We start from the raw sequence: 65,245 nt of genomic DNA, 5'->3' as shown, positions 1-65,245 counted from the left end.
AACTTAACTCTGCTATAAAGCCAAAACATTCTCTGTTACCTTAAATTATACGCTTATCTCTGTAAAGCTGCTTTGAAACAATCTACTTTGGTAAAAGCGCTATATAAATGAAGATGACTTGACTTGACTTATGAGACCCTCCATCACTCCACCTGCCCTTATGAGTCCCTCCATCACTCCACCTGCCCTTATGAGTCCCTCCATCACTCCACCTGCCCTTACGAGACCCTCCATCACTCCACCGGCCCTTACGAGACCCTCCATCACTCCACCAGCCCTTATGAGACCCTCCATCACTCCACCTGCCCTTACGAGACCCTCCACCAGCCCTTACGAGACCCTCCATCACTCCACCTGCCCTTACGAGACCCCTCCATCACTCCACCGGCCCTTACGAGACCCCTCCATCACTCCACTGGCCCTTACGAGACCCTCCATCACTCCACCAGCCCTTACGAGACCCTCCATCACTCCACCTGCCCTTACGAGACCCTCCATCACTCCACCTGCCCTTACGAGACCCTCCATCACTCCACCAGCCCTTACGAGACCCTCCATCACTCCACTTGCCCTTACAAGACCCTCCATCACTCCACCAGCCCTTACGAGACCCTCCATCACTCCACCGGCCCTTACGAGACCCTCCATCACTCCACCAGCCCTTACGAGACCCTCCATCACTCCACTTGCCCTTACAAGACCCTCCATCACTCCACCAGCCCTTACAAGACCCTCCATCACTCCACCGGCCCTTACGAGACCCTCCATCACTCCACCTGCCCTTATGAGTCCCTCCATCACACCACCTGCCCTAATGAGTCCCTCCATCACTCCACCTGCCCTTACGAGACCCTCCATCACTCCACCTGCCCTTACGAGACCCTCCACCAGCCCTTACGAGACCCTCCATCACTCCACCTGCCCTTACAAGACCCTCCATCACTCCACCAGCCCTTACGAGACCCTCCATCACTCCACCAGCCCTTACGTGACCCTCCATCACTCCACCAGCCCTTATGAGTCCCTCCATCACTCCACCTGCCCTTACGAGACCCTCCATCACTCCACCTGCCCTTACGAGACCCTCCACCAGCCCTTACGAGACCCTCCATCACTCCACCTGCCCTTACAAGACCCTCCATCACTCCACCAGCCCTTACGAGACCCTCCATCACTCCACCAGCCCTTACGAGACCCTCCATCACTCCACCAGCCTTACGAGACCCTCCATCACTCCACCTGCCCTTACAAGACCCTCCATCACTCCACCAGCCCTTACGAGACCCTCCATCACTCCACCTGCCCTTACAAGACCCTCCATCACTCCACCAGCCCTTATGAGTCCCTCCATCACTCCACCTGCCCTTACGAGACCCTCCATCACTCCATCTGCCCTTACGAGACCCTCCACCAGCCCTTACGAGACCCTCCATCACTCCACCTGCCCTTACAAGACCCTCCATCACTCCACCAGCCCTTACGAGACCCTCCATCACTCCACCAGCCCTTACGAGACCCTCCATCACTCCACCAGCCCTTACGAGACCCTCCATCACTCCACCTGCCCTTACAAGACCCTCCATCACTCCACCAGCCCTTATGAGACCCTCCATCACTCCACCAGCCCTTATGAGTCCCTCCATCACTCCACCTGCCCTTATGAGTCCCTCCATCACTCCACCTGCCCTTACGAGACCCTCCATCACTCCACCTGCCCTTACGAGACCCTCCACCAGCCCTTACGAGACCCTCCATCACTCCACCAGCCCTTACGAGACCCTCCATCACTCCACCAGCCCTTACGAGACCCTCCATCACTCCACCTGCCCTTACAAGACCCTCCATCACTCCACCAGCCCTTACGAGACCCTCCATCACTCCACTTGCCCTTATTGCCTCAGATTGTGAAGCACAACACATCACGCAACAACCTCCGGCACGAGGGAACGGCTCACCTCTGGCTGTCAGCTGATTCATCAGAATAAAGCTGCAGAATGGGAACCGCTGTGCTGAGATGGCAGAAGGATGTGGGGTTCAGCGCCTGTAGCCTACATACATGATTGTAGTTTGAATAAAGCTTTGTTTCATGTGTTGACTTGTATATGCATTTGTTTATTGTGTGATGACTTTCATTCATTCTTTTACTAATTTATTAATATTTCTCATTGTTGTCAGTAAATAAAATATAATTATTTAATTAATGCTTTATTTAATTGTTTGAATGAAAATGTAGATATGTTCATTATATACACATCTAGAGTGTATTCAATCATGCATAGCTATGTCATATGACATACATTACATTTTGTTTGTTTTATTGAATTATATCATTTTCAGTAAAAGTAATATAATTAAGTATTGGTCAGCATTTATCGTTGTTATTATTGTATGTTTTGGGGTGAGATAGCAATGCAATTCATTCTGGGGCGGCTGACACATCAGTGGCGCAAACTGAAAGCGCATTGAAGCTGAAGGACATCATCGGGAACCCATGCATAGGGAGGCAAGGACTCGGATCCACCCACTTCCAGCAGTGAGGAAAAGCAGACCCAAGGCAGAGGAGGGACATGATTCAAGCCGAGGTCCGACACCTGGAGGAAGAAAGGCGCAGGTCTAGAGCCGTCGAACTTGGAGCACAAGGTGCCTGGACAAAGTGGGACCTACCGAAGCGGAAGATCACGTGGCCTGAGATCTGGAGACTGGAGCCCTTTCGCATCTCCTTCCTGCTCCGTTCAGTGTACGACACCCTTCCATCACCAACAAACCTCCACAGATGGGGAATGAGGGAGGACCCATTGTGTAGGCTATGCGGAGGGAGGGGAACAATGGCGCACATACTGGCAGGATGCAAAACAGCCCTTAGCCAAGGAAGATACAGGTGGCGCCATGACAAGGTTCTCAGTGCACTGGCTGACATCTTGGAGAGGGAGAGGCAGAAAAAGCGCCAGACCAGTACAAGGCCAGCGACATCTATTCAGTTTGTTCGGATCTTTTTAATTTTTCAGCCATCCGAATGGGCTAGTGACAGGCAGCACACATGGCACGACTCGTGTTTGTCATTAGTCTTGTATTTTTGTTTTTATTTACAACAGACCACAGGTCATAAACCTGAAATAAGAAATAAACCAGTGTTACAAATATATCCATTGAATATATAATGCAAAATAAACAAACGAAGTAGTTACAATAAAATAACTAGAACTATTTCTGCTGTAAATAAGAATACATTATTATATAATCTCCTATACAGTCTTACAGAGCTGCGTCAGAAACCCCGCTGAAACTACATTTCCCATCATGCATTTCAGCGCACCTGCGCAGAGTACAGCTATCACACGAGTCAACAGGCAAAGTGCAATAATCATTATAACACTTCAATTCAATGTTTAACTAAATGCAACTCCGTCGCCTACCACACAGCCAACTGCTACATTAGTTTACTTGGTAATTTGTTAATTATCCAGCGTTCGAACATATCGTAAACCGAGAGAACTGAACAGTACATGCGCTAACTTAAACTACAAATTAAGTCTCTCAGCACGGACTAGGCTCAGCCAATGTCAACAATTACACAAGTACGAAACTTTAAACATTCCTAAATTAAAGTACAGCAGACCGTAGCTCATGGTAAACATTTCAAAAGGTTCTAAATTCGCTACATACCAACGGGCTGTGTGCTCCTGACGATGGGTTGTGAATAAACAATGGACGCGTCGCTAATCCCTTTACGTTTTTTATGAAGCTTACGGCGAAACTGCGCATACTCATACCCAAATAATCATCACGCAACAAATAATCATTATGAACTAAATATAATTTGCTTAAATAAATCCCTTTTGTATACATATACATATACATATATATATATATATTTAAATCCTACTATTCTCAATATTTTAAGCAGAATTTTTTTATAACCATGAATTTTACCAATATATTTTTTCTAGTGACCCAAAGAACCGAACACCTCCCACTTGGCCGACTGATGCAAATTCAAAGAGGCCACTACAAAGTCACTTGAGTCTTTCAGTAAAAAATAAAAAAAAAATAAAAATAAATGCTTTTCAATGTTATCATTTGCTCACTAAGGAGGTAGGCCCCACCACCTTGCCTCCTACTGAGTGTAGGTTTGCCCTTGAACCACTCAGCCGCCTCCCAGGGTTACCCACTAGCTAAAAAAAATAAACGTCTCTTGGGTACCCAATGGTAAGGACTTTATACTTTGTGCTGGTCTTCAACAGGAAGCAACACGACCAGTCTCCGCACATCCCTGCGAAGGACGATAGTAGAAGGTAAGGTAGAATCTTTTGCCCGGGTCCTAGCAACAAGAGAGGCAGGAAGGCCTATACAGGTTGCCACGTCAGCATCTCGGACCACTCCAGACTTGTCCGGATAGGTGACGACGATTCGACCGAGCCGGAACTGTCCTCTCAGGGCATTTTGGTCTGCGATCCAAACCAGATCTCCAACCTGGACACTTCTTTCCACTCTATGCCACTTATGCCGGATAAACAAGTTTGGTCCCGCTAGTTCACTCCACTTTGACCAGAATTTGTCAACTCCCGCTTGAACAGCCCTTAGCCTACGCCAAGAGTGGGTTTCTAAGTCGATACTGTGCATATCTCCTCTTTGTCCGGTGCGTCCCAGGATGAGGGAGTTAGGAGTCAAGTACTCTACTGTATCCTCTTGCTCTTGCGCTTTGGCGTCGATGGGTCGTTCGTTAGTTAGGTTGGCTGCTGAGTAGAGAAGAGTTTGGAACTCCCCCCAAGTGTAGCTGCCGGTTGTTCCGCCGAGGCTATTGAGAGCTCTTTTGATAAGTTTAACAGCTGCCTCGGCCGCTCCATTTCTGTGGGGCGAGTCCGCAGGATGGAAATCCCACTGCCATTCGGTTCCATTTTTGGCTGCTATGTCCTCCACAGCCACCTTCTGTAAACATGCTAAGTGCTTGTGTAGATCTCTCAGAGCAGACTTGGCACCCACGAAATTTGTGCCCCTGTCGGACCATAACTTCCGAGGGTGCCCCCTCAGGGCAGTGAATCTGGAGTAGGCTTGAAGAAAGCTCTCAGCAGACAAGTCGTCAACGAGGTCCGCGTGGATGGCTCTGGAAGCCATGCAACAATATACAACTCCCCAAACCTTTTTCTTGGTCCGTTTCTTTACTGCATCTCTGACCTCAAAGGGACCGAAGAGGTCCAAAGTGGTATACTCAAAAGGGTTTGCTCTGCTAGTACGCTCATGAGGAAGGTCGCTCATTACTTGTTGGCATAGCTTTGCTCTTTGCTTCTTGCAAGTAACGCACTCGTTAATAATTTTCTTGACTATCCTTCAGCCTTCTATGACCCAAGCTTTTCTTCTTGTACGTAGCAGTGTAGCAGCAACACCTTCATGATTGGCCTCGTGAGCTTCTCTAGCCAGCAAAGTCCCCAACCATGACTGGAAAGGGATCAACGGTACCGCTCTACCGTCTTCACTCCAAGATTGTACTCTACCGCCACAAAGCAAGAGTCCTGTGTTTTCATCTTTGGTTACAACTAGGCGGTTCAAGGCTGTAGTCTTAAAGTTCAAGCCGTCCTGGGCAGCAAGGGCTAAGTCTTGAAAAGCAACTGTTCTCTCTTCTACAGACAGGTTAGAACTCTTTGCCTCCCACTTTGCTGAATTCAAGGCTCGGTACTTCACACTTAGCCAAGATTCTGCAGCTCGTCGAACCCAAGCGACAGTTCCACATAGTTTTGATAAGCTACTGAACCGTTTGGGCTCCACCAGACGCACAAGAGTCACGCCCCAAAGTTTCTTTCTCTGCCTTTCTACTGCTTGAGTTGGACCTAGGTCTTTTGGCAGTTGTTGGAGTATATTAACTCCCACGCTAGCGCCATCATCAGCGCTGCAGGGTCTCGAAATCTTTTGCGATTGAGCTCTGGTGGTTACAGCTGAGAATGCCTTTCTTTGTAACTTTTTTACCTTATCAGCAACTTTGGTCACAATTTCGCTGGCCATCTTTACAGGCCATTCAACTTTAGGTCTTTTTAGAAATTCGGGGCCTTGTTGCCATTCTGACTCTTCATCGAGCTCTTCAGGAGTTGCTCCCCTAGTGACGATGTCAGCAATATTGAGGTTGCCGTCAACCCACCTCCAGTCATCCACTGGCCCAGCCATCTGTATTTCACCGATTCGGTTGGAGAAGAATGTTTGGTAGCCATAACTATCCTTCTGGATCGCCCCTAAGATAGTTAGGCTATCCACAAAGTGGACCCAGCATTCGACCTCAAGGCGGCAGTGCTTCTCAAAGTACCTTTTCAACCGGGTTGCGAAGACAGCGCCACATAACTCTGCCTTGATCACGTCCCCTTTTTGGTTGAGAGGAGTAAGTTTGGCTTTCGATTCAACAAACCTCACAACAACTCCTCCTTGCGTTTCCCAGCGGAGATAAAGCACAGCGCCGTAGGAAGCCTCACTCCCATCCGAAAACGTGACACCCATAGGGCGGCCCATGGCTCCAAAAGGTGTGAGACTTCTTTCGAACTTTATCTTGCCAAGTCTCACGTACTCTTCAAAGAGTCTAATAGCAGCCTCCCGGATTTTTGGCGACAGTGGGTCATCCCAAGTATCTTTAGTTGGATTGCCTATACTTGCTTCTTGGTAGGATTCCCTTACAAGCATTACTCCTTTCTGCTTTGCTGGAGTGCCAAGACCGATAGGGTCGTAGAACCCAGCGACCTGACTTAGAAGTACTCGACGAGTTAAGGGGTTTGGAGTTCCACTTCTTACTTCATCTTCTTTCAAATCAATTCCCGTCCTCATCTTGCCTCGCTTCTTTGAGAAATTGATGGATGTCAACACCCGAAGTTTGTCAGTCTCTGGTTCGTAGCCGACACCCAGTGCTTTACTTTCTTCGTCTCGCATCTGATTAGGCAACACCAGAGTCTTAGGCGCGGACAAAGTTGTCTCACTGTTACTGGAGTTAACTGCAGTTTCTAACCTCCCACTTTGGCCTGTCAAAACCCACGGTTTTAGGAAGAAGCTTCCAGCCTCCAAGATCTTTTCAACTCCGTTGGTAATCTTTTCCAGTGTTTTGATGTCATTGTGGGATGTTAATATGTCATCGACATAGCTGTCTTCTACCAGAACACGGCGTTCTTCAACCATGGCTGCAAACTGTGGAAGATTAGCAGTCTCCCTCATAGCGACCTGGGCAATGCAGCCAGCAGGTTTATCCCCGATGTTAACTCTGACGACAGCGAAGGTTTGAATCTCATCCTCTGGGTTGTCTCTCCAGAGGAATCGATGGAGATGAACTTCTTTGTCTTTAAGCCAGACAGAATTATACATTTTCTTCACGTCGCCTAAGGCAGCGTACAATCCAGTCCTGAATCTTAGAAGGACTCCTCTGATCTGATTTAGGACGTCTGGGCCCTTGTACAAAAGGTCATTCAAACTCACCCCACGGAACTCTTGGCTGCTGTTCCATACAATTCTTACAGGGGTAGAGGATGAGTGTGGATTGGGTGCGACTAAATGGCTGATGTACCACTTCGGTCCCTTCCAGCTATCAAGTACTTCTTGAGTGAGTTTGGTGGCAGCTCCCCTTGAGATCATCTCGTGGATTTGCTCCCCGTATGCAGCCTTCCACTCCGGCTCCCTCTCGAGGCGTTTCTCAGTGTTGAGGAATGTCGCCTCCACTGCACGTCTGTTGTCTGGTAATGTCGCAGGGTCTCCTTTCCACGGATAAGCTGCGTCCCAGTGAGGAGACCTGCTGTGCTTGTCTGCTTGCACATAGGTGAGGCATTCTTTGATCTTTTCTATTTCTCTTTCCTCTCCTAGTGTCATTTCTTTCCCACCAGGGGGACATCTACCGCATTTGCAGCCACCACATTGAGGGTCGCAGGCAGCGCCGACGCTGTCCCACTTGAACCAATCGAAAATTTCTTTGTTGGTGAACGCAGTACTCCTGAGGATTGTTTCTCCATCAACCATTTTAGCTTTGGTAGGTTCAGTTGGGTCAATAAGGACTTCTTTATAAGCCTTCGAAGCTGATCTCATTGATTGTGCAAAATGAGTTTCGGACCTGTGCACCGCTAAGTCTACTTTCTCGAAGAGGTCAGGATGAGCTCCACCGACCGTTATTCCCAGAGGACCGTCCCAGAGAACAAGGTCTCCTTCCACTTTGATTGGCTGTGGGACCAGGCGACCTTCCCTATGACTTATTAGTAGGTCAATCTTCTCTGGACGGACGAAGTCGTGAGCGGCAACGTTAGGAAAGAATTTCAGTAGTTGCTGTGGCGTGACTGCTTGGTTCACTTTTGCAATGTTTTCCAGGCCGTAACATAGGAGCTTGTGCTCCGCCACTGTACCCTTCTGTGTTTTTACTCTTAGTTTCAGAGTATACCTTTTGGTAGCAACTATCTTCTCCATTCCTCCAACTCCTTGCACAATCAGCTTGATGTTTTCGCCTTTCAGCTTAAGACGCTCAGCGGCTTCATTTGAGATATAATTGGTATCTGACGCAAGATCGATAAGTGTACCGATTAGCTGGCCCGAGTTAGTCGTCACGGAGAGTAGCATCATTACTACGGGGTACTCTAATGGCTCACTGTCTGAACTAGTGCACAATGTTGTTGAAATCTTATTTGAAAAAGCTTCTTTGACCTCTGCTTTCAGCTCAGGGGAGAGTTTGGCAAGAACCTTCTCTTGTTTGTCTGTCAATCCAAGTCTCTTCTTCTCTACTTTGGCTTTGCATTGCTCTTCATTCTTTTTATCGTTCTTTTTCGTCTGTGGCAACGGGCAGAGTAAGTAGTTGTGGTCTGAGGACCCTCCTTTCTGACAGTCTTCTTTGGAGCATAGAAACCTTTCAGTGCAGCTGCCGTCCTCATTATGGATGCGCAAACATTTGGGGCATACTCCTGACTTCTTTAACTGATCTTTCTTGCTTGACAGGTTGAGCTTCTTGAAGGCTTTGCAAGCAAACAATCTACCTGCATGCCCTTCGTCCCCACAGGTTATGCATGAACTAAGATGAGAGCCCTTTTGGATAGATGTAGCCTTGGTAAATGCCTTCTTTTCTCTACTCTTCTCCTGTGACCTCTCAGTATAGTCTTTAGAGCTAGGCTGCAGTTGATCCAACTCTTCAAGAATGTCCTCCTGTTTTTTCAGGTACTCCATTAGACAATCAAAGTGGTTTCTGGGTGAAAAGCCACTTGCAGGGTCGTTCTTATGAGTTAGCCACTTTTCTTTCAGGGAGTCTGGTAACTTACTTTCAATCGACTGTGCTACTAACCGATTTTTTACAGCATCTTCTTTCCCCAGGACTTGGAGGTCACGAAGAGCTCTTTCCACAGCTTGAATTAGTTCGATCGTCTTTCTAGGGCTGTTTCCCCTTACAGGCGGTAGGTCATGTACTTCTTTCGAGATAAGTAGCACTATTTTTGGCTTGTTTCCATATTTGTTGTCTAGAAGCCTGAACACGTCAGTGGCAGATCCACAGCTGGACAAGACGAGGTCTCTTTTGACTTTGTCGTCTAGACTTCCTATAAGATGGAACTTTCTTATATTTTCCAAACCATGAGGGTTCCCCAGCTGTTGAAGGTCCTCCCATTCAGCTTTCCAACGGTAGTAATCTCTCATGTTACCAGAGAATGTAGGCAGGCGTGCACGTTCCAGCATGATTTGGGGCTTGAAATGGAATGGCCCTGGGTACATGTTGGGAGCATCTTGGACTTGCAATGGCGTGCTTGTAGCATTTTGAAGTCCACCATAACTGAGATAGGTGGGAGCGATGGGCGGGATATGCCGAACTTCGCTTATAGGGGTGTGACTGTCTACGGGACAGGACAGTTTACGGTTAGGAGAAGAACTAATAGACGCGGCTTGCTCACCGGTCTGGCTTTCCTCGTCTTCGTCTTTCTTCCCAGTAACTTTCAGTTTCACCAGTTCTTTCTGCTCCTCTTCGTCATCAGACCAAGTACTGCGTCGCCATGCCCACTTATCCCTCAGTCTTTCTTGACGCTTTCTCATCATCCTGCTACGGTTTCTAGATTCCGTTAGCTCGGCATGAGGGATCATTTCTGTCCACTCAGTTACTAGACTGTTGACTTCACAGACCTCTCGTTCTAGGTTTCTATTCACCAGTTCACACTCCTTCCTAGACAGCTGTAGATGGTCGGTTGCTTCGGCCTGATCCAGCGCTGAGTTAGCCTCTTTTACGAGGGTGGAGATTTGCTCCTCAGCAAATCTGGTCCAGAAGCTGTTTTGGATGAGGTGTTTAACTGCATCAAACTTGCGGTCGCATTCCAATGTTTTCTCGTCAACCTGATCTGCCTTTTTTGTGGCCTCTTCATCTTCTAATTCTCGTAGGGCCATAGCATACTCAAATCCTGCATCTTCCACTCTGGTATGGTCTCCTTTGAACTCCCTCCACTCAGCCTTTAGATCCCTTTCTTCTAGTGCATTGGCCCTGGAGGTGAGATGGTTGGCTCTTTTAGTGAACGCAGTCTGGGCTGCTGAACGCTTCTGCCGTAACCTCTCTATTTTCTCCTTTTCTGCCATCTTGTTAATTTGCTTTCTTTTTTAGCTTTGCAGACTAGCAAGTGAATAGGCAGTATAGATGGGCTTTTAAACTTAACTAGATAAGGTAACCAGTCACTGATTTATTTTCTGGTCTTCAGGCTTTGTTTTGGCTTCAGAACAGAGCCACAATGTTGAATGGCAGTCCTTTGGTTTATGACTGTTCGGATCTTTTTAATTTTTCAGCCATCCGAATGGGCTAGTGACAGGCAGCACACATGGCACGACTCGTGTTTGTCATTAGTCTTGTATTTTTGTTTTTATTTACAACAGACCACAGGTCATAAACCTGAAATAAGAAATAAACCAGTGTTACAAATATATCCATTGAATATATAATGCAAAATAAACAAACGAAGTAGTTACAATAAAATAACTAGAACTATTTCTGATGTAAATAAGAATACATTATTATATAATCTCCTATACAGTCTTACAGAGCTGCGTCAGAAACCCCGCTGAAACTACATTTCCCATCATGCATTTCAGCGCACCTGCGCAGAGTACAGCTATCACACGAGTCAACAGGCAAAGTGCAATAATCATTATAACACTTCAATTCAATGTTTAACTAAATGCAACTCCGTCGCCTACCACACAGCCAACTGCTACATTAGTTTACTTGGTAATTTGTTAATTATCCAGCGTTCGAACATATCGTAAACCGAGAGAACTGAACAGTACATGCGCTAACTTAAACTACAAATTAAGTCTCTCAGCACGGACTAGGCGCAGCCAATGTCAACAATTACACAAGTACGAAACTTTAAACATTCCTAAATTAAAGTACAGCAGACCGTAGCTCATGGTAAACATTTCAAAAGGTTCTAAATTCGCTACATACCAACGGGCTGTGTGCTCCTGACGATGGGTTGTGAATAAACAATGGACGCGTCGCTAATCCCTTTACGTTCTTTATGAAGCTTACGGCGAAACTGCGCATACTCATACCCAAATAATCATCACGCAACAAATAATCATTATGAACTAAATATAATTTGCTTAAATAAATCCCTTTTGTATACATATACATATATATATATATTTAAATCCTACTATTCTCAATATTTTAAGCAGAATTTTTTTATAACCATGAATTTTACCAATATATTTTTTCTAGTGACCCAAAGAACCGAACACAGTTCATTAAAGAAGGTGAGAAACCACCAGCCCCCAAGAAGACAAAAAAGAGCCTATTGCAAGCAGCTCAATCCTGGAAGTTGAGGGTGGGCCTGGGAAGGAAGCTAGTCTTCCCCCAGGTTGTGCAAACACCGCTGAGGCCGGACGTGGTCTTATGGTCTGAGGAGGCAAGGAAGATAATCTTGATTGAACTGACGGTCCCGTGGGAAGACGGGTGCGAGGAGGCGTATGAGCGGAAAGCCACTAAGTATCAGGACCTCGTTGAGCAGTGCAGGGCCAAAGGGTGGCAGACCTGGCTATTCCCAGTTGAGGTCGGGTGTAGGGGTTTCCCGGCGCAGTCTGTGTGGAAGACACTCACAGCTCTGGGTATAGCAGGAAGGGAGAGGAAGGCAGCTGTCCGTAGGTTGGGTGAGGCAGCAGAGAGAGCGTCTTGCTGGCTCTGGAGTAGGAGGGAAGAGATGAGCTGGGGGCCAGGAGGAGGTGGGCAGTGACTGGTTACTGTCAGTTACTGATGTTATGAGGCATATATATGTTATGAGGTATATATATCTCATGGGTTTGCATACATAATATGAGATTTTTCACACAGGAAAAAACTTACAAGGTTGAATATTTCAATATATATTTTCTTAAATAATTCATTATAATACATTTAAAAAATGCATTTTTTTCAACGAGGAAAACAGAGCAGTTAGCCACTTTTGCTTGTGGATGAAAATGTTTGGATATAAAATAAAGAAATTAACAACATATTCAAGAGATGACAATTTTGGGATTTCGTAATAAAAATAAATCATATCGTTAAGGATAAAACGATGGGTCACATTAGTAGGGTTAAATATAAGAACTTAAATCAACCCTAAATGTAATCACAAAATAAATGGGTTTCAGCAGTTTCTTCAAAAAGACCACAAAATTAGTTTAATCAATAAGATATTTACAGATAGATGAATTAAACGTGTCGTTCAAATCTTTAAAGTTGTTGCGCTTGTGATAACGCGTCGTAGGTCACATGATAACGTCAACATGGCAGATGTCCGGTTTGCATTCATACTCAACGAGATCTGGCTATAAAGTACCTACTCTTTTAGCGCTCGTTAAGTAAGTACTTATTGAAATTAAGTACCAACTCATTGAGTATGCGGTTTCGGACGCAGCCCTAGTGTTTGCAGTTCTGTGCTGGATTGTAAGTTTACCCTTGTGTGCTCCTCCTGTGGTCAAGTCAAGTCAAGTCAAGTAAATCCAACCCAACCCCTCTGGGTAGTTTTTGTTTGTATTTTGTTTATTTTTATTATTATTAATTAAGCCCATTTTCCCAGCAGTTGAGTCGTCGCTTCATCTCCTCAACCCCAAACCCTAACATTTTGTTTCTGGTTTAGCTGAATCATCGAAGATCAGAAGCAAGTACATTGCTCATTAAGTGAGATTAAATGCATAAAAATGTATGTTTTATTTAACAAATTTAGTTATTGGAGGTTTGCTGAGTATTCTGCATTTCAATGATTTTATTAGTTTTGAGGAATATTGAATCTTTTTAGTCTATACAGTAACCATCATGTTTACACACAGACACACACAACGCCTCTGCGCTTTGTCTCAACGGGAACAGGAGAGCTGTATTGTATAATGTATTAATGGTACTATTAAAACGAATTGGTTAAGATCCTTTTTGAAAAATGAAAATAGCTTTTGGTTTCATATCCCCAGTCAATTCTTTATGAAATTAGGAAGTGTCAATCTTTTCCTTAAATGTGATTATGACCTTAAAAAACTCTGTTAGTTATCAGTGTTTCATCAACAGGTTTTACTTGACTGGAAAATGATCTAAAAGCATAATTTCAGTCCTCACAACATGTGGAACTGTAGATGTGTGGTGTTTAGGAATAATTCTTTATCTTATGAACATTTGTGGGAGAAAGGAATATGTAGCCTGTGATCTGATGCATATATTAGTTAACACTGGAGTTATGTCTTTTTTGACTTTCTGTTCAAAATGTAATGTATTTGACAGAGAACAGTGTGATAACATTATAAAAGCAACACCACAATCTATAATTCAGATGTCTTTCAGCATATCTCACAGTAATGTAACCCGCTGTCTTCCTAAGCTTTTGGGGAAAAGAGTTTCTCACTAACCTAAATTCACCCAATACTACAATTCGGAAAGACTTTTTTAATAAATAAAAATTCAATCTTTCAATATTTTTTAAAAAAAGTTAAGATTTTAAGGAGAAAATATCTTAGATTTCCAGTTGCACCAAAAGCAAAGTAAGTGCACTTTAAAATTCTTAATGGAGTAAACATATAATGAACACCAGAACATCTGTTTTATGACTGTAAGTTTGCCTGTGCCTTTTGGGAGGATTTGCATTACTGGTTATTTGCAGATTTACCCGTATTAACAAAGGAAAATGCAATATTTGGTATGTTTCTGAAAGATGAAACGCATGACTTGGCAGTAAACACATTTATTATTCTTGGGAAATTATTTTTACACAACAATAGATTCCTGAAAACACTTCCAAACTGTTACGTTCTTCACAAGGAACTGTGTCATTACTTCTTATTGTTAAAATTAATAAAGAAAAAGAGTGCTTTAATCTTACCTACTTTGATAGAGGATCTCAAACTTGCTGAAAAAAAACAGTCTTTTATTTATTTATTATTTACTGGAATGTATTTTTGTTTTATTCTTTATTAAATCTGTTATCTGATTAAGACATTTCATATTTTGTACCAGGACATTTATGTTTGTTTATACTGCTCAATAAAGTTATTGGGGAAAAAAGAAAAAGCGGAAGATCACACGTCATCAGTGAGAGTGGAGAGGATGTGGCGCCTCCTGCCGGACACTCAGAGGAACACACACACAGTCAAGTCATCTTCATTTATAGCGCTTTAACATTGTTCCAAAGCGGCTTTACAGTGATAATAGGACATTAAAGTAACAGAGATTGTTTTGGCTTTATAGCAGCTCTAGAATAAAGTTATTGTCCAGCTAAAGTTAGTTCAGGTTCATACAGTGTCAGAAACGGATCAAATGCTGGTGTTTTATGCGGGAGCAGGACAGTTATTCAGTTATTCATCAAACCATCGCTCCCTAGACAGATGATTTTGGATTAGAGGCAGAAATGTGGATTATATTGTTAATAAAATGCAATCAGATATGAATGGGTGATTTAAATTCTATGTAGAGAAAACCAAATATATTTTCTTTAAAAATAAAAAGATAGGCTAAGTAGATGTATAAATCTAACATTATTAGAACAAGTGATACTATTTCTTGGAATGTGGTTTGACATGACATGGATTTCTCACAAAAACAAAATGGAAGATAAATGTAAGAGGATTTTAGTTGTGTTTCAGGTCATGAATGTTGGGGCTGATAGAATGGCACTGAAAACCATTTATTCAACAATAATAAGAGCAATACTAGACTATGGAGGTGTGGTTTATGATCAGATTTTCTTTCAGTTTCGATATCACGTCATGCTGCAGCTCGAGAAATGGGCGTGGCTTAAGGCTGATGACGCAGCACTACAGAAGAAAGATCAGCTCTACAACCAGTTATTAATGCTTATGACCGAATTCTCTCTAATTTACCTTGTTGTGAGAGACTTGAACATCAGCTCGACTCCTGGTGAGTTTGCATTTACTGCAACGGGTTTCATGCAGATGTGTTGATTTATTGATAATATAGGGAATGACAGATTTTTTAATGTAGGCCTCTTTATTGTTTTTAGGATGTATTTTCCTGCGCTGTGATCTTTCTGCAGTCTGATACAGTAATGGCGACGGGGTCTGAAACTCCTGGTAAGAGAATATCCCACAGGATTTATTAAAGCAAAATAGCGGAGCTCCTAATAAGACATGGGGATGATGATGATGATGATGATGGAGAAAATATGACATGGGCGGGAATGCCTTTTCGGTCGAACGAAAAAACTTTGAATATAATAGGCTACGTGTAACGCTTCTCATCCGACAGCACTCAAATCACAGACGGACACGGAGAACATATCCTCTGGCGACAGTGGGCATTTACACATTATACATGCATCACCATCTTCAGCATCGGATCACTTTCTCTGCTATTGCTATTCTCTGCTCTGCAGCGCAAATTTGTCTAAAGCCTGGAACACACCAAGCCGACGCCGACGAACTAGCGCTGATGAAAGCCGACTGTGTTGTCGCCTCGCGTCGGGGTAAAAAGTGCACTTGAACACACCGAGAGAACTCCTGCCGACTGTCAGCTAGAAAGCGCGTTCTGCACCTGCGTGTAAATGAGACAACTGTCTATTTTTGCAGATATATTCGTCTATATTCGTTATTCAAAAAGGGAAACTGACGCTGCCGGCTGCAAATACACAAACGTAAACAAAGCAGTGCGCGCTTAACGTTTTGAATATCACACCTGCTAAACACTTTCTTTATTCCACTTCGCTGTGTTAATACTGAAATAGTATTCGCCAAGGAACACTCAGGTAAGATGACGTAACATTACAACAGCCTTCTATCTGTACCGTTTTGACAGCTCGCTGTTTTGCTATTATTCTCGTGCACTGCCTCCTTCACTAAGCTGAACAGCCAATCAGAGTTCCCTCTTTCACCGACGGCCCGAATCTGTGCGCGGTCGCGGAATCTGTGCGCGGTCGCGCCATCTACGCTTAAAAACATATTGCACGAGGTTGCGTGGTAGGCTCAATGTGTATGTGCTTGGTGTCGGCAGACTTTTTCAATTTTTAAAAAACAATAAAATTAAATTGTTTTCTACAAACTCCACCAGATTCTTGTTCTACATCTCACAGACTACCACTGTGGTGGTGTCCATGGTCTCTTTCCTGCTCGTGTCCCACATCCCTCTCAAAGAGCAGAGCGCTAGGCTGTATCACGCGTCTTTGTGTGGAAAATTTAACGAAAGTTTTTATAATTTTTTTTTTTAATAGATTCAACTTTATTATATTATGTAAGTTACCAGTATTTACTGATATTTATTTCAATGCTTTACAGGCTTTAGCGTGTTGTTTCTTTGTTTTTTTTTTATTTATTTCAAAACAACGTCCCCCGACCACCGCAACACCGCCGGTATTTGGGTCCATTACTACCGCGGTGGTAAAAAACTGCCACCGTCACAGCCCTATATCATATGTTGACTTTTGATGAGATTTGTATCATATGTTTATGATTCTATTCACTATTCTCAACATAATTGATAAAAATCAATATTTATAATAAAAAAAAAAAAACTTGTTAACAATTGGTGGTGTTGGGGGTACTCCGGAAGATCTATTATGTCTCAGGGGGTACATGGCATGCCTGTTAAAAGTTTGGGAACCACTGAATTAAACTATGGTAGGCTACTCACACAACTAAGCAAAGACTGTATACAAAATCAAGAAAGTAAAGAAAAGTGAAGAAAGAGAGAGAGAAGAAAAGAGAATGGCAAGATTACAATCAGTTAACCACAACCAACGAGAAACATCAGAGAATCAGGGTCACCTTGAAGGGGCACAATAACTTAGAAACGCATCTAAAGGCTGAGAACAGGCACTTGCATCGACTTCAGTTGCTGAACAAGTCCAGATGCAGGAGATTCTTGAGATTCTTGATGATTTCGCCAGGAGTGCACTGAAGCGTTCATTCGGGTTCTTGGGGTGGAACACGTTGAATCCAAAGAAATTAACTTGACGATGAAGTTGCCGGAAGAAGACAGGAGAATGTTGGGAAGGTTTTCTGATGTCTAGGTCATTTTGATTAAGGCCATTCGTTACATTGTTAACACCAGGTGTCTACGATAATGGTCAATAATCACTCAATTAATCACTTAATTATCTCATTATCTTTAACACTGCTTCAGTGTTCATTTAATCAATGTTAATGTGTCAATGTGAACCGCACTGAACCAACAACACTTTTGCACCTGCGATTAATGTTGACATTTCTTTTTAATTTCATCCAAAAATCAATGGTAATGGCATTGAATCAATGTTACAGTGTGATGTTGGTTCAACATTATGCTTGCACTCTCAGAAAATGAAACAACAACTATAATAGCCACTGGAAATATAAGACTATAAATCTCTCAAGATCTCAGCAGAAGTTCTTTTTGACAATTAGCAGAGGTTTAGATGTTGATGATTTATTGAAAATGATTGGTCACCATTATGCAAAGAAAGCCAGAAGATGATCAGGTGATATTGTTTTCAGTGCTATAATTCACAAATTTTACCCCTAACCAAAAGTGGTTATTTGTTATTAAAGGGGTTGGTATAATGCCCTTTTCACATGATGTAAAATAAGTCTCTGATGTCCCCAGAGTGTGTGTGTGAAGTTTTAGCTCAAAACACCCCACAGATATTTTTATATAACATGTTAAAATTGTACATTTTTGAGGGTGAGCAAAAAAAACAGTGTTTTGTGTTTCCCTTTAAATGCAAATGAGCTGCTGCCTTTTATGTTCAAACCGGAGTCAGACAATGATGGAGAGACTCAAGAAGAAGTGACGACATGTAGAAGCAACAGGACATTTCTGAATGTTAGTTGATGAATTTATGTAGCTTATGTGTAGTTATCTTCTAGTAATTGATTAGCATATTCTGTCTCTATAATCTATAAATCGTATTCCCGGAGGCGGGGTTTATGTACATTTTGTCGTGTATTCTCTACCAGCCGTTTGTTGTAGTCCTTAAAAAGCGATTTCTGTAAAAGCAAATATCTCCCTTTGCTTTGAACTTTGAGCGTTGTAACTTTGCAGATGTTGTTTATGCTCAAACAGCAACATTACACACTAACTAAAGTTAGAAACGTTAAATCATTATCAACCGCCCCTTTAATAGATTATATTCACTGAAAATACATTCTTGCAACAGATCAGACATTCTGAATTTAGATTTTTAAGTTCATTGTAGAATTTGTTTATAGATTTTTGACACACACAGTCATCAATAATCAGCATATGAATCTCAACAATGGTTACATGCATCATGCATGCTGGTTTTATACTATGGTGGCTCCCAGCATGCATTGCAGTATGAAGCATGTCACGCTAATGTATTTTACAGTCAAAATTCAGAATATCTGATCTGTGGCAAGAAAGTGTTGCTGGTGAATATAATCTATTAACAACAACAACAAAATTTGGTCAGGGTACGATTGGTGAATTATTCTACTTTATGTTGTTGAAAACTATATCATCTGATAATTTTATATCATCTGATTTGTTTCCAGCTTTCTTTGTAACAAATTGTGTGTTTTGGTAAACACTGTATCAAAGACCACAAACTTATATACAGTGCTATGCATAAGTTTAGGCACCCATGCTAAAGTTGACTAAAAAGAGGAATAAAAAATCATCTTTTGGAAACTGAACTTAATGGCTTAATTTAAAAAATTAGGAAAAATCCAACCTTTAAGGACACCAATTTTCTTTGTGAATGAATAATGTATCGTAAATAAATAAATGTTCTTCCTTAAAATACAGGGTGCATAAGTTTGGACACCCCTATGTTAAATTCCCATAGAGGCAGGCAGATTTTTATTTTTAAGTATTTTTTTTTGTTGTTGTTGTTTTTTAGGATACTATGCATCCTGATAAAGTTCCCTTGGCCTTTGGAATTAAAATAGCCCCACATCATCACATAGCCTTCACCATACCTAGAGATTGGCATGGAGTACTTTCCATAAGATCATCTCTCAATGCAAATCAAACCAGCTATTAGGCTAACTGAAATAAAACCATGCCAATCTCTAGGTATGGTGAAGGCTATGTGATGATGTGGGGCTATTTTAATTCCAGAGGCCAAGGGAACTTTATCAGGATGCATAGTATCCTGGATCCATGAAGTAACTGGCCTTTAAAAATAAAAATCTGCCTGCCTCTATGGGAATTTAACATAGGGGTGTCCAGACTTATGCACCCTGTATTTTAAGGAAGAACATTTATTTATTTACGATACATTTTTCATTCACAAAGAAAATTAGTGTCCTTAAAGGTTGGATTTTTTTAAATTAAGGCATTAAGTTCAATTTCCAAAAGATGATTTTTTATTCCTCTTTTTAGTCAACTTTAGCATGGGTGTCTAAACTTATGCACACTGTAAAAAGCTGAGAGTCAAAATGACCAACTAATGGAAGCACTGAACATTAAACATTTTCCATAAACCATCAACATCTAAACCTTGTAACATTGATTTAATGCCATTACCATTGTTTTTTAAATGAATTTTTTGAAAATGTTCAATATTAATCACAGGTGCAAAAGTGATGTTGATTCAGTGCAGCTAACATTGACACATTAATATTGATTTAACATTGTTTCGATGATTGCTATCTATCTGGGACCCTAATCAAACACACCTGAACCATCTTATCAATGTCTTCAGGATTATTAGAGAGCCACAGGCAGGAGAGTGTATCAGGGTTAGATCTAAACTCTGCAGGACAGAGGCCCTCGAGGACCGAGTTTGGAGACCCCTGCTCAAGAGTGTGGTCTCCAGTACACTCCCAGGAGAGTTAATTTAACAGTAGCCCCGTTTACATGCACACTTTTTTGCTATTCTGATTGAGATCGTTCTGATTGACGGATTCCGGTTGACTGTTTACATGGGATGTTATCTAAACCGATCAGGTGTTTACATGTGCTGACGCTTTCAATCGGAATCATTTTCTGACATGCGCACACAGCTTGTCTGCCGCATCTGGAAGCTCATAATTTCCCGCGTTTTCAAACCTGTCAAGATGGTGCATTTAATCGTCGCGCTAGTTGTAGGCATTGTGTTGATATTATTCAAGCAACAGCGTGACTACGCGCTGTTGCTGCAAACTTTGAGAAGACGACGGGTGCAAGAAGCTGGCCTCTTTAGTTGTGGCGGTACTGTGATACGAAGCATCAATTTTCTACCCCTCCCTCCTCGGAAGACCAGAAGGATGTGGATGAAGGTTCGTAGTAAGGACTGGTGGGAGAGAGTTGTGCTACTGGAATTCTCTGACCTGGAATGGAAGCAGAACTTTCGCATGAAACGCCAGTCTTTCACACGCTTGTGTGGACTGGTGGAGGAATTTATGGCCCCAGAAGACGTAACCATCAGGAATCCCATTCCCCTAATTATGCGCGTCGCTATTGTTTTATACAAACTCGCCAGCTGTGCAGAATACCGTGTCGTGGCAAATCAATTCGGTGTTGACAAGAGCACTGTACAAAAGTTTGTATATATTTTTTGTAAGGGAATGGTGCATGGGCCGATAAGAGATTTTATACGGATGCCAGATGAGGTTGAGGCTTCCGAAATCGCCCGGAGTTTTGAAGAGGTGCATTCTGTCCCGCAAGTAATGGGTCTTATCGACGGTATACATATCCCGATTCTCCCTCCGTCTGATGGATACAAAGATTTCGTCAACAGAAAGGGCTGGCCTTGTTATGTTCTACAGGCTGTAGTGTATGACAAACGCTGGTAAGACATTCAAACTACTTAAATAGTAAGAGTATTTAATCATCATCTTATGTCATTGCCAATACATTTATTATTAAATATCACGTTATTACCAGTCATTATGATTACAAGTCATGTAAGGTTCAACGTTTATTTCATAGTCTAACCCTGTGATGGTGGCCTCTAGTTTTAGGAGCATCAGCTGCAAAATGCCTGGAAGTGCACATGACGCAAACGTTCTGCGCATGTCTGACCTCTTTCAAAGGGCTCACCTGCTGCCAAAGGTATACAGTTGGCTAATACATTTCAGTAAATAATGTTTCAATTAACTCTTGTGTGTCAATAGGGACATTTATCATGTTGCCTGTTTAGCCAGCTACACACATTGGCAGATGTCTATTTTTGATGGATTTTTAACATTTTACCTTTCTAATTTAATATTTATTTTCTTTCAGAAATGTATTTATGCACTATACTGGTACACAAAATAGTTACACTTGGGACCTTAAGGACAAAAAATAAATAAATCACACTATAACCCATATGTCAATGTAATATATCAGAGATAACATACTATATTGCAAATTACAACGGCAGTGTATACAATTAGGCTTTGTTGGCTGGAAAAATTAGCGGGCTTTGTTTTTCTAACAGCTTTTTTTTTTTACGTTTCATTAACTAAATCCTTTTTAGTTTACTTTTTTCTATATCAACATTATTTGCAAAGGGTTTTCTTTAAAGGCATAGTTCACCCAAAAAATGTAATTGTCATAATTTACTCACCCTTATGTTGTTCCTAACCTGTATGCATTTTTTTTTCTTCTGCTGAACACAAAAGATATTTGAAGAACGTTTGTAACCAGGCTGTTTTGGGGCACCATAGCAGGAAAAAAAATACTATGGAAATCAGTGGTGTCCCACAAGTCAGTTTTCTACATTCATAAAAATGTCCTTTGTGTTTAGCAGAACAAACACCTTGAGGAGATGTATATGACAAAATGCTGACGGGTTAATAATACAACAGATCTGTGGGGTCATGCCAACATTACCTTAACTGTCATTCTCATGGGACTTTATAGTATGGAAAAACCAAAGACAAATATTGAGCCTACACACAATCACAACTGAAAATAATTGACCCTTTTCTGGTCCTCTCTTTCAGTCTGTCAAGAACATTGAGGGAGAAGAAGTCAGGCTTCAAATTATTGGTGACCCTGCCTACCCCCTCCTGGACTGGCTCATGAAAGGCTTTATCAACTCACCAAATTTGACCCCGGCACAGCAGTCATTCAACGTGTACCTTAGCTCTGTCCGGGTAGGTGTTGAAATGGCTTTCGGTATCCTCAAGTCAAGATGGAGGGTACTTCTTAAGAGTAGTGACTTCCACTTCAAGTTTGCACCAACTATGATCGCTACCTGCTGTGCCTTGCACAATTTTTGCCAAAAAGAAGCAGATTTCTGCAACAGCCACTGGGTGGAGGAACTTCGTGACTCCACAATAAATTACCCTCAGCCAAGTCTGCAAATGCACAGGCAGGAAACTGCTACTGGCAACACAGCAAGGGAGGCTCTAACCCGATATATGGCTAATCACTTTCCCCTTCGTACAGGACACCTACTTTAACATCTAAATGAAACACACGGCTCAAAATATGTATGAACATGTTTAATGAAATTCAAAAGTATTTAATGTTCTTAAATCAGAAATCTTTCATACAGAAAAATATGAAAAGCACCAAGTAACAGTGCATTATAGTGCAATAACACGTTTACCTACATTCAAAATATTTCTGAATCTTACATCAGAAGTCTTTCATACAAAATAATAAATAAAAGTGACAATGCTGTGAAGTGCTGTAAAAAATAAAATTTATAAAACAACTTTTGGCAAAACTGCCTACAAAAGTGCAATATTTAGTGCTAGGAACAGTGGCTTGTGTATATGCTTGAGGTAGTGTATGTGTGCTGTGCATGTGTGATTTTGTTTTGTTTAAGAGTGTGTGTACATGTATGCTTGAGGTAGAGGGTGTATGTGCATGTATGAATTTATGTATGTTTGAGGTTGTGTATGTTTCTGTGTAAGCAGTTCTAATCTGTTGGTCATTGAACAAGGGTTTTTCGTAGAACAATCAATTTTAACAATATTTCTGAGGTAAACTTTTGTACTTTTATTCATTTGTTATCCTAATCTAGGTCGGGATGGGGATGTTGATATGGCTGAGAATGTGGGTATGGATGCTGGGAATGTGTGTATGGATGTTGGGACTGTTTGTATGGATGTTGTGTGTGTGGGTGATAAGGGTGGAGCTGCCAGTGAAGAACCATGGAGAATTCCTCTCAACCCATCGAAAAGCTGGCCAATTAGACGTTCTGTAGTGCGTGTATTTTCCTCAATAAAACGAAAAAAAAAATCTCTCTTCATGCTCTCTGTTCTGTTGTTGTTGCTCTACCCATCTGTTCTGGGATGACTGCAAATCTTGTAGGAAGGCCTGCTGATCAACTGACCAAGTCCTCAGTGCTCTCTCATACCCGGAAGCTGATTTTGATTTGCTTCCTGTTAAAAACAGTAAACTTTTCAGTTGGCCTTAACACAGTTGCTGCATTGCAAACACCATAATTTTGACATACAATGTACATGCATGTTTATTCATTATGTGGTATATTTCAAAGGTAGTGTGGGGACTGTAAAGGATCATGTATTAATGTTTATATAAAATTAAGCATTAAAGAATTTGTGTCGGCTAATGTGAATGCAACTTACTTTTTTTGGCAGTGCTCTGCACGGTCGAATCACTGGCATGTGAACTCCCTTCACATGCATCTTGTGTGGGATCATTCTCTCTCGCCTCTGTGATGCTGTGCTCATCATCTACATGTGATGGGGATTAAAAGAAGATACTTTAAATAACAGTAGCTGTCTGGACAATTGTAGCATTACAAACAAAATATGCTTCAATTCTTCACACTTTGCTGAAATTAACCATGGGTTTACTTTTAAATTAAAAAAATTATAAAAAAAACATGTACAAGAACCATAGTTTAACCATGGTATTTGCGTGGTTATACAAATGATAATCAAAATATGCAAAAAAAAAAAAACATGGTTTAATGTAATAAAACCATAGTTAATTTTTGTGAAGGGTAGCTTTTAAGCAAGCAAGTTAGTCCGATCAAACTACTTTTAGTACTTTTATAATTATGAAGTTTTAGTAAAGTAGCATTTCCTGGAATACTTTCACTTGAAATTCAAAACTTGTACATCGCTGTATTGATAATTTTGGTTAACTGACTTAATTATTTTCCTGACTAGTAAAGGGGCCATGTAGTGACGTTAAGGAAAACTTACCAGAAACGTTAACATTAGCCTCATCTGAGGTCTCCACATCAGGGGCTTCTTCAAAGCCAACATCCACTCCGTTTTCTCCCACGTTGGATAGTGGTCGCCCACCCATGACTTCGTCCATTTGGTCATAGAAGGGGAAGTTAGTAGGATCCACTCCTGCTGTTGTGCAGTTTGGCTTTATAGTACGCCGACTTTAACATTTTCCACCTATTTCTAATTTGTTCAACCGAACGGTCCACACCAACTTCCTTCAGTTTGTCGTGCACGTTTTTGAATAGGTCAGAATTTCTACACTTTCTACCATCCAGTCGTTCAATTATGTTCTGTTCTTTTAAAATACTAATCAATACGTTTGTCTCCGTCGCACTCCAGTTTGTTTTCGCCGCCGCCATTATGTTTCTGACGACACATTTCCGGCCCGGGATGTCAAAACCAGGCATGCGCAGAAAGACACACTCAAATTAATCGGATCGGCTCGTTTACATGGTGTAATTTTTCGTTTGATCGGTTCATGAAAAGGTTTATTCCACCCCCTTCAATCCGACTGAAATTTCAATCGGTTTGAGCATTTTTATTCCGATTGAGGTGTTGACATGGAGCATTTTCATTCTGATTGGACTTTTAAACTGGTTATAATCGGAATACAATGCTACATGTAAACGGGGCTACTGTTTTGCTGTGTATATTCACAGCTAATGATACTCTCTCTAACAGTAACATTAATCACACAGATAAATTATGATTATTAGAGGGTCTTCACTGCAAAACATTAACAACAACAACAATCCACAGCAATTTCAGTCATTTTGGGCCATAAAAATCATACATTGACAGTAGACTTGACCTTATATTTACAGTCAGACTCCATATTTTCTGTCTCCTTCAGAGATGTCGGCTGGTGCAGATGATCCAGTGATCCGGGTTCTTCTGATGGGGAGAAACGGCTCTGGGAAAAGCTCATCAGGAAACACTATACTGGGAGAAAAGAGGTTTAAAATCCACAAACAGAAAAAGCAGCATGAAGCTGAAGTGTGTGAGGGTAGAACACAGATCGGAGAGAAGCAGGTGTGTGTGATTGATTGTCCAGATCTACTGGATCCAGATCTGAATGAAGAGAAGCTGGAGATGATGAAGGATCAGCTGGTCTCTGGATGTTCATCAGGACTCAGTGCGGTTCTGCTCACCGTTCCTCTAGAGAAACCTGTGGGAAACGAGGAAGAGATCCTGGATTATATTAAGCGTTTATTAGGTCCTGAAGTTCAGAAGTACATCATGATTCTGTTCACACATGGAGATGAACTGGAGGAACTGGATGAACCGCAGACCATTGAGGAATATCTAGAAGATCATGAGGATCTCCAGCGACTGGTGACTGAATGTGGAGGAAACTTTCACTGTTTCAACAACAAGAGTAAATCAGACGGTCAGAAACAAGAACTACTGCAGAAGATTGAAGGAATGATGAAGGAGAATGGTGGGAAATATTTAATGAAACAAATGAAGAGGATTGACAGCAAGGAGCTTATAATCCATTGTAAGTTGGTCCGTTGGTGTGAATAATTTCAGTAACTCATGATGAGTCGGGTCACACTGGGCTGTATATGTGAACTGGTTTCTGCACATAGCACTGGTTCTGCAGAGGCTGTAGTTTTGAAGCACAGGGCCACAAAAGTCTAAAGTTTTATTATAAAGTATTACATTATTATGAAAAAAAATCTGAGACTGTAATTTCAGGAAATCTTATGCATCTACTGGGAGAATAGAAAGTCCCTTAAGAAATTTGGTTTTAGCCACTGGTTACTCAAATTACACTGATTCTGGCTTTAATATAGAACCACATAATGCTGAGTCTGAGAATGTAAACAGCTCCAAGTAGAACCTCACGTGTTGTCATCTTGTAATTACAGTAATAGTTACAAGTGACGTTTGTTTGTTTGTTTATTTTGGATCCCCATTAGCTTCAGCATAAGCTAAAAGCTATTCTTCCTGGGGTCCTATAATCTACCATGTGACAATACAATTTATAACATCACATTACACACCCTACACACAAGACATTACATAACATTTGAAAATACATATTATACAATTTATGTCACTGATCACACAAATAATAAATAACTAATAATAATAATAAAAAAATAATAAAAAAAATAAATAAAAAAATCGCTACTCCAAATGAATCTATATCAAAAGTAAAATAACTAAGAACCCTATAACTATATCTCCTTAAATTAAATTAATATTAACTATTTAATTTCTTTGAAGGTAATATTTCTTGAGTGATGTTTTGAAACCATAAACAGTGTTTTGTTGTTTAATAGTATTTGGGAGAGAGTTCCATTCACACATTGCTCTGTACCTGACTGAACGTTGAATTGATTTGGTTTTCACTATAGGTAAAATAAAACTACCTCCTACTGCATGCCTCGTTGGATAATGATGTAAATCAGTACTAAAAGATAGTTTTGTATATAAAGTAAAAGGTGTTTTGTTTGTTATAACATTATATAAAAATACCATTAGTGAATACACCAATCTATTTTTAACTTTGAACCATGATAGACTTTCATGCATTTTATCAACATTTGATCTAAACCCACATGATAAAGCCACACGTGCAGCTTTATTCTGAATCACTTGCAGTTTTTTTATATTAGTTGATGAAGTATTGGACCATACCACAGAGCAGTAATCAAGGTGTGAAAAAAATAGGGCTGTTTTCGACTAAGGATTTTCATAGTCGAATCTGATTCGTTAGATTTTGCCGTAGTCGACTGATAGTCGAACCTTTTTTTTTAGATAGCAGCTAGATTTTTTCCATTTCAAACAAAAGAGCTAAAAAACACATAGGCTATATATCACATATCATAACATTTCATAAACATGAGGAGCAATATGAGAGAGAAATTTGGTGATGGTTGTTTAGGTACATTAAACCACGTAAAGCTTTTTCACGCCCATGAGAACCGCGTGGAGTCAACTCACAGCCGCTCCGCTGCCCTGCTGAAAATGTGAAGCGGAAACGCTTAATATCAGATAACGTCTATAATAATTGGACTCTGGGTTCGATTTTTTGACCATTTTCAGTGGTTATGAGGAGCAATATGAGAGGGAAATTTGGTAATCGTTGTTTAGGTACATTAAACAACGTAAAGCTTTTTAACGCACATGAGAACCGTGTGGAGTCAGCTTTTTAACGCACATGAGAACCGTGTGGAGTCAGCTTTTTAACGCACATGAGAACCGTGTGGAGTCAACTCACAGCCGCTCCGCTGCCCTGCTGAAAATGTGAAGCAGAAACGCTTAATATCAGATAACGTCTATAATAATTGGACTCTGGGTTCGATTTTTTGACCATTTTCAGTGGTTATGAGGAGCAATATGAGAGGGAAATTTGGTAATCGTTGTTTAGGTACATTAAACAACGTAAAGCTTTTTAACGCACATGAGAACCGTGTGGAGTCAGCTTTTTAACGCACATGAGAACCGTGTGGAGTCAGCTTTTTAACGCACATGAGAACCGTGTGGAGTCAACTCACAGCCGCTCCGCAGCCCTGCTGAAAATGTGAAGCAGAAACGCTTAATATCAGTTAACGTCCATAATAATTGGACTCTGGGTTCGATTTTTTTTTACCATTTTAAGTGGTTATGAGGAGCAACATGAGAGGGGAATTTGGTAATCATTGTTTAGGTAAAGCTTTTTAACGCACATGAGAACCGTGTGGAGTCAACTCACAGCCGCTCCGCAGCCCTGCTGAAAATGTGAAGCAGATTTTTGAATACATTTTTATTTATTTACATTAGTAAGCTACAGGACATCGTCTTTCAAAACATGACCTGCGCGAAAGCGAAAAAATAAAATAAAAATGGTACCCAGCCCTTCTGAAAATGCGAATGCGTCTCTGTCCCCAGCACATTTCAAACCAAACTGACGCCCAGTTCAGGAACTGTAACGTTAGTTCATTCGACTGACCAATACTATCTTAAACCACATGTACTCACACTTGTATAAACATACATAACAGTTAAACATACTTAGAAGAAGAAAAAAACTCAACGCCAGGAAGAAACTAAGTAACGTTAGCCTAGCTATGGCGGAAACATGGCGGAAACTTTGCAAACAAGGCTAACTTACTTTAGCTTGACTAGTTAGGCAAGAACAGATCTTAAGAAGAAGAACTAAAAACAATGTCAAAAATGAACATAGTAATATTGCGTTACACAAAAAGGAAAAATGTACTTACTTAAAAGATCGTATATTTCCCATACAGTAAGATATTTCCTCTCTCCAAATACTGAAACCGTGTGACGAGACGAGTAAATCTGCTTCAGTTTTTTAGGTGCTGCCCCTCTCGACCGGTGGAGGTACTTCTCTGTTTGTGCTTTAACACTTTCTTAAACATTTGTACAGGTCGCAAAACTCGCAATTGCAAACTGCAAAGTAATCCCTTATACATGTAAAAGGTAAAAAAAAAAAAAAAATTGAGCTTGTAAAACAATGAAAGACATAACCACAATTTCCTGGAGTGACAGAGAGACAAAATATTTATAAATATTTCACTTTATCCTTCAGGTCAGAACAGGGATTTTCATGTTTCTCATAGACATTACCATGGTTGCAAATTAATAAAAAAATATAAAGCAAACCCAAGATTTTGGCCAAGTTGCAGATGTCTTTCACTGTTCACTGATTTCAAGCATTTGAAAAATCTAACTTCATCCATTTATTCTGCTAAATATTTATTTTAAAAACTAATCAGAATCAGAAAGATATTTATTGCCAAGTAAGTTTTACAAAAGGAATTCTGTTTGGTCTATTGGTGCATCTCAAATTGTGCATAAATCAAAGAAATGTAAAGAATTGTCACCTTAAGTGAATAAAATAATTCTATATATTTTACATATTATCGCTTCAGAGTTTCAAAGTAATTTAAATGTAATTTCCTAAACCTTATCATGGAATCAGAGTCAAATCTGTTATAACCCCTAATGGCTTTGGAGCAACAACAAAAATTGATATAATTCACATAATAATTATAATCGCTTTAAATGTGAAAAGTAGCTGTCAGTTTCACTCATGGTTGGTCGATTTCAAAGCGGCTTGCCGCCAGCCGGCCGCGGTTCATTTAGACGGCGGCAACCGCCAGAGAGAATGAAGTCGGCGGCCCGGCGGCTGTTCGCCGGCGGCATCTCGCAAGAAATGGGAGTGACGTATTCGGCGGCAAACGCTTCATCGCCGCCAGCGGGGCGCACCTATAGCCGACAGCTTGGGGCCGGCGGCAAAAAGAAGCCGTGCCGATATTTTTTGCTATCTGGGCATGTATTCGACTATGAGGTTCATAGTCGAATCAGACCTCTCCGAATCGAATCGTCGAATCCTCGACTATTAGAAGTCAGCCCTAGAAAAAAACAAAGCAGAAAGTACTTGTTTAACGATCTGTGGTGTAAAATGTTTTGCACACCTTTTAATAACTGATAAAGAATTGCCCATTTTAGTTAACAGTTTCTGAACATGTCTGTCCCAACACAATCTATTATCAATCATCACTCCCAAAAGTTTAACCTCTTCTCTTTGCTCAACAGAATTTTGATCTATGCTGAGTTCAAGTTTCGGTTTGGAAAGTAAAGAAAAAGGAGTTCCAACCACTAAACAGGTAGTTTTAGATGCATTGAGTATCAGTTTATTACTCCTTATCCAATCCACCACTAACTGTAGCTCTCTTTGTAGTTCTATATTTAAATTACTAATATCAGTTCCTGCTAAATATATGGTGGAATCATCAGCAAACATTGAAATGCTTGCCTTATCTAAAACAGATGGAAGGTCATTGGTAAAGATTGTGTAGAGGAGCGGCCCAAGACAACTTCCTTGAGGCACGCCATGTTCCACAACCCTTACCTTTGAAAAGCTTCCATTAAAGTAAACTAATTGTCTTCTATCTGACAAATAACTTTTCATCCATAATAATGCTGTTCGTGAAAAACCATAAGATTCCAATTTTTTTAACAGTAAGTCGTGGTCAATTATATCAAATGCTGCAGTGAAATCAAGCATTACAACACCTATCATTTTCCTCTCCTCCATATCCTTTAACCAATAATCAACCATCTGAGTCAGGGCAGTGGCTGTTGAGTGTTTTCCTCTATATGCATGCTGAAAAGTTGTAATTAAATCATAATTCATAAAATAAGACTGAATCTGTTCATAAACAATTCTTTCCATTATTTTACCGAGAATTGGTAATAAACTTATTGGTCTACTGTTTGACCCAGAGAAAGGCATTTTCTTATTTTTAGGTATTGGCACAACTTTACATATTTTCCATGCTTGCAAACATATATTATCCATAAAACACAAATTAATTATATGAGCAATAATAGGAGCAATGATTGCAACTATTGGCTGAAGCAACTTATATTCAAGGAAGTCAACACCAGGTGGTTTATTTTTACAATTCATCAGAAGTAATTCCACTTTAGAACTACTGACACTCTTGAATTTAAAGCTACATGTTTTATTTTCCATCATCTTATTTATCAGTGTATTTGATAGATCTGTCTTATATGACTGTGTAGTATTTTTAAATGTATTTATTTTATTTATGAAATAGTCATTAAGATGATTCGCTATATCACTTGGTTTACTAAAAAAATCACCTTCATGTTCTAAATAAGCTGGAGTTGATTTATTATTTCCTCTTAATATATTATTCAGTGTATTCCATAATTGTTTACTATCATGTTTTATTTCTATAATTTTCTTAGTATAGTACAATTTCTTTTTCTTCTTATTTACCTTGGTTACAAAATTTCTAAATTTACAATATATTTGCCAGTCCGATTTAAATTTAGATTTAATTGCTGCTTGCTTAGCTAAATCTCGCTCTTTCATAAGATCTTTTAATTCTTGATCCAACCACGGGGTGTTCACATTTCGAACAGTAAACTTTTTTATTGGTGCATGGTTTTCTACAATTGTCATTAAAGTTTGATTAAAAAACTGAAATGCCTTCTCTGGATCCTTTTGTCGAATTACCTCTGACCAGTTTGCATTTCTGACATCATCTTCATATTGTAAATGATTGAATCGTCTAAATGACCTTTTCATTATTACTTTTGGACCCAATTTAGGAACTTTTGTTTTCCTTACAATTGCAATAAGATTGTGGTCACTAAAACCAACTGGCACTGATAAGCAATTTGAACAAACTTGTAGTCTATTTATAAACATGTGGTCGATACAGGAAGCTGATCGAGTGCCATCTCTTTTAATACATATTCTAGTCGGTTTATTAATTACCTGTGATAATCCACATGCTATTGCTGTGCTCATCAATTTAATTTTCCGAGGACAGTCAGCAGAATTCCAGTCTATGTTGAAATCACCCATTAAGTAAATTTCCAAATTCAAACTGCTAATATGATCTAACATATCACATATTTTGTCCAAATATTCACTATTAGCATTTGGAGGTCTGTAACAGCACCCTATGAGCATTGGCTTAAGATGTCTCAGACTAACTTTTAACCAAATTACTTCAATACCAGAATACATTAAATCTGGCATCACTTGGACAGGTATATGATGTTGAATATAAATAGCAACTCCTCCTCCATATGTATTCCTATCATTCCTAAAAATGCTATATCCATTAATCATTAAAGTTGCATCATCGAATGTAGAGTCTACATGAGTTTCAGACACTGCCAATATGTGCAAATTATTTGGTTGCATTATATCTGTTAATTCACTCAATTTATTTCTGAGACTACATATATTAATATGGGCAATTTTAAGACCTTTCTTTGGTAGTTTATGTAACATATTCAAAATCATATTTCTTCGGATTCATATTGTTAGATTCTATATCGTAGCAAAACAATTTACAAAAAACAACTAAATTAAACCACATATATACATTCAGACACATAAATTCAGACAACCAATTTTGTATTGCCACTCTAATTGTCAAGGTTGCAAATAAGTGAGCTGAACTCCTCTTGACTTCCATTTCCATAACATAATTATCAGCCTAATTCATACATACAAATGTGTAATTTCTTACTAAATTCTAAAATATTTTATCTGACACTTAATGCTAACAAATTAGGCAACACATTCACAGTCCTTATTGAAAGTACACAGCTGTATTTTAGTTTCCATTGTCTTTCTATTTAATAATTTGTTTTCCTCGAATTCCTAAATTTAGCCATTCAATAATAAATAAATCAAAAATATGTAATGTTATGGAATCAAATAATTATATCCTCAAGTTCATGTCCATATATCAATTCCTCATTCCTCGAAATGTATATCAGGCAGTTCTCAATTCAGTTCAATTCATCATACCTGCATCAGATGCACTAATTTCTGGTACGAAGTCCAGTCAGTAGGCTAGATTACTCCAGACAGCGTCGGTCCAATCACTTGATTATAGTAGATGTCTCCCGATTTTTGATCTTGGAAGTATTTTGTGTCTCCATTAAATGTTATAATCAGTGTCGCCGGATAAATCAAACCATGTTTTATTCCTGCTTGATGTAGTTTCATTCTCAGATCTTTAAACTGTGCTCTTCTCTTGGACACGTCTGCTGTTAAATCCGGAAAGATTTTGACATTCATCCCTTTGAAATGTAGGACTTTTTCTTGCTTTGCTATTTGTAAAATAGCCTCTTTCGCCGCATACCTCTGCATCCTGACGATCATCGGTCTCGTACCATGTTTTGTAACAGGCCCCACTCTGTGCGCAATTTCCACTTCAGGTTTACAAAGCAGTTTATCTTTAAATACATCATTGAAGAGGGACTCCATGAATTCTGTAGGTTTTCCTTTTTCCATATCCTTGTCGAGGCCAAATACTCGGAGGTTAAATCTTCGGCTGTGACTCTCCAACTTTTCAGTTTTGTCTCTCAGTTCTTTGTTTTCTTTCTGGAGAGCTTTACACACACGCTCCGCTTCATTCATTCTGTCGTGCATGCCGGACAAACCCGACTCCACATCAACAAGTTTATCTTTGCAATCCTTCAGTCCAAGTTTTAGTACATCAAACTGAGGTTGTAATTTATTCATTGCCTCGTTTATTTCTTCCTTTATTATTGCACGGATCAAAGCAGCTAACTCAGCTTTATTCACCTGCGCAGCGTCGCTTTCCATTTCACTCTCAGCTGATCCTCTCCCAGCTGGAACAGGTGAGGTAACAATAGGGCTAAAGATAACCTGCGGTGCTTTTTTCCTCGGCATCAAGTGATCCTTTTCCTCGTCTTTACTGGACTGATTTTCCTTTACATCAATAAAGAGAAAACTTTGGAATCTTTAATTATTTTAGGAGTTCAGCGTCCTTGGTGTTCCACGCTCTCATTCTCTGCAACCGGACATGACGCTAGAGGGTAACATATACGTGAACACAGCATATGTTATATACTAGACAGACCTATAATACCTTATGCTTTCAGAGCGGCACATTCTTAATAAAAACAATAATAGTCTGAATTTGCTGTATTTCGAAATATAATGAGTGACAAAAAATGTTTTTAGATATTCAGTAACAGTGATTTGGCCCAGACATAAAATGAGTTTGATACCCCTGGGTTAAACCAACCTATTTGTTGGGCTCTTATTAGTTAAAGGGGTCATGGATAATTAAAATGTTTTGGGAGGGTTCCACATGTAATACTTATTTAATATGCAAAGTTGTTAGCCAATCACAGCAAACAGAGCAATTTAAAACAGAGCACTCAAATCAGAGGCTAAAATCTATGAAAAATGCCATTTATTTCTAAATTACGACCATTTTTGATGTAAAAATCATACTAGCATTTAAAGTGCACCCCAGGGACAATTATAAAACAACTTAAAATGCAGTTCATGACCCCTTGAAGAACATCTGCTAATACCTGATATGTAACTATCACTGATCTTAAAAGAGAAGAGCTGATAGAGAAGGTTGTATTTAATTAAATTGCACATTGATGTGATTGTTGTGTTGTAGTTTCAGGAGAAAGTTCAACAGCTGAAGATGAGCATCAGATTCCTGAGAGGAAAGTCCAGATCAGACTGGTTCTGCTGGGAAAAACTGGATCTGGGAAAAGTGCCACTGGAAACACCATCATCGGCAGAAACGTGTTTGCATTCTCCGTCAGCTCGGACTCTCAGACGAAACATTGTCGGGCAGAAACTACAGTGAGGATGGGTAAAGAGATCTCAGTGATCGACACTCCTGGACTTTATGATACTGAACTCACTGATGAGGAGGTTAAAACTGAAATAGTGAAATGCATAACATACGCCTCTCCTGGACCACATGCTTTTATTATTGTGATTAAAGTGGGTCGATTCACTGAGGAGGAGAAAAACACAATACAGCAGCTTAAAGAAGTGTTTGGAGAACAGATGGAAAAATACGCTTTAATCCTCTTTACTCACAAAGATCAGTTAGAGGAGGAAAAGAAAACCATTGAGCAGTTTCTACAGGACGGTAATCGAGCTCTTAAAGAACTTGTAGAGAGTTGTGGAAACCGGTTCTTCTGTATAGATAATAAGTCCTCCAGTTCCCCACAGTTCAGAGATCTGGTCAGTAAAATAGAGATGATGGTAGAGGAGAATGGAGGAACACACTTCACCAATTATGTGTTTGAGGAAACAGAGAACCACATTCAGGAGATTCAGAAGCAGAAGTTAGATGAGAAAGTGAAGCTGTACAAACAGGAGCATGAAGAGGTTACTCAAACAGAATGGCAGAAAATATACTGGAGTTTAGTCGAGGAGTCACGGCAGGAGGCTGAGCTGTCTTTTACTGATTCATTCCTAAGAAAGATTATTGATAGCTACATAGTTGCTACTGCCAGAAAACATAAAAAGATAACAGTGACCCGTGAAGAGAGAGAGAGAGCCATAAAGGAGGCTGAGAGTAAAGGAATCAGTCGTATAGAGGCAGCAAGACTTGCATTCAGGGCGACACAGAAACTAGCAAGACAGAAAATGTGTGGAGTTCAGTGAGGGGTTCAGTAATGGTAAATAACATACAACGGATTTGGCGCCATGGAATATCTCTCTCTCTCTCTCTCTCTCTCTCTCTCTCTCTCTCTCTCTCTCTCTCTCTCTCTGAGTTGGTCATCGCCTTTCCTTTTACCAGGACTCTCCGCAATGAAATTAGCTATTGAAAAATATATGGCGGCCCGCTCACCTCTCCACTTCTGTCACTTCAGGTGCAGCGCGCTTTTTTGCAGTCCGTTCAGATATGACGCGTTGCTAAGCAATCGCAAGGCGCTCAAAGAAACACATTTTAATCTATTTATTGTTTAGGTTTTGGATTAAATAACATGACGTCATAGCACTTAAAAAAGACTATTATTATTATTATAAAAAAAGAAAAAAGAAAAAAAGAAACATTATTCTGGGAATATTTCAAGGCCCGGTACTAACGGGTCCACGGACCGGCACCAGTCCGGGGACCGGGGGTTGGGAATCACTGCTTTAAAGTATGTCCTTAGGAGCTGTAGAGCACACATGGCCTTGTCTGAAACTTCAACGTCATAACTAGCCAGGACTTCAGCGATCCCCGGATAATGGCTGAGTCCCTGGCAGAAATTAACAATTGTCCTGCCTTTGCTGTGCCTCTCTTCCTTTGCCTCTCTTAGCTTGCTGATGATAGAGACTTCTGTGAGCAGCTTAAAGTGTGAGTAAAGGCATCTTCGTGAAGACAGAAAGAGCCATTCTTCTATAACCTTGTCAAAGGTTGGTGCAGGAACCTGATTAAGATACCTATGTTGCAGTATGTGAGTATTTTCCATCAGTGGCTCAGCTCTTTCTGCCCCATCAAAGCCATCCTCTGAAAACAAGCGGCGCATTTTCATCTCACCCACTGTAGTCTCGGTCTCGCCACTGGGTAGATCTGTAGGAGCCCATCTCACGCATCCATACTGATCCACTGGGCCTCTTGCCATTGTCCCTGCTCCACTGCAGGCCCTCCTATCCCTCCATCGTCGTTCAAGAGTGCTATTTCTATTTTTGTACTCAACCCTTGCTTTAATTTGTTGAAGGAGGGATTGGCAGCCATCTCCAATAATATCTCCTGTTGGGAAACTCTCTAATGATGCCCCGAACTATAGTGTGGCATGTTGCTCTACTAGGATTAGGATCTTGTTCTAAGATCTGATCTACCACTGCCTGTACTATGTTTTTTCTGTCTACTGGGAGCGGTCTTGCTTGATTTACCAAACATTTTGAAGAGATGAAGGCATCCGTTCCCAATTCACTCTGAAATCAACATGCCATGGCCTTCCAAGATGTGGTGCAAAGCTCTCAGTGCATGAGGAGTGTGAGGATGGACTGCATATGCTTCCCAAAGGGCTCTGAGATGAAGAGGGAGAAGGGACAGCCTCTAAATTTAACTGAATTACTGGAAGTCCTAAAAAAAAAAAAATTACATCTTTCATAAAGTTGATAACCTGACTCATGACAGAAAGAGAAAAGGTACAATTTTCTTTTTAGTTCAAATGAATCTGTAACACATTGCTCAATAAAGCTCTGGAAAAGCATGATGAAGAGCAATTAGTAGCAAGTCAAACACCTCATAAGTTGGAAGAGGACAGTAGTCAAGCAAATGTTCTTGGTTAACACAAAGATGATCATCTTGAGCTACTCCTAATTCACAATAGACACCAATGTCTCTTAACTTAGCAGAGGTATGTTTCTCTGCAACAAAGTACACAGACTCATTTACGACAACCACTAGAATAATCCTTCCAGCCTAAAGTTCATCATCATGCTTTTCAAGCAACAGAAACATCCCCTTTCTGTACAATGTGCCTTTCACTGTGATTTCATTACATGCCACTGTTGACTGTGAATCTAATGTGTAACTGGCCACTGCCTCTCTAATCCTGTCACTGTAATCATCGATATATAATTCTCCACCCTTCTGTATCTGTACAACTGGAGGGATCACGCCGCCTGCATCTAGATAAGCTTGCAGAAGTTGGTGTCTCTCTGCAAGAGTTTTGCAAAGATTTTTAAAATTGTGCAGTTTTCTGGCACACATCTTACAATAGCTGTGCTTGCTTTCAAATCTCAAAGTCCAGAGGCGAATTAGTGGACCAAAGTGGTGTATAAGGTCAGAGTAATGACACATGTAATGATGCTTAGGTCGTAAGGGATTATCAGGGAAGAGCTTTTGCCTGGTGCAAATGTATTCTCCAATTAAAACTTTGAGATATGCAACCTCCACTATCTCTCTCAGTTGCAATATCAGTTGCCATACCTCATTTCTACATGGATCTTTAATCCTGTCACCAATCAAGAGAGGTAGTATCCTGAGAAAACACCAATTGTCCACTTAACAGCTCACTTCCGGGGGAGAGTTCGCCTGGTTTGTCATTTGCATCGTTTCCTTTGTATTTGAACTGATTTTTGCATCGATTCAATTGCAAGTACTGTATGTAAAATGCAAAATGACAATGACCAACAAACAAAGCAAGGTCATAAGAAACAACGCCCTCAAATAGATCGTTCCCTAGACATGGTGGGAGCCCAGGCTGACAAACATGGAAATGTGCAAGCTTGTTAAAAGGAGAGTCCCCCTTGACACCAAATACAGAGCCAGCAACGGCAGAGTCTAAACCTTGGACATGGCTTTTATATAAGACTGCACAGTTCTTGCAGTACCACACAGGTTTGGCTCATTCACAAATGTGGTTTTATTTATCTCACAATATCGGCAGAAATAGTCTGCACGACTGAAGCTTTCCAATAAAAACCCTATGGGGATCCCATATTATCTCCTGAAATGGCAACAAGAGTCCCTTTCACGATTTTACCACTGGGCATTGAAATACCAGTTTCCTCTAGAAATTTAAGATCCTTGATCAATGGCTCAGAAACTTTCTTTATACCAAAGTATTTGAAGTCATTTTCCCTACAAAGAAGCACAAGTTGCATGTTGATCAATTGTGTGGCAAAATCTCAGTCAGAGTACAGTAGACTACTAAAACCTTATGTTCTTTCTTCCCTGAACCACGAGGGTTTACAACCTCAAAGGCATCCTGATATAAAATGAGGCCAAGAGAATCAGAAGCTGTCTTCATTAAAATATTACTCTTAAATCCCTCACTATCATTAACATCACGTAAAACGTCTCCAGGAGTGGGTGGTTGAGAATGTGTGTAAGCATATGCTGTTCTCGCACAGATCTGGTTTTGAACAGCGCAGCCAATGTACATTGGCTATACACTGGGCAAAACGCTCTTTGCCATTTTCATCATTACCTAAAAACAATGGCACAGGTTCAGCATAGTCAAAATTAATTTTAAAAACAGACTTTCTTAAACCTCAGAAGATCATCTCTACGCATTTCCTCAATGATGTTGCTAACAATAGCCTCTGATATTTCAAGAGCCTTCAGTTTCTCACTCAGGATCTGAAGTGCATGTGACAGATCATGTGCATTCTGAAAGTCCTCTATTATTGTTGATATAGTACTTGCTGGTCACAACAATTGTGCTTGTAATTTCAAGTCCAGAAGTGTAATATTTGACAGCAAATGGCTCTTCACATTCAGATCTGTCTTCATCAGGTGTCTCTAAACAAGGTTGATTAGAAATGCAAAACTGCTCAGTGGGAGCAGATCCAGCTGACATAGCATCATCAAGATCTTCAACATGTTTGTGTTTCCTTGAAATATGAGCTGCTAAACTAGACTCAACTGTAAAGCTAGAACTACACTCTCTGAATGGGCATTTCATTTTGAGTCCTTCTCTTATGTGTGACTTTAAATGCTTGATGAGGGAGGTTAAGCTGTTACACACAATTTCACAAGATTGAGCCACACACTTTAATGGAGCATCAGATTGCTTGCTAAGAGATGGGCCCGATCCTTTATGATCTCTATACATGTGTGCTTTCAGAACGCTATCTTTATGGTTCATGCGAGTACACTGAGAAACGCCACACTGATATCTGTAAGTTGGAGTATTACTGTGGAGCTTTGTGTGCTGGATAAACTGGACAACAGTCTCAGACACAAGCTCACACTGACTGAATTTACAGAGAAACATTGCAAACTGAAAGGGTGTGGAAAACAGAATAAAAGAAATAGCCTAGAATATACCAACAAAAAAGGAAGAAAGAAAGAAAGAAAGAAAGAAAGAAAGAAAGAAAGAAAGAAAGAAAGAAGGATATAGTAAAATTAACAACAAGTAGCCTATATTTGAGTGACATTCCAGAAAATGGTGAATAATATCGCAGAAATTATCTTTACCTATGAAGTGCAACCGAAGTAAAGTTACAGTCAAGAATCTCTCAAAAATGATCTTTTCGTGGCATGTGCGTTGTCTTGGAATTGAAGTTCACAGTAGCTATTCAAAATGGATGACGCACCGAGTTTTCTTCCCCTTTTTTTCCTCAGATATACTAAAGTCTATACATGAAAGAATGTAGAGACTAGCCTATATTTAGTTTTTCTTTCACCAAAAAATGTGTTCAAGATTATTCACCTCTCTCTATAATTATTTGTATGTCCTTGGTAAAAAATATCTTTGCATGCCAGCAACAAGTGTCCCTTGTGAGAGGATTTTTTCAAAGGCTGGAGAAATTATCTGTATAAAAAAGTAGGCTAAGTCCTTCCACAGCAGAGAAATTAATATATTTGAATAAAAATCTCTAAAGAAGTGAGACATTGTGGCTTGATTTATTTTATTAATATTCATTTTTCATGACCAAAATAACATCATGCACTGTGAGGAGCCTTCAGGTTACAAGCTTCATTTTATTAGAAAAATACAATAATAAAAAAAAAAAAATTGATGGCTCATTGTCAAGGTTGTTTCTGATCAACACCTGCAAGTGACCACTAGGTGTCACCGTTGAGACGGCACAATATGGCACATTTGCTTCAACTGTTTCATTGTTTCCCGAAGCCTCGATCTGCCCACCACTAGTTTAATATGTAAGCTTTTCACACCTGAGAAAGACAAAGACACTCCCTAATGGCCCTATTTTAGGAGCTATCAGGCCCTGTCATTCTGAGCAACCTTGCACAAAGAATGAGGAGATTTTAAAAAAATGGCTTTTTGATTGTTTGGATTTATTTACAACACAACATAATCCAAATATACACAACAAATGACAAAAAAGCACTTATTGAAAACAATGATCCAAAGACAGAGACCTTTGTGCCATTCCTAAAAACATTGTACATACCTTTCCTTTCCAAGGTGTTTGATTTTCACTTTACCATGTTCATATACAGAGACTCATGTGAATGTTGAAGTCAGCAGGACTCAGTAGCATCTGGGCCCTGAAAGAAAAAAAAGTGAACATACTGTTATCAAGAGAAAGGCCTGCACGATTTTGGGAACAAATTTTAGATTTTTCTGGTTAAAATTGCTTTTTAAAATTCACAGAATACACACACACACAAATGTTTCCAACAATATATAATATAATGAACACCAGGTTTGTTGTGCCTTGTAAACATAGGCTATGCACAGTGCTGCATAAAATAATAATAACAATAACCTATAGCAGCCTATAAATCTTCCAAAAGATTTCAGTAACAACTACGCTGGAGAAAAATATATTGATTATCATATGTTAATTCAAATGTTTCCTTTCGTTATGATGATATGAAATGAGATATAGTAAAAACACGAAACCTTTGTTTGGTGCGTTTTGCTTTTCAAAAGCAATCGTTTCAAACTCGATCGCGATACATTCAAAACCAGAGCTCGCTCCAAAATATGAAACATTATGGTTACCATATTATACATATCTACGTTTGAGCAGATATACACAAACACAGTAACAGTAAACACGGGGTCTAAATATTATAATATTCACCATATATCTAGCAACAGTTCAACTGCAATGTGAAGTTTATGCAACAATAACATGAACTAATAATTAAGAATTTCTTACCTTACATCTTTCTTGTCTTCAAATCGCGTTCTTCTTCTTCTGAGGTAAATCCAATGTAAGCTCACGGCACGTCTTTCAAACTCGACGAAAAGCAGAGACTTGTGAAGTTTTTTTGGTGCTTTGTTTTTGAGGTAACGAGCGCATTCGCATTCCATGTGGAGATTTGCATGTGAATCTCTTTTGCGGGCGTGGGCGTGGTCAAATTAAAAATAATTAGCAAGCGTGTGAGAATCTGGACATCTTGTTGGTTTTTATACAAATTACTTAAGCAGAGAATATTTGTTTTCAGTTTGAATCCGATCATTTAAAAGAACACACTTAAATGTTTATAAAGGTATATGGCTCATAAATGTGTGACAAGTATTCGCTGAGTTTTGTTTCAGTTTATAGACGTGCTCAAGGAATAAAAGTTCACAGAGACAGAGAGGCAGAACGCACACCCTGTTTATTTTCTTTATTTTACAAAAATAAAGAACAACTTCACTAAGATTTATCATCAGTCACCCCATCAAGGTTGGTCAGAAATCTTGGAGTGATATTGGATGACCAGCTGACCTTCACAGATCACATTTCAAAGACAGCTGTCTTTGAAATGTGATCATGCAGGTTTGCACTGCACAACATCAGGAAGATCAGGCCTTTCCTAACTGAGCATGCAACACAACTCCTCGTCCAGGCCCTGGTCATCTCTAGGCTTGACTACTGCAATGCTCTTCTGGCTGGACTTCCATCATGTGTGCAACTAAACCTCTACAAATGATTCAGAACGCTGCAGCTCGTCTTGTCTTCAACGAGCCCAAGAGGGCCCACGTCACTCCTCTGTTCATCTCTCTGCACTGGCTACCACTCGCTGCTCGCATCAAGCTTAAGGCATTGACGCTTGCTTACAGATCTATCACAGGCTCAGCTCCCTCCAACTTTCACTCACTCCTACGAATCTACATCCCTACCTGAAGCCTACGATCGGTCAACATCGTAGGCTAACCACGAGCGACGTCTCGTGGTTCCATCACAGAAAGCCACACAATCACTTTCCAGAACATTCTCATTCACAGTTCCATGCTGGTGGAATGATCTCCCCGCCCTCATCCGGAATGTAGAATCCCTGACAACATTCAAAAGCTGACATAGATGATGTGCGTCGTCATCTGAAGGATCTACTGGCTGCAGGATTTATTAAGGAATCAAGGAGTCCTTATGAGTCACCCATAGTCATAGCTCAAAAGAAGAATGGTACTATAAGGATGTGCATTGACTATAGAACTCTGAACTCCAGAACTATACCTGACCAGTATACAACGCCGAGGATAGAAGATGCTTTGGATTGTCTGACGGGAAGTAGGTGGTTTTCAGTGTTGGATTTGAGGAGTGGCTGCTATCAAATCGAAATGGCTTCTGAAGATAAAGAAAAGACTGTGTTCATTTGTCCTCTTGGATTCTACCAATTTGAGCGGATGCCTCAGGGGATATCTGGAGCTCCTGCAACGTTTCAAAGATTGATGGAGAGGGCAGTTGGAGACATGCACTTACTACAAGTGATTGTGTACTTGGATGATCTGATTGTTTTCGGAAGAACATTTGAAGAACATGAAGAGGGATTGATGAATGTGCTTGATAGATTGTAGGAGTTTGGGCTGAAATTATCAGTTGATAAGTGTAAATTCTATCAACCATCTGTCAAGTATGTGGGACATATTGAGAGTGCATAACACCAGATCCAGAGAAGGTGAAGGCTGTGAAGGAGTGGAAGATACCTCATGAGCTGAAGTCACAAAGATCGTTTCTTGGATTTTGCGGATTCTATCGCAGATTTGTCAAGAATTACTCCAAGATCGTAAGGCCTTTAACGGAACTGACCAAAGGGTAGGCACCTGTGAGGGGTAAAAAGAAGGTAGAGAAGAAAGCAAAATACTTCCACGAGAAGGAATCCTTTGGAGAGAGGTGGACTGACGAATGTGTAGCAGGTATTAACTCACTATCGGACCAGAAAAAATTTAATCAGAAGACTGCACGGTACGTAAAAGGAGGTAGTGGTGATACTGAGTAACAGGCTAGAGACAGAAGGTAAGTTGAACCAATAACACTTTACTTTTAGTTCAGTGATTTTCTTTAGTGTTATTTTTTTTCTCAATCACATAAACAAGGTACAATATAAAACAAACAAAACAAATACAATTTCTCCCGCACCTCATCTTCCATCTTCACTTTTATTTCTCCGTCTTTGTTGTTGTGGCTGGCGGCGGGAGCTGCTTGGCGCGAGCTGCTTTGCGCGAGCTGTGTCACGTGACGCCAAAGGTTTGGGGAAATCACGCAAGTTGCATTGCTACGGCGTTATCAAAGAACCTACTAAAAAATATGATTAGATTGATATTCCCAAATATTTAATATGGGCTGGACATTGCATGCAACATATATGGATTTTTATTTTATTTTGTTTTTAATGACCCGCCCCAACCCGCCCCGCAAATAAAGTGACAATTTCTTTACCCGCCCCAACCCGACCCGCGGGCTACCCGCGGGGCCCGCGGGTTATGAGACGACCCGCGCATCACTAATGTGGATGCTAGCTTGAAAGAGCTGGAGCAGTCTTGAATCCCGAGTACCGTGAGGGGTCGAGGCCAATTGCATTCACAAGCCGGAAACTGAGTGAGGCGGAACAACGATATTCCATTCATCATTTGGAGTTCCTGGCGATGAAATGGGTTGTTGTTGACAAATTTCACGACTACTTGTATGGAACAAATTCATAGTAAGGACTGACAACAATCCCCTTACATATGTTCTAACAAGTGCGAAACTTAATGCAACTGGACATAGACGGTTGAGTGCCTTAGCCACGTATGATTTTAACCTACAGTATAAGGCTGGAAGTCAGAATGTTGATGCTGATGTACTGTCGCGTTATCCTGCGGATACAGCTGAAACTACCAACTGGATGGATATTCCTAGATCCGGGGTGAAAGCTATTTGTGGACATGTGAAAAGTACTTACTGGGTTGAAGAAGAGGAGGACAGACTGGTAGATCAGTTGGGTGTTGGAGTTGAAAGTGTTCCAGAACTGTATGTACAGGGTGCATAAGTCTGGACACCCCTATGTTAACCCTCTGGGGACCAAGGTGTTTTTGGGGCCCTTGAGATGTTCTGACATGCCTTGACATTTGTGCTTTTTTCAGTTATTTATAAACATGTTAATGACAAAGGTGTAAATTCACTATATATAGCACAAACAGGGCTACCATAATATGCGAGCAACTTGTATGTAGATGTTTGTATTTTTAAGAGAATAATGTTTATGCGTGGTTATTGGAAAAAATAAAAATGAAAGTTGCTGAATTAAGACCACAAAACACATTAAATATGTGTCCACAAGACTTTTGACTAATGGATGTGGTCCCTTTGAGTTCTAGCTTCAAAATTATATGAAAATAGTCTTGCTTTATCGTTCACAAAAAAAAATACATTGATTTAAATGGTGTAAAACAGGTTTTGCTTGGAAAGCCAATATGCGAGGGGGAGGAGTAGTTTACACCCACTCTGCATAATGACTCTGCCTAATGAGCCATTCTTTCAGGTGTGACACTGACTGAGCCACAATGCAAGGACAAAGGATGTATTTAGAAGAAGACTTATATTGACCATTTAAGATTTTGCTTACATCTCTCTTGTAAATATGTTTTGCTATTTTATTAAAAATGTTACAATTACAACAATAATTACAATTTCAACAATATTTCAAGTGTACTCTTTCTTTGTAAAAAAGAAAAAGAAAAAAGATTATAGGCCTACATTTTATCATATGTATTCAATAGTTTGAATATAGCCAACATTGGAACATCTAACATCTTAGTCTATGACTTTATTTTTGACAATATATATATATATATATATATATATATATATATATATATATATATATATATATATATATATATAAAACGTTAGATATGAGCAGAAATTGCTAAACAAAAGCTTATTTTATGTGGCAGTATATTTTACAGTAGCCTAAAAACTGTACCCAAATCTAGTCAACAAGTGACTGACTGTAACGTTGTTTTTATGAAATATTAGGGCATATAAATGCTAATTTGCAGTTTAATACGTTGCTTATACAAATACATTTTATTTCAACATATTCCAGTCGATTTTTACTCATCTCAGTAGGCTATAGCAAAGCAGTTTATTCTTTCACACACAGACGCGCAATTTATATTTAGGCTAAACAGTCTTTACAAATATGTACCCTTCATTCATCTCACAGAAAGGCGAGTCATATTATAGAAATGCGATTCATCTTTTTGCGGTTTGCATAGGCCTACACTAACGTTATTCCATAACGTTATTCCACACTTGAGAAAAAAAAACAGCCTACCTCACTCCTCAGCGGGATCTGCTCCTCATATCAGGATATATTGTTCCTCATATCAGCACTGTTCTGAGGAATCTTTTCTCCATAAGGTAGGCTATATTATGCCTCACTCGATCGCGACGCGCTTTGTTTACAGCTGATGTGGGCGTTTCACAGATCTTCAATAGTTCTCAGAATTTGCGTTTGAATAGCACGCGCTCTCCGGGGAGTGGTCACATTACTGTGAATTAGCTCGTAATGAGCTCGACTGGAGTCGCTCTCTTTTTATACAGATTACAGAAGATGAGAATATTTGTTTTTTATATAAGTTACTTCATTTAACAGATGCGATCTCAAGCTTTATGCCCGTGGGTCTGTTTGCCTGTTTGACTGAATTTTCGCAGAGTTATAGATCATTTTCGAACGCGTTTCAAATGGGAGTTTACTGACAGTGAGAAGGCAGAAATCGCATCATGTTATTTTTTCTTTATTTGTCAAAAAGCAAAACACTTTATTTTTATTGTGAGTATACAGAAAAAAAATAGAAACTGAACAGGATCGTTTGATGTATTACACGAAAATGAAAGATCAAAATTAACAGAGCATTTAGTGTTTATTTTCATTGCTAAAAAAAAAAAAACGAGCAAAACGCGCGGGCGCGTTTTTGGTCCCCAGAGGGTTAAATTCCCATAGAGGCAGGCAGATTTTTATTTTTAAAGGCCAGTTACTTCATGGATCCAGGATACTATGCATCCTGATAAAGTTCCCTTGGCCTTTGGAATTAAAATAGCCCCACATCATCACATAGCCTTCACCATACCTAGAGATTGGCATGGTTTTATTTCAGTTAGCCTGGCAAGCCAGACCTACATCAAGATGTTGGGTCTGGCAACTCACCATAGACACGGCTCAATCCGAGGGGTGGGATAAACGGCTGTCTTTCAAATTCCCTCTGGACGCTATAGGACAGCGCTTCAACCAACCAGAGCATTTTCCCAACAGCGGAGCTAGTTGATAGATTCAACTTTTGCCATATCTGGCCGGCAAAACTACGAACACATCTTCCTTTTTTTAAGAATAACTTAAGTGCCGCTCTTTGTTCTTTGCTCTTTTCTCAAAGAAAAGCTTAACTCCAAGTCCTCCAGAGTCACGGCCAAAAGCCGATTCGAAAGACTGTTCTCCAGCAGCAGCCATTCTTTGTTTTCAAGTGGCAGGTAACCGTCGCAACTCTGTCGTCATTATGTTAAGCCTGCCCCGCCTACTCTATACACGATGTGATTGGCCTGACCCAATTTAGGTTCCCTTTCAGTCGCTCACGTTCGACGTAACGTCGACGTGACGACGTAATTGGGATCACTTCAGGGAGCCCTATCAACTTCGAGTGTCTAGAGAACGAGCCAATGAAAGTTGGCGTGCGTGAATCGCGTCACGCGCCCCCGCCCCGCCGCGCGGGTATAAACAGGAAGTGGGCGCACGCACACATTGTCTTTCACTTCGGAGCCGAGCTTTCGTGAGACTTCTGTCTACAAGAGATTTAGCCCTTGAAGACTCAAAAGGAGATCTACTCTCTGCCTGCAGTGTTGGTGTGACGGCGCGATCAGCGGTGGCCGCGAGCATTGCAGCTCACAAACTGCTGTTTTCACAGCACTATTGTTCTGTGTTTGTGTGTGTGTGTGTGTGTCGGTTCGGTGGGCGTTTCCTTGTGTGTTAATCACACCGCGGCTACCCCTGGGTGCCTCAGCACTGAGAGAGTATTTCTTTTTTTTTTCAACATTTTTTTGTTTTTACTAAAAGAGCAACACAAGCGTGACCCTGCGTCTTTTTCAAGATGTCATTCCGCTTGTGCGTTTCTGGATGCCGTCGTTCCCTGGCGCCAGCAGATGGCCACAGCAGTTGCCTCTCGTGTTTGGGCATTCAACACGCTGAGGCAGCTTTTGTGGATAGTTCATGTTCTCATTGCGGGAATATGACTATCGCAGCGCTTAGATCGAGACTCGCTTACCTCAAGGGAGGTGCAGTCCCCTCGCCTATGCCCCGATCTAGTGTCTATTCTGCCCCGCAGAATAGACCTACTTCAGTGCATGACCAGGGTGATCTGAGGATTACCGTGAGGGCTTCCCCGTCGAGTCATCCTCCGCGGGCCCCTCACGCCTCACAAGCGCTGTCGCCATTGGGGCTCCTTAGTGAACGTCTTGGTCCTTCTCCGGAACGGCCAACCGTTTCCTTTGGGGCTCCAGCTGACGATCAGATGTCGATCGCAGCATCGGAGGGGGAGCTGTCCTCTGGAAATGATGACTCGGCTGCGTTGCCCCCCTCGGGGTGTGTAGCGTTGTCCGAGCCGGATCCAGAATGGACTGCTATGCTTTCCCGGGCCGCCGAGAAGGTCGGGCTTGCGTGGAATCCTCCACCACGTCCCGAACCTTCTCGGTTGGACGATTGGTTTCTCGGGGCGGGCCGTGCTGGTTCTCAGTGCGCCGCCCCGGTACCTTTCTTTCCGGAAGTGCATGAGGAGCTTTCTAGGACGTGGAAGGCACCGTATAGTGCCCGAAGCCGTTCTAGTGGCTCCTCACCCCTCGCCACCCTCGACGGCGGGGCAGCTAAGGGGTATGTGGATATCCCCCCAGTGGAGCGGGCCGTCGCGATGCAGCTGTGTCCGGCGTCCGCTTCCTCTTGGCGGGGTAATCCACGCCTCCCGTCCAAGGCCTGTAGGTTTTCGTCCGGTCTAACGGCGAAGGCTTACAAGGCCTGTGGACAGGCTGCTTCCGCCCTCCATGCCATGGCGCTCTTGCAGGTCCACCAGGCCCAGGCGCTCATGGACATGAACGAGGGTGGTTCTGACCCAGAGCTCCTCTGGGAGCTCCGTGTGGCAACCGACCTCGCCCTCCGGGCGACGAAGGAAACCGCACGTTCGGTTGGTCAGGCGATGTCCACTCTGGTGGTCCAGGAACGCCACCTTTGGCTCAACCTGGCGGATATGAGGGACACCGATAAATATCGGTTCCTGGATGCCCCTCTTTCCCAGGTTGGGTTGTTCGGCGACGCGGTCGAGAGCTTTGCCCAACAGTTCTCGTGCGCACAGAAGCAGACGGAGGCCATCCGGCACATCCTGCCCCGGCGGACCCCTGCTGCTCCCACCCGTCCGCCGGCCGCAGACCCTCCGTCTACTCGTCGCCGTGGTCGGCCTTCTGCGGCGTCCTCCGCTCCCGCTAAGCCCCAGCAGCAGCAGCCATCATCCAGGCCTCAGCGTGGAGCAAGCCGCAGGAAGCCGACCCCGCCCATCCAGGCCGCTGCCAAACCAGGTGGCAAGCGACGGTGCAAACGACCCTGAGACGGGCGGCCCAGAGGTGGATCAAGTTGCTCTTCAGGAGATGGCGAAGGCGCCACTCCTTCCCCCGGTGGAGGGCCGGGCGGAGAATCTTTTGTTTCCTTTTCTTTTTGTTCCGCCCACATTTTCAAAAAAAGAGCAATTTCTGAAACCTCTGGGCCCCAAGAGGGCGCGCTTGGCAGTCGACGACGCCGCCATGCCTTGTCACTCCCGAGCCCCTCTTCCATCGCCAGCGAGCAGCAGTGGCTGTGTTCCGGACATGCTGTCGCCTCCTCACACTCACTCTGCCCTTCGTCGGAAGCAGGTATGTGTTGCACCACACACTCAGACCCCACTTCGGGCCGCTGTGCCGTCCGAGTCGGGTCCCTGCATTCCGCCGCGCTGCCCCACCCCGGGTACGTCTGTGGTGCCGTTAGTCCCGCTTGCTCGGTCTCTGGGAGCCTGGTTAACGCTTCCCAGCCCGTCTCGCTGGCTCATCCGTACCATCAGACTCGGCTATGCGATTCAGTTCGCCCGGCGCCCCCCTGCTTTCAGGGGCATCCTGTTCACCCGTGTTCTGGCGGACAATGCCCCGGTGCTCAGGGCGGAGATCGCAGTCCTACTGGCGAAGGACGCGATCGAGCCGGTCCCTCCAGCCGATATGAAGACCGGCTTCTACAGCCCGTACTTCATTGTACCCAAGAAAGGTGGTGGGTTACGACCAATCTTGGACCTGCGCGTCCTGAACCGGTCCCTTCACAGGCTACCGTTCAAGATGCTTACGCAGAAACGCATTTTCAAATGCATCCGTCCCCAAGATTGGTTTACAGCGATCGACCTGAAGGACGCGTACTTTCATGTCTCGATTCTCCCTCGACACAGACCGTTTCTCCGCTTTGCGTTCGAGGGACGGGCATATCAGTACAAGGTCTTACCCTTCGGGCTGGCCCTGTCGCCCCGCGTCTTCGCGAAAGTCGCGGAGGCGGCCATTGCTCCCATGTGCGAGCGTGGTGTTCGCATCCTCAACTACCTCGACGACTGGCTTATTCTGGCCCAGTCGAGAGAGCAGTTGTGCGAACACAGGGACATGGTGCTCAGTCACCTCAGCCACCTAGGGCTTTGGGTCAACTGGGAAAAGAGCAAACTCACCCCCGGGCAGAGGATCTCTTTTCTCGGTATGGAGTTGGACTCGATCAGCATGACAGCGCGCCTCACCGAGGCCCGTGTCCAGTCAGTGTTGAACTGCGTGAGCACGCTCAAACGCAGAACAGCGGCACCACTGAAACTGTTTCAGAGGCTCCTGGGGCATATGGCATCTGCAGCCGCGGTTACGCCGCTCGGATTGCTTCATATGAGGCCGCTCCAACACTGGCTCCACGATCGAGTCCCGAGATGGGCGTGGCAGAGCGGCTCGTGCTGGGTCCAAGTGACTCCGCACTGTCGCCAAACTCTCAGCTTGTGGTCGGACCCTTCGTTCCTGCGGGCAGGTGTTCCCCTGGAACAAGTGTCCAGGCACTCTGTGGTCTCCACGGATGCCTCTACCACCGGCTGGGGGGCCACGTACAACGGGCATGCAGCTTCAGGTCTGCGGACGGGGCCTCAACTGCATTGGCACATCAACTGCCTCGAGTTGTTAGCAGTACGTCTTGCACTGAGCCGTTTCAAAACGCTGCTACTAGGCAAGCACGTACTGGTCCGTACGGACAGCACTGTGACCGTTGCGTACATCAACCGCCAAGGTGGTCTACGCTCCCGCCGCATGTCACAACTCGCCCGCCATCTCCTCCTCTGGAGCCAGAAGCATCTGAGGTCGCTTCGTGCCGTTTACATTCCGGGCCTGCTCAACCGTGCAGCCGACAAGCTCTCACGGCAGCAGGTGCTACCGGGAGAATGGCGACTCCATCCCCAGGTGGTCCTGCTGATTTTCAGGCGCTTCGGGACCGCTCAGGTAGATCTGTTTGCCGCCCCGGACACGTCTCATTGCCAGTTGTTCTATTCTCTGGCCGAGGGGACCCTCGGCACGGATGCTCTGGCACACAGCTGGCCCCGGGGCCTTCGCAAGTATGCGTTTCCCCCAGTGAGCCTTCTTGCACAGACCTTGTGCAAAGTCAGGGAGGACGAGGAGCAGGTCTTGTTAGTTGCGCCGTATTGGCCCAACCGGACCTGGTTCCCGGAACTAGTGCTCCTCGCGACAGCCCCTCCCTGGCCCATTCCTCTGAGAGAGGACCTGCTCTCTCAGAGACGGGGCACCCTATGGCACCCGCGTCCAGACCTCTGCAAACTCCATGTCTGGTCCCTGGACGGGACGCGGAGGTTCTAAGTGACCTACCCCCTGCGGTAGTTGACACCATCACTTCCGCTAGAGCCCCCTCTACGAGGCGCCTCTATGCGCTGAAGTGGAACCTGTTCGTTGACTGGTGCTCCTCTCACGAGGAGAACCCCCGATCTTGCTCGATCAGAGCCGTGCTTTCCTTCCTGCAAGAAGGGCTGGAGCGAAGGCTGTCTCCCTCCACCCTTAAAGTGTATGTTGCCGCTATTGCCGCACATCACGATGCTGTTGATGGTAAGTCTTTGGGAAAGCATGACCTGATCGTCAGGTTCCTGAGGGGAGCGAGGAGACTGAATCCTCCTCGCCCACTCTCTATACCCTCTTGGGACTTGTCTCTGGTCCTTTCGGCACTTCAGAGACCACCCTTTGAGCCTCTGCAATCAGCTGAGTTAAAAATTCTGTCCTGTAAGACAGTACTCCTGGTTGCATTGGCCTCTATCAAGAGGGTAGGGGACCTGCATGCATTTTCGGTCGACGAATCGTGCCTAGAATTCGGCCCGGATAACTCTCACGTCATCCTGAGACCCCGGCCCGGATACGTGCCCAAGGTTCCTACCACTCCCTTCCGGGACCAGGTAGTGAACCTGCAAGCGCTGCCTTCGGAGGAGGCAGACCCAGCCCTGGCTTTTCTCTGTCCCGTTCGCACTCTGCGTCTGTACGTGGACAGAACGCAAAGCCTCAGGACCTCAGATCAGCTCTTCGTCTGGTACGGAGGCCAGCAGTAAGGGAAGGCTGTCTCCAAGCAGAGGATGGCCCACTGGATAGTGGATGCCATCGCCTTGGCTTACGAAGCCCAAGGCGTGCCCTGCCCGCCTGGGTTGAAAGCCCACTCCACTAGGAGTGTCGCTTCTTCCTGGGCGCTGGCTCACGGCGCCTCGCTGACAGACATCTGTAGAGCTGCGGGCTGGGCGACACTTAACACGTTCGCTAGGTTTTATAGCTTACGTGTTGAGCCGGTTTCTTCCTGTGTGCTCGCTTCTACTAGCCGGTAACACCGAAGTTCCCGCTCTAGTGTCTGTTTGCCCTCGCCACTCCCTTCCTAGGAACGGATTCGTGCGCTTTTTACTCCAGTCGAGTTCCCCATTGGCGAACCCTGTGAGTTCCTCCGCACCCCTTCGGCAGTTGGACGTTGCGGAGCGTCCGACGCCAGGCCTAGTGCTCGTATGCTTGTGTAACTTGTGCTAGGCTGGGTTCCATATGTGGTGATCCCTGCGGCGATCCCATATGTGTATTCTTCCACGACCAGCTCCCTGCGGTGAGCCCGTGTCTTCCCTTGGCAGAGTCTGCTCTGCCGTCACTGTCCGGTGGTCTCCCCCTTCGGGTGGAGCCACCCCAGTGACATTCCATATGTCGCACTGCCCCTTCGGCCAGTCCATATGTGTATTCTCCACATGTTACCTCCCTTCGGGCAGGATGTGGCTCCGCAGCGTTCTTTCCCCTGGAGAGGTACGCTTTCCCAGTGTTATCCAAGAGTTCCGCTGTGTGGGGTATAATGGAACAGCAGTTGAACTCTCTCTACGCAGGTCTTCCGCCCCAGCAGTTGGGGGTCTGAGAGTCTTGCGTAGGGCGCTGGATGTGGCAGCAACCGTGGCGTTTTCCATGGGATCCCAATTACGTTGTCACGTCGAACGTGAGCGACTGAAAGGGAACGTCTCGGTTACTGATGTAACCCTCGTTCCCTGAAGGAGGGAACGGGAGACGTAACGTCCCGTCGCCACCGTTGCTGACCATCGCTGCATGGCCGTCACAAATCTCGGCTCCTCAGCGAAAAACAATGTGTGCATGCGCCCGCTTCCTGTTTATACCCGCGCGGCGGGGCGGGGGCGCGTGACGCGATTCACGCACGCCAACTTTCATTGGCTCGTTCTCTAGACACTCGAAGTTGATAGGGCTCCCTGAAGTGATCCCAATTACGTCGTCACGTCGACGTTACGTCTCCCGTTCCCTCCTTCAGGGAACGAGGGTTACATCAGTAACCGAGACGTTTTTGCAGCTCGAAAGTCAATGGAGAGTTGCTAGACTTGCCCTGGCTGCAAAATACATTTTGCTGCTGCTAGGGTGCGTCTAGATTTCTAGGCTAGGTTTGATTTGCATTGAGAGATGATCTTATGGAAAGTACTCCATGTCAATCTCTAGGTATGGTGAAGGGTGTGTGATGATGTGGGGCTATTTTAATTCCAAAGGCCAAGGGAACTTTATCAGGATGCATAGTATCCTGGATCCATGGAGTAACTCATTGACATGGCTTTTACTAACAGACCAGAGCGTATTACTAGGACCTATAATCTGATAACGGGACTCTCAGACCACAACATGACCCTGACAGTTAGAAAACTCACTAAAAAGAGACTGCAATATTTTGGTAAACCTGATAATAATAATAATAATAATATAAGATTAGTTATCCCGAAATCCAAAACTGTGCAGTTTGAAAGGGAACTAAAGAACTGTAATTGGGAACAAATTATGGCCATGGAGGATGTGGATGAATGTTGCAATTCTATGACAGCAGTTATCTCAGGGTTAATAGAAAAATTTAGAAAGCAAAAGAAATACAAACAAAATAATAATACCCTTCCGTGGCTAAATAATGATATGAAAAAGCTAATGAAGATGAGAGATATGGCCCTAAAGAAATCTTTAAGCTCAAAGCTTAATATTGATATCTTAACTTAATATTGATATCTTAAAACTTAAAAGTTTAAGAAATAAAGTGGTCCAAGAATTACGAAAAGCGAAAGCATCTTATTATACTAAACTTATAGGAAATGCAAAGGGAAATAATAATTCTCTCTGGAAACACTTAAATAACTTGACTAATAAAACAATTAAAGACAAAGGAATTTGGGGACTTACTATAGATGGCAAAAATATGAATGACACTGCCATAATGGCAAACGAATTTAATTCATATTTTGTGCAATCAGTAGAGGATTTGTGTAAAGATTTTTCGACAACTGAAAACTTAAATTGTTCAGCACCTTCTGCCTCTGCAGATTGTTTTTACATCCAAACAGTTGATGAAACAAAAGTGGCATCAATCATTGCAAAATTAGTTAATTCTAAATCAAATGACATTTTTAATATTGATTGTTGCTTTCTTAAAAAATACAGTAGTGTCCTGAGCAGACCATTGACACATCTAGTTAATCTGTCAATAAGAACGTGTAAATTTCCTTCAGATTGGAAAAAGGCAGTCATCATACCAATATTCAAAGCAGGAAGCCTGGACAGTATGTGTAATTATCGGCCCATATCCATTTTGCCTATTTTATCAAAAGTACTTGAGAAAGTAGTAGCTGCACAATTGATTGACCATTTGGAAACCAATCAGCTCCTCCACCCACAGCAGTTTGGTTTTAGACCGGGTCATTCAACCGAAATTGCAAACTGCTGTTTGATTGAAAATCTAAAACAGTCCATGGACAGGAGTCAGGTGGTAGGAGCGGTGTTTTTAGATCTAAAAAAGGCCTTTGAAACGGTCAGTCATAGCCTACTACTATCCAAGATGACATCCTTTAACTTTTCTGCTGAGACAGTTAGCTGGTTCACATCTTATCTTCAAGACCGACATCAGTGTGTTAAAGTTGGTCAGGATAAGTCATCATTCTTATGCACTCAAAGGGGCATACCACAGGGCTCTATACTGGGACCCTTGATGTTTAGTCTTTTTATAAATGATTTGCCACAAATCTGTCCAGATGTAAATTGCCAACTTTATGCGGACGATGCTGTTTTTTATGCTCCCGCTAAGTCACCGGAACAGTCAGCGGAGGTTTTGACCATTTGTATGGCTGAGGTCAGTTAATGGCTCATTCAAAATCAGTTGGTGCTAAATTCAACTAAAACTGTAGCAATGTGTTTTTCAATTAAAAGACAAAATGTGGAACAAAATTTTCAGATTAATTTGCAAAACACAACTATAAAATTGGTAACAGATTTTAAATACCTTGGATTGATCCTTGACCCCCAATTAAAATTTGACAAGCATCTTAAGAAAATCTCAAAAACTATACAAAGCAACCTAAACTGTTTCAAATTAATTAGACAATACATTCCAAACCAGGCCGCCCTCCTGTACATTCATGCTATGATATTTTCTCATATATCATACTGCATGACAGCATGGGCACAGGCCACACTCTCAGCAACTAAACACATCAGGTCATTATACAATCAAACTATAAAGATTATGGACAAGAAGCCAATCCGCTACCATCACTGCAATATTCTCCATAAGTATAAATTGTTAAGCTTTGAAAGCTTTAGTGATTTATGTTTTCTCAAACTAACTTTCAAATGTCTCAATAATTTAGCACCTGAGCCACTCAGTTCATTTATGCAGAGACAAAACATCAACAGAGTCACCAGAGGCTCTATCAATAACAACTGTATAGTTCCATACCGTAAGACTTCATTTGGTCAGTCTGCTTTTTCATATAAAAGTGCAAAGTTGTGGAACTCATTACCCACTGAATATAAAACAATGACTGAGCTTAAAATGTTCACATCTCGTGTTAAGTCTTGGATGAAATCGAAACAGGAATGTACCCATTTGTAAATAGCTAGTTTGTGTATGTAAGTGATTTATATGGTGTGTCTATAGATACATTTTTATGATGAAATAGAAAATGTTGTAGTGTAAAGGCCCAACCATGGACTGGAGTTGTAAATTAGCATTAGCTATAAACTCTTTTTGCATAGCATCAGTTACAAACTTGTTTTGTACTATGTTTAATTGCAATGTCCATGTCAAATAAATGAATAAATAAATAAATAAATAACTGGCCTTTAAAAATAAAAATCTGCCTGCCTCTATGGGAATTTAACATAGGTGTCACGGTGTGACAAATGAGAGGGCGGAACTAAAGTTTACCACAATTGTGTCCCCTCCGGTACAATAACAAGGACACACCACCCCCCGTGTAAATGTGTATCTGTTGCCTTGCCAACCGGGATGAGGAAATCGACATCAGGTGTAGGGAATTAATCTAGAGCCACGACGAAGCCATGTGGGCATTGAGAAGGATATAAAAAGCCAGCGAAGAGAGACTGTCGGGTGGTTCTCCCCCGTGAGAAGTCGTTCCATTTGAGTGTTGCAGAGAAGAATTGTGGTGTGCAGGGGAAAGTGTTGTTGGAGGGGACTCGAGGAGCGTGGAAGAGTTGTGAAAACACACCGTTCGCCTGGAAGGGAGAGAGATAAGTAATCGACCATTGGATCTCTTACCTACATGTTTCAACACTGAATTTAAGGTGGATTGGAGTGCTTTGATTGTGCTATCTAAACGTCACTGAGTGAATTACACTGATTTATGTTCGATCTCTTACCCTCTTCCCCCGTGTTGGAACGGTGATGTGAATCCTGTCTATGTCTGTGGAGGAAAGCCCCGAAACACCCCTTTTCCCAACATTGAAGCTCGTTGCTTGTGGCACGGAGACCTCTGGGTGAGTGCTGGCCTTATCTGCACTTATTGAAGTGGATTGCAGTGCCTAAATTGACGTTTCCCTCCCTCACGTTGCATGTTTGGAGTGAAAGTGCCGTGTGTGTGTGTGGAAGATTTATTCTCTCTTGCCGTGCACTCCCCACGTGCCATGCTGGTCTACTGTCAGTAATTGGAGCTTAATAATGTCGATCGGCTCCATCTGTTGAGGACTAGAAGGAACAGCATCCGTGAGTCAAACTAACCTCTCTGTTTGAAGTAGTGATTCTGACTGTCTTAGAAGAAGCTCTGCCCAGCCTGTTGACTTAAGTTCGCTATCAGTCTGTCAACCTACCTGTATGGTGAGAAGTGTTCGCTCCCTTGCAACACACGTGAGACTGCGCACTCTATCTGCAATCTTGACTCTGTTTGTCTTAGCAGCAGCTCCGTTCAGCCTGTTGACTTTGAGTCTGCTGCAGCCCTAAGCCCACCTGCACGGTGCGAAGTTATCTGTCCCCTGCAACACACGTGAGAACTGTATACTGCTGTTGAAGTTGATTGTCTGTCCTAGAGAAGCTCCGCCCAGCCTGCGACTTTGAGTCTGCTACAACCCCAAGTCCATCTGCATGGTGCGAAGTTATCTGTCCCCTGTAACACACGTGAGAACTGTATACTGCTGTTGAAGTTGATTCTGTCTGTCCTAGAGAAGCTCCGCTCAGCCTGCGACTTTGAGCCTGCTATAGCCCCAGGCCTATCTGCATGGTGTGAAGTTATCTGTCCCCTGCAATACACGTGAGAACTGTATACTGCTGTTGAAGTTGATTCTGTCTGTCTTAGAAAAGCCTCGCTCAGCCTGTTGACTTTGAGTCTGCTGCAGCCCCATAACCCACCTGTCTGGTGCGAAGTGTTCATCCCTCTGTATTACCTGTGAGGACTGCACCCTCTGCTTGAAGTATTGACTCTGTCTGTCTTAGAAGAAGCTCTGCTCCGCTGGTTGACTTCGAGTCTGCTGCAGCTCCAGAGCCCACCTGTCTAGTGTGTAGTGTCCATCTTCCTGCAACACACGTGAGAATTGCACACTCTACCCGCTGTGTTGATTCTGCTATTCTTCGCCAAAGCCCCGCCCACCGGTTTGACCCGAGTTCACTGTGCACCTGGCAGTCTGCCCACATAGTGAAAAGTGGACATCTCAAGAGAGTGAATGTGAGAACTGTGCACGCTGCTGGAAGTCGCCATTCTGTTCGTCCCCGAGGAAGCTTGTCCAGGCTGTCGGGGTGAGACAACCGCATCCCGTTCGACCACCGACCCACCTGTGAAGACTCACCTGTCCCTCACAGGCCACTGCGAACCTTGCACCGGTGTGAGAAGAGGAAGAGCCTCGACCGTCTACTCACCTGTGGAAACTCATCTGTCCGTCGTAGGTCCCTGTGAACCCTGCATCAGTGTGGGAAGAGGAACAGCCCCGACCGCATACTCACCTGTGGAAACCCACCGGTCCATCACAGGCCGCTGTGAACCTTGTACCGGCGTGGGAGTGGACCCCGGAGACTACTGCATTGCCTCGATTCCTGGGAAGAAGAAAGGAAGATTTTAGTTTAGGTTATTCAAATTACTTTTAACTTTAATAAAAAGAACTGTTATTCCTTTAAATTCTGTCTCCGTCTCGTCTCTGACACGCTCCTCAGGGTGGTCCTGGTTCAGGGGTGGGCGCAGTCCGGCTTGGCCCATCCCGACCTGTGACATAGGGGTGTCCAGACTTATGCACCCTGTATTTTAAGGAAGAACATTTATTTATTTATTTACGATACATTATTCATTCACAAAGAAAATTAGTGTCCTTAAAGGTTGGATTTTTCCTAATTCTTTTAATTAAGGCATTAAGTTCAATTTCCAAAAGATTTTTTATTCCTCTTTTTAGTCAACTTTAGCATGGGTGTCTAAACTTATGCATAGCACTGTATTTCAAGCAAGGGACCGATGGATCTTGTTTGCATTGATTTCCTATCAATTGAGCCAGACTTGAGAGGAGTATCAAATGTTCTTGTAGTAACTGATCATTTATCACATGTGCAAGCGTGTCCTGCAAGAGATCAGAAGGCGCTGACGGTTGCAAAGATTCTAGTGGAGAAGTTTTTCGTTCATTATGGATTACCTGCTAGGATACACTCTGACCAGGGTTAGCCTTTGAGAGACAGTTGCTTGGAATTCTGGGGATCAGAAAGTCTCGTACATCACCATATCATCCTCAGGGAGATCCGCCCCGGAACGTTTTAACAGAACGTTATCTATGCTGGGGACCTTGGATGCTTCTAAGAAGGAGAGATGGAGTCAGAGTGTGAGTCAGATGGTGCATGCGTATAACTGCACGAAGAGTGAAGTTACTGGATTTTCTCCTTACTATCTTATGTTTGGGAGAGAGGCTCGCCTTCCAATTGATGTACCTTACCTTGTTCTGGAGAAGCTGGAGAATTTGCCTGTGTACAGGGTGAAGCCAGAGGCTGGAACAGGAGGGGTGAGAACTTTGCACAGAGATCACTTGTTACCAATTGGTGAGGGAGTGAGAATAAACTTACCTTCAGAGAGGCAGGAGAATTCACGCCACATGGTGACCAGATCTAAAACTGTGGAAAGAAAACAGAAGAAAGTCGTGAATCATGAAAGAGAGAATCGTGAATCAGTAGACTGGAATTCTGAGAGCGATGATAGTAGTGATTGTGTTTATTGTCCAGTTGGAAGAACTGTGAACCTTGAAAGACTGTCTTTTCCCTCAACTGAGGGGGAAAACGTACAGAGTCCTAATAGGTGTCTAGAGGATCCTGAGCAGGTGGAAGTGACTGGAGGAGAAGAGTCTGATGCTCAAATGGAAGAGAACATTGAGGATTCAGTTTCTGAAGAAGGAATTGAAACTGTGAATGTTGCGAGTGGAGAAGAGGAACTTGGAAGATGGAGGAATTATCCAAAGAGGATGATTAACCTGTTAAGCTTCACCAGTGCGTCGGCGCACTGAAGCGTTTTTTATTTATTTAATTCAAAATTACTATCAGATTTAATGTTATACCTTGACAAACTATACATCATTAAAAAGATATAAGACTCAAGTTTCAGTATTTGACCACTATTGTATTCTGAGAAACTCATAGTGACAGTTATGTCTTAATTTGTGTCAGGAGTTATGAAATGAAAAAATGAGTCGATACCTTTAATATGAATTATGCGCGTCAGCCGCTCCCATTCATAAAAAAACTCTGTGCTGTCGTCATGACAGCGATACACAAAACAACGTCCCTCAGGGCTTTAGCTCAAAAATGTGCAGATTTGGAGAAATATTGATAGATTCTTTTAGATTCACATCATATTTCTATAGACAGGAATAATATTTATTGAATTTATACCCAAATGCGTCAATGTAATCTTTATGAGCGTTTGGTATTCTAATTCACAGTGTTTTCAATTCATACCAATAGGCTGAGGGCGCTATATGCACAGTAATATAGTCCATATATGGCACATGAAGAAGAGCCATGATCATGTGACATTCCAGGAAGCCTCGAACACACACACAGCTAACAGAGATCGGCTGTAATCATGCAGATAAAAGATGTTTTGAAGACAATAAACATGATTGCAATGATATCTGATTTGCCTGTGTTCTTCAAGCCATGCCAGGTATTTTTATAATAATAGATTATATTTATAATGTAATGCTAATCTATATAGACTTCATCATTGTGCATAATACTATCAAATAATATATTTTCTGTCTGATTTTTTTTATCTGAAGCTAAATTAGATCTCAGAAGATTATTTAAAACATTCGGCTTGAGTTATAAAGTACGTTTTGAGCATAAATATGGTTTTAATCTCATATATTGTCGTGTATTGATGGTGTGCTAAGCTAACATGCTGGCTAGCCCTAACTGTTAGTCACATGACATGGTCTTGAAAAACATTTAACTAAATACAGAGTTTTGGGCTTATTATCTTCAGATTTTAAACATAAAATGTTTAGACATGTGGCTTTAGCTGTAGTGCATTTCTAGATTGCTCCAGTGCCAATTTCAATTTTATTTTCATGAGGATGTTTCATAAAAAATAATTTCTAATAACTTTACAAAACTTTGAAGCTATTTATAACATTTTTTGTCATTACGACAATAATTAATTCTACATTTACAATAAACTGCCAGGTGTCAGCTTTCAAACGAGATCATACTTGTGCTTTTAGTACAAAGGGTTCATGAACTGTATCTGTTTTAGTTTGGGTATGTCATTTCTGGGGATTTTTCAAAAGTGGCGTTGCAGCTTAACAGGTTAAACCAGTTCAGAAGTTGAGTTATGATGAACTTGGAAAGTCTTCTGACAGGCCTTTGACTGTCGTGTATAGGGGTATGGTTGTGAAGATTCAAGAGTCTTCTAAGAAGAAGAGTGCTTGCAGAACATTAGCCGCTTTCCGACCAAGTAGTTACAGGAACTGTCCACTTCTAAACAGTTCTAAGAACTACTTTCCCCCAAACTCTGTTTTGCTGTTTGCGTTCGCACTGGCCAAGTGGCCATAGGAACTGGTAGGAGGGGTAAGGGAGTGACGCAAGCACGGCGACTTTTATTTTGACGGCGCGACGGACCTTTATTTTGGCAGCTCTGAGCGCTGCTCGCATTCTCTGTGTTTATTAGTTAGCAATCTGTCTAACAGTACTGTTTAATATGTTATTAGATAGAACTGTTATAGAAAGTAGACAGTATATGAAAAAAGGTTATTAGCCTATGCCGTGTGGTTGATGTCCAGTGTTGATAGCTGGGCAGATAAACATAATCATGTTTGGCTTGGTCCCCTCAAAGTTGCATTGGATTTTCTCTTCAGCATAAAGGTTTAGAGACCCATCTATAGCCGCTTTCCGACCGGAGGAACCTTTTCACAGTTCCTAGAACTATTGGCTAAAGTACCCGGATGTCGGCGTGTTCGCAGGAACTAGGAACGATTTTAGTTCTAGGAACTCCATTTGTAGGAACTAATTTGGGTCCTACTTCAGAGTAGGGTCTAAACCAGCACTTTAGGAACTATTCGTGACGTTAGTGTACGCTGATTGACCGAACGCATGCGGAACACCAGCACCCGCCATTTTTAAAACAGCTAGAATGTAAACACACAGATTATAGCCTATATATTTACTCCAGAAACTAACAACAAACTAACAAACATGGAAAACAGTGATAAACCGCTTAGGTTATCAGATCTGTGTGAAGAGGACACTGATTCGCTGGACTCTGACCAGAGCGTTCTAGATCGGGTGAGATCTGGATTCCGTTTGCTGCTGTCGGGGGAAGAAGATGGTGAGCTGATGGGTCATGTAAGAGCCAGTGTGTTCGTATGTGCTCGCAGAGGATGAAGAGCTGCTGACCGTGAGGGTTCGCTGACTGAGGAATTCAGGTGATCTTGTTTTATTTTATTCGCTCAATAGTAGGGCTGAACGATTAATTGCATTTGCGATAATATCGCGATTTGATGAAATGCGATTGTTTTAATCGCAAAGCCGCGATTACACTCTGGTCACGTGACACGCGAGAGTAAACCAGTCTTGCAGATGAAGCATCAACTTGTCACGCTGTGCATAGGCCTGGCATAGGTAGGCTACAGGAAATAACAGTACGTGATATTGTGTTATAGATTCTCTCCAATGATTCTGTATTGATTAAGATCATTTCAGATTTATGTCTGAGCTTAGTTTTAAACACAGATACGTGATGACGCTACGTGTGCTTTATAAACAACCGTATTCTGCTTGCTTCTAATTCCTTTGTCTCACACACACAAACACACTCACGACACCACTCGAACCTTCCAAAAAATAATCTTTCATAAAGTTCAGAAAAGTTGAAGCAAATTACAAGAACATTCGCGTTCAACTTCACTGCACATGATATGAGATACGCCCGGTTTGCTTGATGTTACTTTTGGTCTCGTCCGCTGGTACTTTTCTTACAAATGCTCGAAGGCATTATATGTCTTTATGGAATACAGTTGGCTTATATATTACAAATATGAAAATCACAGACAGAAGCTGCTTTCAATTTCAAATACTCGCGCGCGCTTTGCGAAGAGCGTTTGAGCATGCGGCTGTGAGCGACTCCGTCCACGTGGTTAAATGTACGCATCTCAAAATGCTTTTATGACGCAAAATTAATGTGACACAGTCAGTTATATCTTAAGTTATTAAACAGACAGGACAAACCACATCTTATAATTTCAAAAGTGATGAAAACGTTCAGACAGCCGACTCTTAAATACTGAAAGAACTTTGTTTATTGTTTGTAATATTTTTTCCCCTCTTTGTTTTTTGTTTTGAAGCTATATTAGTTAAAATTATTAACATGTAATTGTATTAATTTAGTTTTTTAATGTGTAATTGTTCATAAAAGTAGGCCTACTTATAATTACATATGTAATTAAATATTTTAAGTTTTATTAATAAGATCAATTAATTAATAAGAAAAAAAATTAGATCGGCTCATGAGGTGCCTAAAGATTCTCTTCCCTATTTTACAATGATTTATTGCTTGTTTTTGTTGAATAATAGAAAAGATAAAGAGCTTAAAAAACAATCGCATATTAAATCGCAATCGCAATATTGGTAAAATTAAATCGCAATTAGATTATTTTCCAAAATTGTTCAGCCCTACTCAATAGAGTGAAGAGGCCATTTGTTGTTTCTAGGCCACAGCGAACTCTAGCAACGGTACAGGCCTGCAACGAGGGGTTGGGTGGTGACTTTTACATTGTGTGTGTGTGCGCGTGCATATACGAGTGATCACTCAAAAGGTCTTTGTTTCATATTTCATTGTTCCAAAAAGACAAAAATTGAGTATCAAGAAGTGTTATTGCTGATTTATGTGAGGTAACTGAAAAGGTTATTCTGATATTTGAACTTTTGCATTCTATTGGAATTTTATATAGTGATTTAACTCACTTAAAGTTAAAGTGAAAGTGAATTGAGTGTTTAGTTACTTTCTGAAAGGTAAAATAAGAAATAAGAGACAAGTGTTGATTTAAATTTGAAGTTTATTGATCATTTAATAGTCAATACAATTGTTTTCATTTATTTATTTACGCAATATTTCCTTTATTGTGTATGTAAATAAATGTTATTGTTTTGGTTATATTGTGTAGCTTGAAGTCAATTAGGTGAGACATATTCCTAGACTAGAAAGGGAAAGAATAACATTATTACATAGTTGCAAGTCGAGAGACACATTTTAAGAATCCGGAGCGTCGCTTGGGTTACACTCAGAGCATAGGGGGCGCTACTTACATGTATTAACCAAAAAAAGCATTAACTTTTGACTATTTCACAGATGGTTTCGATTTATCAAGAAAGAAAGAAATCAATGGTAAGAAATAAAAGTATTGAGTTCAGTTCAAGTGCTCATTTATCTGACCATTACTGAACCTCTCACTGAATCACACACATCTTCTGTGTTACTGCCTCTATACTACTGATTCCTTTGCTCCAAGCCTCCTTTATGGCTCTGTCTTCCTCTTCACAGGTCACTGTTATCTTCCCAAATATTGCGTCAACAACTGCTATGTATTTCCAAGGATTGTCAAAAGGAAGAAGAGCATTTCTTAGGATTTTTTCAGTTAAAGACAGCACAGCTTCATGCCGTGACTCCTCTACTAAACTCCAGTATGTTTTCTGCCATTCTGTTAGACGAAGCTCTTCATGCTCCTGTTTGTACCGCTTCACTTTCTCATCTAACTTCTGCTTCTGAATCTCCTGAATGTGTTTCTCTGTGTCCTCAAACATGTCATTGGTGAAGTGTCTTCCTCCATTCTCCTCTACCATCTTCTCTATTTTACTGATCAGATCTCTGAACTGTGGGAAACTGGCAGACTCATTATCTATACAGAAGAACCGGTTTCCACAACTCTCTACAAGTTCTTTAAGAGCTCGATTACCGTCCTGTAGAAACTGCTCAATGGTTTTGTTTTCCTCCTCTAACTGATCTTTGTGAGTAAAGAGGATTAAAGCGTATTTTTCCATCTGTTCTCCAAACACTTCTTTAAGCTGCTGTATTGTGTTTTTCTCCTCCTCAGTGAATCGACCCACTTTAATCACGATAATAAAAGCATGTGGTCCAGGAGAGGCGTATGTTATGCATTTCACTATTTCAGTTTTAACCTCCTCATCAGTGAGTTCAGTATCATAAAGTCCAGGAGTGTCGATCACTGAGATCTCTTAACCAAACCTCTCTCTAGTTTCTGCCTGACAATGTTTCATCTGAGAGTCCGAGCTGACGGAGGAGTCAAACACGTTTCTGCCGATGATGGTGTTTCCAGTGGCACTTTTCCCAGATCTAGTTTTTCCCAGCAGAACCAGTCTGATCAGGTCTTTCCTCACAGGAATCTGATGCTCATCTTCAGCTGTTGAACTTTCTCCTGAAACTACAACACAACAATCACATCAATGTG

The 65,245-nt window shown here is 41.9% G+C and overlaps 2 protein-coding genes and 1 pseudogene across 3 annotated transcripts in view; 2 read left to right on the top strand and 1 right to left on the bottom strand.

The window, feature by feature from the left end:
• Window positions 1–15,212: 15,212 nt before the first annotated feature.
• LOC308703898 (GTPase IMAP family member 8-like) lies at window positions 15,213–35,467 on the top strand (the record flags this gene model as incomplete). The annotated part of the gene is made up of 4 exons (XM_081387920.1): window positions 15,213–15,337; window positions 15,441–15,510; window positions 25,355–26,002; window positions 34,461–35,467. Exons 2-4 carry the CDS (start codon window positions 15,486–15,488, stop codon window positions 35,465–35,467), a joined length of 1,680 nt encoding a protein of 559 aa, XP_081244046.1. The 5' UTR covers window positions 15,213–15,337; window positions 15,441–15,485.
• LOC308703901 (uncharacterized protein) lies at window positions 19,401–23,868 on the top strand. The gene is made up of 3 exons (XM_081387925.1): window positions 19,401–21,146; window positions 21,313–21,409; window positions 22,288–23,868. Exons 1-3 carry the CDS (start codon window positions 20,368–20,370, stop codon window positions 22,747–22,749), a joined length of 1,338 nt encoding a protein of 445 aa, XP_081244051.1. The 5' UTR covers window positions 19,401–20,367; the 3' UTR covers window positions 22,750–23,868.
• Window positions 35,468–64,226: 28,759 nt separating the features above from the next.
• The window catches only part of LOC308694837 (GTPase IMAP family member 8-like), a 2,320-nt pseudogene continuing 1,301 nt past the window's right edge, over window positions 64,227–65,245 (bottom strand). Inside the window, exon 2 of the transcript in view lies at window positions 64,227–65,218. The product of the transcript in view is annotated as a GTPase IMAP family member 8-like (transcript). The remainder of the gene's footprint in view (window positions 65,219–65,245) is intronic.

This window comes from Scardinius erythrophthalmus (assembly GCF_964197995.2).
Source record: "Scardinius erythrophthalmus genome assembly, chromosome: 1".
In the NCBI taxonomy this organism is placed as follows: Eukaryota; Metazoa; Chordata; class Actinopteri; order Cypriniformes; family Leuciscidae; genus Scardinius; species Scardinius erythrophthalmus.
Note: the sequence above shows the minus strand (reverse complement) of the source record. Positions and strands in the feature narration are given on the sequence as shown.

What these genes read in the sequence shown, in the direction of transcription:
- LOC308703901 (XM_081387925.1), top strand. Translation starts at nt 20,368, where the DNA reads ATGCGCACACAGCTTGTCTGCCGCATCTGGAAGCTCATAATTTCCCGC. An exon ending in GTAGTGTATGACAAACGCTG is followed by an intron (nt 21,147 to 21,312) that starts GTAAGACATTCA and finishes GGTGGCCTCTAG; the next exon opens with TTTTAGGAGCATCAGCTGCA. An exon ending in GGGCTCACCTGCTGCCAAAG is followed by an intron (nt 21,410 to 22,287) that starts GTATACAGTTGG and finishes CCTCTCTTTCAG; the next exon opens with TCTGTCAAGAACATTGAGGG.